This window comes from Sphaerodactylus townsendi, linkage group LG13, assembly GCF_021028975.2.
Source record: "Sphaerodactylus townsendi isolate TG3544 linkage group LG13, MPM_Stown_v2.3, whole genome shotgun sequence".
NCBI classification, from domain to species: Eukaryota; Metazoa; Chordata; class Lepidosauria; order Squamata; family Sphaerodactylidae; genus Sphaerodactylus; species Sphaerodactylus townsendi.
Window position 1 is genome coordinate 36,567,705 of NC_059437.1, and position 72,089 is coordinate 36,639,793.

A 72,089-nucleotide genomic window follows, 5' to 3' on the forward strand; every position below is an offset into this window, starting at 1 on the left:
TTCCCCTAAAATTATAACAGATCTCCAAACGAGAGAGATCAGTTGCCTTGGATTCATTTTTAAAAAGTTTTAAATGAATCCACATTTTAAACGATTCTCTGGGTGAGACATTTTGAAAACGTCTTCAGTTGCTGTGTGATCGTTGCCCACACTTCTCTGGTTCCCTGGACATCTTCTACAGCATCATCTTCTGAGCTCACTTACTTCCCCCTAACCTGTTTATAGCAGCATTTCTCTGTTCTTTTATTTTTGGGGAGCCAGTCTTTGAAGCATCAAGTCTATGAAGAGTATAGAAAGCACGCCGAGTCTGTGAAGCATTGAAGCATCGATTCAAGACAGAACTCAAAAAAAGGGGGGAAATCACATAATATTGGCCAGGAATCATTTCAAGGGGGTGAGTGGATAGCTGTAAAAAGGGAAACTGAAAACATTTCAGAAATGTTTTAGGGGATTTGTGCGGAAAGGGCCATAATCTGCTGAGCCGCTTCTCATCAATTCAAAATGAGTAGCTGGGTTGCTGTTTCACATTCATTCTCTATTCATAAGCTATTTCTCATGTTTTTTTTCTTGAAGGCAGCTGGAAGAATAGATTGGCTTTTAAACCAGCTATTGGGTATCTTGAGAGAGCCAGTTTAGGAGCAATTCACTGAAAAACGCCATGTACGCAGTTCAGAAAACAAACATCTTCCTTGTTCAGGACACATTGAGCAATGCAAATGTGCTATGAAGCTGAACCCAATATTCTCCAGGTAAGATGTTTGCGTCCAGAGTAATAACTCGGGGGCAGCCCTCCCCAACCAGCTTTCATGGTTCTTTGCAGCTATTCTCACCCTGTGTTTTTCACTGTTTTCTCCATCTGCTGGTACTTCTGTGATCATATTCTCCCCAATTTCACTCTTCCTAGAGTGGTCCCAGCCAATCACATATTAGGTGGGGTGACATCACAACACTATGTAGCCAGTCAGCTTGGGCATGGTGCTGGGCACGTTGACAATCTTAGCCAGCCGGGGATCTCTATAAAATTAAGATGACTTCTCAGCCCTTTTACGACAATCCTCGAGCAATCCCTGGAAAGAGGTGAGGGTCTTTTTCTCTTTCTGACAAGGTTTTCACAAAGCTGGCCTCCATTTAAGCTCAGCAATAATAAGCAGTTTTCACTTCAGCGATCCTCAAAATACGAATATTCGGCATATCTTTCTTCGGCACATATTCAGCTCTAGACAAGCAGCCACAGGGCAACAACCCAGCCCCTTTTGTGTTCACATAGCCTGCCCAGTGAAGGTTAGTAAAGATTTGCTCATCTACCATGACCTCTCTTTCACCTTCTTTTTTCTTGGAGGCTTATTTTAAAACTGCTCTAGTCTCACTCTACACTGACAAGGAGGACGATCTCTCCACGAGATGAGGAAAATCATTCACCAATGGAGGCTTCCGTTTCCAAAATCAGCCTCTCTCTTCCTGCTCCCTCCCATCTTCACCCAAAAAAAGTCATTCTCCTGGAAAGAATAACCGCTTATCTTGTAATTCCATTTGTAATAGCAACGGTTTCTGACGCCATACAATGCCGTATTGAAGATTTCGTTCCTCCTGCATTCCCCTCCTCCCTCTTTATTATATTGCATTGCCTGCTCATCTGCTTAATGCTTTATGAAATCAGCTGGATTCAGGAAGCTAATTGGCCCGGTGACACGGTGTTTGCAGCTCACATAGCAAAACTGTATGATTTTGGCATTTGCAAGAATAACACAAATCCCTCTACACATTTCATCCTAAAGGCCTGTGAAATCTGCTTGCAGAGGTTTTTATCTGGGTGGATTAGTGCCTTATCAGCCTGCCTTGCTATCATGTGAATGAAGATAAGGTACAGCTAATCCTTCCTTTTTGCTCCCTGACACACAACATCGGTGCCAACTAGGAAGCCTAGAAGCAGAGATAAATCACCAGTCCTCAGCTCCCCGCTCCCCCCCAAAAAAACAAAATAGGAATACATTAAAGACTCATTCTGATCCCCACTCCAAAGAGGAACAGTTGTTCCTGAATCACTAACGCAGGCATTACGTTCTAGGTATTAAGCTATTAGTTGTCAGAAAGGTGGTTGTTTAAGACCAACTCGTTGGCTCTGTACAAGAGCTGTTCCTGCAGAAGGATCTTCCATGCAACCCTCCCCTGCACCAGGTGTCATCACGATTTACAAGGAGGAAAAGCTATTTTGGAAGCATTGCAATGATGGCAAGGTGGCCTACCTAGCTAGGGTTGCCAACAACAGCTTAGGACTGTGGTGGTGAACCTATGGCACGCGACATGTTCATGGACCATGTTCATGGACCAGTTGGCCATGCTGGCAGGGGCTGATGGGAACTGTAGTCCATGAACATCTGGAGTGCCATAGGTTCGCCACCACGGGCTTAAGGCCATTCCCAGAGATTTGAGGGTAATGCCCGGGGAGGGCAGAGTTTGGGTAGGGCTGGAGCTCAGCGTGGACATGATGTGATGGATTCTGAAGCTTCCAGTTCCTCCAACTGGGGATTGCGTAGTCTGGAAGGCAGATCTGAGAGTACGCCAGGCTTGCAAAGCAAACCTGAAGAAGGGCATTTTTGCAATGCTAGTGATGGAAAATGGTTTCTCAAGCAGCAAATAACTTGTGGAGGCTTTGTAGGGTTTTCAGGGCAAGCACTGGCGTAATGCCCATTGGGCAAGGTGGGCAGCTGCCCAGGGCATCACCTTGTGGGGGGGCATCAAAATGCTGAGTTCGTTTTGGGGTATTTTTAGTGGTTTTCCATTTTTGGCCTGCAGGGGGCGCGGTTTTTAGGCTAGCGGCACCAAAATTTCAGTGTATCTTCAGGAGACTGCCCTTATGCCACCCCCCAAGTTTGGTGAGGTTTGGTTCAGGGAGTCCAAAATTATGGACTCCCAAAAGGGGTGCCCCTATCCCCCATTGTTCCCAATGGGAGCTAATAGGAAATGGAAGCTACAGTTTTGAGGGTCCATACCTTTGGCCCCCCTAAACCAAACTGCACCAAACTCTGGAGGTACCATAAGGACAGTTTCCAGGTGATACCCTGACATTTTGGTGCTGATACATCCAAAAATGCGCCCCCTGCAGGAACATCCCAGAAATTTGCCCAAGAATCTTTGTTCTGCATTGAGTTTTCTGCATTGCTGTCAATGGGGGTTGCAGGCTGGGGCGGGGGGGACATTTCTGAAGGCACAGTCTCAAAGCTTTCAGGGTCTCATCAGGAGACTGCCCTGATGATATCCCCCAGGTTTGGTGCAGTTTGGTTCAGGGGGGCCAAAGTTATGGACCCTCAAAACTGTAGCCCCCATCTCCTATTAGCTCCCATTGGAAACAATGGGGGATGGGGCACCCCCTTTGGGAGTCCATAACTTTGGACTCCTTGAACCAAACCTCACCAAACTTGGGGAGTAGCATAAGGACAGTCTCCTGATGATTTTGGTGCTGATATGTCTAAAAACGTCACCCCCTGTAGGCACCAATGTCCTGGTGCAAAAAAATGTGGTCGTGGTGGAGTGGCCGCCCATGGGGGGGGGCATCCAACTCAGGTTTTGCCCAGGGCTACAGTTTGCCCAGGGCTGCCTCGTTATGCCCCTGAGGGCAAGAGGCCAACAGAGTTGGTTTGTCATTGCCTGCCTCTGCATAGCACCCATAGACTTCCTTGGTAGTCTCCCATTCAGTACTAACCAGAGCTGACCCTGCTTAGTTCTCAAGATCAGATGAGATTAGGCCAGCCTGGGCCATTCAGGTCAGGACAGGAATCAGAAAACTAGTATTGTAAGTATATTGAGAGAGAAGAACTTTTTCCCCTTGTTGTGCTACTTATTACTTTAGAGGTAGGGTTAGGGTTAGGGTTGTTTGTTTTGAACAAGGGTCTGCAACCTGCTGCTCTCCAGATGTTCATGGACTACAATTCCCATCAGCCCCTGCCAGCATGGCCAATTGGTTTTGGTTTTGAAGGAATGTTCAGTGATGGAATCTAGCAGCTGGAATACCAAATGATGCAATCCATTCTGCAGTACAGTTTTCAAGGCAAAAGGCATTCAGAGGTGGTTTGCCATTGCCGGCCTCTGTGTAGTACTCCTGGACTTCCTTGGTGGTCTCCCATCCAAGTACTAACCAAGACTAACTTTGCTTAGCTTCCAAGATCTGATCAGATCAGAGTAGCCTGTGCCATCCAGGTCAGGGTGGCCCTGGTGCTTAGCACCTCCCAAATAACAACAATAGGCAATAGGACCCTGGAGCATGCTAGCAGGAGGAGGATTGGCACAGATCCTCATCCAGCAGATGGTGACATCACAGGGTGGCATCCAGGAAAGAAAGAAGCAAGTGCATTGAAAGCATCCCTGAGAAGCTGAGCCAGGAAATCTCATAAAGGAAAGCTAGCAGGGAGCTATTGTTTGGAAGGGTGGTTACGAGGGCTTATAACAATGGTGGCGAACCTATGGCACGTGTGCCAGAGGTGGCACTCAGAGCTCTCTCTGTGGGCACGTGCAAACATCTAGGCTAGCCTGGGCCTTGGGCTCGATTATTAGCATTAAACCTAAGACCTAGTTTTGGGGAAGCAGTGTAGGTAACCCTGTTAAGTGCTGTTAAACCCCACTGATTTTCATGCGCTGAACTAAAACACGATCCTTTACCTGGGAGTAAGCTTGGTTGCTGGCAATGGGGCTTGCTTCTGAATAAACCCTCCTAGGGTCATGATTCACCCGTTGGAAGAGTTGCACAGTTGCTTCAAAGCAAAGCCACCGACTACCACCAAGCTTACTTCTTAGTAACACATGCCTCGGAGCCAACCGTTTTTTCTAAACTAAAACCTCAGTATTCAGATTAAATTGCTGTGTTGGCACTTTGCGATAAATAAGTGGGTTTTGGGTTACAATTTGGGCACTCGGTCTCAAAAAGGTTCGCCATCACTGGCTTATAACTATCTCCATTTCCAGTGCTGACCTCAGTCTTCTGAACTTGGGGCCCCTGGAGGTAGTAGAGAGGTACTAGAGAGGGCTTTCTGGAGAATTGCAGCTGATTCTCATATTGCGACATCATAGTTTTGAAGATATCTCATTTTTTAAAAACACACAAAAAAGGGGGGGATGTGTGCGGGATTACCAGGAAAAACTAACTTTATTAAAGAACTTTATACACTGAATGGACGCGTGGTTGAGTAGCAAGCGGAGGCAACATTCTGAAAACGATGGTAGCACCGAGCCTCCTGAGACGTGCAGAAAATAATGGGCACAAACTGCTCAATGGAAACAGAAAGTAAGAGCTGAGGAGGAAGGCGAGAAAAAAACGTTTTATTTGTCTGCACTATGTGGATTTTTAAAAAGCCAAAACGGTCTTTTTAAAACGTCGGCTGCGCAGAAAAGGCCCCTGTTGCTCAAAAGAACCTGTTTGATGCTGAAAAGCAACATTTTGGGTCCTGCTGTTATTTTCCACGTGGTGAACATTGATTTTCCTCCCTTACTGCTAGCAGAGCTTGAAATTAATATTTTTCTGATCTCATTGTTTGCGCTGTAGCATCATCAATATCAGTAAGGAGTGGAGCACACCAAATAATTCACAGGAATAACAGCTACTAAGAGGCCATGCACTCTGCCTCACATGACAGAGACTATTTCCTTTCACTTACACCAGCAAACCACAATTACAAACAATGCAACCTGTTGTCTGGAAAGTTATTTGTTATACTTTTCCTAGACATTGATAGTCTATACAGGGAAACCTAGGAAGTCTCCCCTGCAGCCACTCACCGGAAACAGACTTCCTTACTTTCAGTCTGGTAGGTATGTTGCGTGCCTTGGGACCACACATTTCAGCTGCCCCAACATTTCTCATCTGTTGGGGGTGGGGGGTGGGGGAGGGATGACAAATTAAAAAAAAATTACTGGCCTCAACATTGCATGATGTCACTTTCTGGTAAAAACACAGAAGCGTTATCATAACACTCTCACCACCATCACTGATCACTGGAAGCTCTGTGGTTTTACCATAGGGTTTCTGGCAATTCCAAGAACAATTACATTGTAGCTGTAGCCAGTGTAGGTAGCTGGGCTTAGACTGAAGTTTCAAAACCTTAATGACACCACAGGAGTACAATTAATAAGGTTTAAATGTGCAAAAGGAAATGTGCAAAAGTGTGAAAATATAGAAGCAGTGCAAAACGGAAGAAAATAATAAAACTGAAAAACTATCCTGAAATTTAGCCCTCTGACCCAGATGTTACCTGGAGCCTTAGTCTCGGTCTCGAAGCTACTTTGCCTGACTCCATCTCATCCATTATCTCTCTTCAAATGACAAGTCATGACAATTTCTCAGAGAGGGGTGTTCAGTAACTTGACTAGGCCCAAAAGCTCAAACCAAAATTTAAAAGGCCAAAACATGGTTAGACAAGACCAGTTTCAGATACTGCAAAACTTTCTGAACAGAGGAAAAAGCAGGATGAATCTTCACACCACAGGAAATGAGGCCTGTCTCTCTCCTTCCCTTTCCCAGTCTCTGAAAACCCAGCTGCCTCTTGCCTTAGTTAAATCACACAGCTTTGGGTACCAATTTCCAAACCTCAAATTGGGCATTTAAAAAAAAAGCTACACGCAGAGAACTGAAAGGGAGGGGGACTTTGTAGATTGGTAATATCTACAGAAAATGAAAGAATTGGGAAGAAAGGAAATATCTAAGTCTAGATAATTGATGACTTTGCTGAGCACGCAAAATGAAATTCAAATAGATGAAAAGAAAATGATACCATTATGCATTGCTAGATACTATTTCACAGATGGTAACTTTTTTATAATTAAATGTTATGATGAAGTATTGAACAGCTGAGATGGCATGTTTAATTTATACCAACGTGTTCACTAAAAAATCTTAAGGAGAGTGTGGCCTCCACCCATTCCCAGCCAACATTCCCAGGATTCCTCAGAATTCCTTAAATATTTTGCTCAATCAGGAACAACCAAAAAAAAAAAACAACCAAATACTTTAGTCACAAGTGAAACTTCCTCAAGGAGAGCAGTTCAGTGGGAGAATACATAATCCGTCATGCTTGCAACAGGTCCCAGACTATAAGGACACTGGTCCCCAGAGATGTGCGGTGATGCTGTGTTTTGGTTTTGCATCCACATCACAGTATTCCCATACAGGCCCTGGACACAAGAAATGACATTGTTTAGACAACTGATAAAGTATCAGGCAGCAGAGGTATATTCATGCAGTACAGCACAAGGAACCCAACATTTTTGCATCATTTTTTGCATCAGCAGTGCCCTCTTATCTTTGGTATACAAATGCAGGTTGGCATGATCAACATTTTGGCATTTGGGGTGCCATAGATGTGGCGGTGGCACACAAAACTCCTAACGTCTGAGTAACACCCACCTCAGCCAATGCCACTGACAAGATAGGTTTGTTTGAACACTAGATCTTCCTGCGGGACTTATTTACATGCCCTTTGAAGAATAATGTGTCACAACCTATTAATGCAGGAAATCTTAGCAATCTTATTTTGGAGATTTTGACTATTTATTTAAGAGATTTCCTTGGCTGTCTTTCCAGAGTCCTGCTTGGATTCTTTTTTTTACAGGTTTTGAAAGCCTCGTGCTAATAGCATGTTATGGAGCACATCTTCATTTTCTATCTTTGCCCAAGACCGTCCATGTTTCAGTTCCTTTTGTGTTAACAGCAGAATTATAACATCCGTATCTGTCAAGGTGACCACAGCTTCTTCACAGCCTCTTTGAACTGCCTCACAAGCATGAAGGATGTCTCTTGTGTCATCCTCCTTGGGGGTTTCCTAAAGACTAATGCAGTATTAGTTGGTTCATTAGCCTTCTTTGGCTTTAGTGAGGGTACCAGCAGTCCCCAGCTCACATTGCTGTAGCAGGTATACCTTCTTGTCATGAGGAAAAGTGGGCTAAATGAGCTTTACTTTCATCTATGGCAATGAATTAAATCCACAATGGTGGTATCAGTATATCAGGCTATCAATAAGTCTTCAAACTAGTAAGCGATGGCCTTTGTAGAATACACTTCATTGTACCAATCAAAAGAGATAAGGATAAAAGAACAACCTTGCTAGATTAGACCGAGGATTCATCAAGCCCATCATTTTGTTCCACACATCAGCCCATCAGTTGCCCTGAAGGACTGACAAAGGGCATAGCAGCCAAGGCATTCTCCTAAAATTGCTGCCTAGTATAAGTACTCAAAGTTTTGCCTTTGGATGCAAATTCTCCATAAAGGTGCCATGGCTAGTAACCATCCATGAATCTGTCTTTTAAAGCCATGCTTGCTCATTGACTTTAGAGCTCTAACGGGCAGCGAATTCCATGATGTAATCGCTCACTGAGTCAAGAGCAACTCCATTTTGTCCAACCGGAATCTATTGCCCATCACCTTCTGCTCCAGTATTATGGGAAAGGGGGAAAATAAGTTCTCTGATGTTCTCTGGAGACCAAGCTGGCTGTACAAAGGCTGAGGGACTGAGGAGGGACATGATTGCTCTGTTTAAGTATTTGAAGGGCTGTCACTTAGAGGGCAGGGAGCTGTTCCTGTTGGCAGCAGAGAATAAGACTTGCAATAATGGGTTTAAATTACAGATAGAAAGGCACTGGCTGATATGAGGGAGGGGGGAATTACAGTAAGAATAGCTCAGGTGTGGAATCAACTGCTTAGGGAAGTGGTGAGCTCCCGCACACAGGAAGTGGTTGGATGATCACTTGTCAAGGATGCTGTAAGCTCATCCTGCATTGGGCGGGAGGTTGACCTAGATGGCCTGTATGGCCTTTTCCAACTCTGTGATTCTATGTCCACTCTAGTTATGTGCTCACCAAAGGCCATACTGCAGACTGAATGAATCCATCAGTTTACACACCAACGATTTTCCTGTGCCTTCAGTTAGCAGCTGGACGACACGGATACACATGCATATTTTCAGATCAGAATGTAGAATCCATGTGGAGTGTGTGAAAGAATGTGGATTAGATCTTTCTTTGGCATTGTGTTCCTCTGTCCTGCAGCCTTTGCAAACGACAATGGCACAGGGGATGTCTTCTGCGTTTGGACATCAGACATCTGTATCATTGACCAGGCCCCTGCAGCGTTAAGCTTTCTCCGTGTGAGCTCACCGCCACCTTTGATCAGTTCCTTTATGTTCTGCTGTGTGCTAACATTTGATTTGTACAATGAAGCAGAAGTTTTTGATATATGTTTTCTTTCAGTAGATCATGAAATTACAGGATGTAATTTGTATTCTTTGCTCATACAGTGCCATATCTTTTATTGTCAAGAAGACTGGGGGTTTATTTTAGTTATTAGATTTTGTGATTTCCCCCCTCTGTACCCTTAAGACATCTGTTCTTCCCAAGAGCAAACACAGAGATTATCTTCATGCATAATTATCACTGTTAATATACTATAGATTTGACAATGTGACTCCGGAAGGTTTAATACAAAAGCTACCTGCTATTTACACACTGTTCTTTTCATCTTTGAAGGGTTTGGCAATGTCTCCTATTTACAATCATAACTTTGTCACTATCAATCCAATCTGGACATTCCATATATCAAATTATAGAAAATGAGTTCGCCACCAAATATGTAACAGGCTTGAAATAGCTGGATGAATTGCTTAAAAGGGTACAGCCAGCTGAAGCAATATTTCAACCCTAATTTTCTGTGTATTTGTTGCTCGAGCAAACCTTACAGCAATTTATGCAACAAAAATAGAGTTCCACTTCTGTTGGCACGTGTAGTCGCACAGCCCCTTACCTTCATGTTGTTGTACAGTGTTGGCACTTTACCATCAGAGATGCAACAATTTCCCCCAAAAGGAGCTTAAGCCATGATGCACAGTGATGTATGACCTTGAAAAAGGACTTCAGGATTATTTTTAAGGATGGCATGAGCCTCATCTTTCTCACCCTGCATACAGTTAATCTGGCAAAGGTGGCTGCTTTTAATCTACCAATACCGGTACAAGTCAATAATAACATTTTGAATTATCTAGTAGGGCTCTGTCTCCTACAGCAATAACCTCTGAGCAGGCTGCAAGCAAGGCTGAGAGGGCAACAGCTGTCCTTTGCTGTTGGACTCCCAGAACCTGGCTTATTGCTGCTCTATCTGGATCTTCCATCTAGCTATCATGTCTAAGGCCCTTTCCGCACAGCGGAAAGGGTGCCTCTCCACCGGCAGAAATTATGCCGGTGGAGGGGAGGGGGCTGTTCGCACGGGAGCGTGCGAGCGGCCCCCGCAGAAGCCAGCACAGAAGAGGCAGCTCCGCATGGAGCCGCCACTTCTGCATCCCCCCCCCCCTCACCTCGTCCTCCAGCATCGGTCTGGAGGGCTGCAGGGACCCGCCCATGCTGCCCTCCGACCTCCAGGGATCAGAGGCCAGTGTGGGCGGGTCTCAGCAGCCCTCCAGACCAACGCTGGAGGACAAGGTGAGTGGGGGGGATGGGAAAGTGGCGCCTTTGGCGCAGTGCAGTTTGCACCGCACTGATGAGAAGGCGGCGCTTTCCAAAAACCTCCCTCGGGAAGGGAGGTGGAAAGCGGCACCTTCACGCTGCTCGGGGCCGGTGTTTTTCCATCCCTGGGCCGCTGTTTTTGACCCCGTGCGGAAAGGACCTAACAGCCGTTGGGATATGTATCTGTCAGTGTACACACTCCTTTTAAACAGCTGGTTAAGCTAGCAGCCTTCATGACTTCTTGGGGCAATTAATTTTCATAGTTCTGTGTTGAACAACAAAGGCCCCTTCCGCACATGCAGAATAATGCATTTTCAATCCACTTTCAATCCACTTTGCAGCTGTGCGGAATAGCCAAATCCACTTGCAAACAATTGTGAAAGTGGATTGAAAGTGCATATGTTCTGCATGGGCAGAAGGGGCCAAAGTGTTTATTTTTACCTGTTTTGAGTCCATGGCATAACTCAAAGATCTTTTTTAAATACAACGGTCTCCATACCAATCATGGATTTATAAACTGCCTTCCATTCTTAACTGGAAAATCCTAAATGAACATAAGAAAGAGCCTGCTGGATCAGACCAGAGTCCATCTAGTCCAGCACTCTGCTACTCGCTGTGGCCCACCAGGTGCCTTTGAGAGCTCACGTGCAGGATGTGAAAGCAATGGCCCTCTGCCGCTGCTGCTCCAGAGCAGGGGCGTACCTAGGCAAACTTGAGCCCTGGGCAAAACCTGAGTTTGATGCCCCCCCCACAGGTGGCCCCCACCATGACCAAACAATAATTTTTTCCACCAGGTCGTTTCAAAGTCACCATCACATTATAGAACATCCCCCAACTCACAAATCTGAACATAGCAATGGGCCATGCCACACAGCCGAAATAATATTTGGAAAACATTTTCAAAATGCTTTCAAAATGTTTTATTACTGCTATGAAAACATTTTATGGTGTTGTATCCAGTCCCCCCAATTGGGGGAAACAGCATCACTTTCAATGTTATTTAAACTGGGGACCCCAGATTCTCCCTTTAAGGTGGATTTAAAAGGAGAATCTGGGCTCCCTGGTTTAAACAAGTGATGCTGGAATCCACCCCCCAAACAGCATCATTTTAAATGGTGTTTAAACTGGGGACCTCAGATTCTCCCTTGAAATCCATGCCGAAGGGGGTAGATTTAACAACAACAACAACAACAACAACAACAACAACAACAACAACAACAACAACAACCTTTATTAGGCACTGAGAGAATAAAAGAAAGAAAGAAAACAAGCATTGGTGGGAAGGGAGTGAATTTAAAAAGAGAATCTGGGGAAATTTAGGGGGTGCCTGTTGTCAGGGGTGCAATTATTAAGATAGCAGCACCAAAATTTCAGAGTGTCTTCGTGAGACCCTACTGATGATACCACCCAGATTTGGTGAAGTTTGGTTCAGGGGGGTCCAAAGTTATGGACCCTCAAAGGTGTAGCCCCCATCTCCTATTAGCTCCCATTGGAAACAATGGGGGCACTCCCTTTGGGAGTCCATAACTTTGGACTCCCTAAACCAAACCTCACCAAACCTGGGTGACATCATCAGGAGAGTCTCCCAAAAAATCCCTGAAATTTTGGTGCTGCTAGCCTAAAATCTGCGCCCCCTGCAGGCCAAAAACGGAAAAACACTGAAAATACAAAATCCCTCACAAACCTGCAATTTTGTCGCCCACCACAAGGTGGCGCCCAGGGCAGCTGCCCACTTTGCCCAATGGGAGGTACGCCTCTGCTCCAGAGCACCTGGTCTGCTAAGGCATTTGCAATCTCAGATCAAAGAGGATCAAGATTGGTAGCCATACATCAACTTCTCCTCCATAAATCTGTCCAAGCCCTTTTTAAAGCTACCCAGATTAGTGGCCAACATCACCTCCTGTGGCAGCATATTCCAAACACCAATCACACATTGTGTGAAGAAGTGTTTCCTTTTATTAGTCCTTATTCTTCCCCCCAGCATTTTCCATGTATGCCCCCTGGTTCTAGTATTGTGAGAAAGAGAGAAAAATAAACCAATCATGGTTTTATAAACTGCCTCCCATTCTTAACTGGGAAATCCTAAATGCTTTGTTGGCGTTTCTAGGGGATTTTCCATTCACACATCCGCTGAATTTGATTGTGGTGTGGCTGCTCCTCCCGAGTGTTTAGAAACAATTATGTCTCTAACCAGAGGTAGCATCTTTCAGTATGAAATTAAGGGTCAGCTCCTCCTTATCACTCCACTGCTGACTATTCTAAGGCAATTCATCTTATCGCATGTAGAAATCTTGTTTCTTTGTCATGGTCTGAATGCACAATTCATGTACGGATAATTGATGCTATTAAAACTTTTCTGTCCTCTGACTGCCTCCTTGCTTTCTTTCTCCAAATTAAGATTGCCCTCGGAGCTTTGGCTCAATGTAAGGGTCTGGTACTCCAGTCAATAATAAGACTCAAGGAAGGTTTAAGAGTTTTATTTTGGAACTGTGTCAGCCCAACGGCCAGATAGTCGAAACTGGGGTTTGGCTCTCTGGCCCCTGGTATATACCTGAAGGTTACAATTTGACTGAGCCCAGTATCCCCCCACCCTCGCATTCCCATAATATCAGCATGTGAAAGGGCAGTGAGAAAGAGACATTGTTTTCGGAACAGGCAGTTTACTCCCTTAGGAAGGCAGATAAGGAGAAACAGTTAGGCACTATTGCTAGTTACTTTGCTAGCGAAAGAAAGAGGTGCCATGGCCTTGGGCGATGATAATAGCTGGGCCATCTGCATCGAGGCTGCCTACATGTGAACTGCCAGGCCAAGTATGGCGCAGGCCTGACACTCAGGGAACAATAGCATATCTCCAATGCCATGCCACACTAAGGCTGCTTCCTAAGATTTCTGTTTCACTTAACTCATTGATTTCTTGGAATAAAAGGCATCAGTTCCATTGATGTGATGTACACTGCCCTTCCAATAAATGGTATATCCAAAGATAATTCTCATTGACTCCACAATTCTCATTGACTGCCTATGCTTGCTTTTAATATATGCCATTCTAACACATAAATTGGGTTTGAGGCACAGCCTTAGCATTTAACAGTTACATATTATGTCCCTCTTTGCTGTGATGCCTGTGACTGTTTTGCATTCGGTTGTCATTACCAATTTCTGTCCTGCCTGCAAAGTCAAGTGACATAACAGTCATTAAGAGGAAAAGGAGAAATGAAGGAAGAGAAGGATGGTGTTTCTTGTCCCCCAGCAGGGAAGAAACATGTCCCCACTACTCAAGAAGACCACCTGTCTTCTATACAACAGCCTACATCTGAAAGGAGAACCACCATGGCTGATAGTGCTAGATTCAAGTCTAGTAACACTTTAGACACCAACAAATATCTTTAGGGTATAAGCTTTCAAGAATCAAAGCTCCTTTCATCAGAAAGCTTATACTCTGAAACTCTTGTTGGTCTCTAAGGCCCCTTCCACACACGCAAAATAATGCATTTTTAATAATGCGTCACAACTGTTTGCAAATGGATTTTGCCATTCCACACAGCTTCAAAGAGCACTGAAAGCAGTTTGAAAGTGCATTATTCTGCATGTGCGGAATGAGCCTAAGGTGCTACTGGACTCAAATCTAATTGTTCTACCACAGATCAACATGAAAAAATGAACTGGGTTTCCATTCATGGATCTCCCAGTATGTCATCAGTTTGACCTTCAGAAATTATTAGGAGACTCTGCTCAGTCTGGTTAACTAAACGTCCAAGGAATTTTGAGGGAAACTAAAGAGTTACATTACAATAAGATTATCCATATTTCTCAGCAAGTTAGATGTATTTGTCTAATTTTGTTCAGACCTCAATCTCTCGCTCAATGCATCCCTGGTTATCTCAGACTGGGGAAATGTATTTGATGCTGAAACCAGAATGAGGGCATTTCAACACAGGCTGGACTGTTCATGAGGCAACGGCCAAATCTCTCTCTTTCTCTCTCTCTCTCTCTCAGACTGTCAGCCAAACTGCAGAAGCATGAGCCTCTAGTGTCTTTCTTTCTTGTTACGGAGTCTGAAAAGGAATGTTGTGGAGGGGCCATCAGTGAGAATGGAAGAGGTCATTTTTGAGCAGTGAGGGAGGCAACCACTGATTTATGACTTTTTCTTCCAAGTGGAGCCAATTCTGTTAGGTACACAGAAAAGAAGGACGAGGCTGTAGAACAACAATATGTCATTGCACTGTCCAAACACCTTGAAATTACCTCACATTTCCAGAGTCTATCATGTGAAAACCTGGGATGGTATTATAAATTATGAAGTGTTTGCTATTTCGTTTTTGTTTGCCTGCAGACTGATTTCCTTCCAAAACACACAGAAGGTTAACAACCCCTGAAGAGTGTTAGTTTTATCTGATAGGGGCTTTTCCCCCATGACTAATGCCAATGTGTTTAGATTTGGGCAGCATGGGGAATTAACCCAGGCAGATAGCTAGGTAAACAAAAGCCAGTTTCCTTACTTTATGTGGTTCAGTGGAAGATTTGGTCAGGTGTGCTTTATTAAAGTTTCCAGTCAAATAAGCCTCATCACTTCCATTCCATGATAATTATCTCATCCAGGTGAGTACCAGTTCAAGGAAGATCATAAGAAAAGTCCTACTAGAGAAGACCAACGTTCCATTGTTCCACTTCCTGTTTCCAGCGGTGACCAGTCAGTTGTAGCTGGGAAGATCACTTCCTGCCACTAGCAATTGGTATTTTGTATATTGAAAGTCTAGTTAACTGCCGTCAGTGATAGACTAGTCCTGACCTCCACGAAAATGAATGACCCTTTCAGCACAAATCTCCTAAAACATTTGTAAAATGTTTATAAAATGTTTTCAGTTCCCCCTTTTTGTTTGCATTAACTTTCTTGAAATGATTCCGCCATATTTTGTTTTTCCCTGTTTTTCCTAATTTGGGAACAAATTAGTGCTTGATGCTTTGCAGCCTCATGCTGCAGTTCCCGGAGTCTCCTATAGTTGATGCTGTGAGGATTAAGCCCCCCAAAACACCCTGAAATGCTCCACAAACAGGGCGAGGGGCTTCCGTGGGCAGGAAGTGAACTCAGAAAATGTATCTTAAAGGGAAAACACACAAATGAATCCTTTTAAAAAATGTTTCAGCCAAAGTAATCACTAGGCAAGACGATGCATTTTAAAAGTTTTGAGGCTCCAAATAAAACGTTTTTGGGGAAAACCAATGCAGGGCTCCTTGGAGGAAATATTTTATTTCCTGCCCCAAAACATTTTAAACTGCCTTTGTGGAAAGGGCAACTGCCTTCATCCAACCCTGCATGATCTCTTGGTGAGATCTTCAGCAGCTGAGATTTTTAAAATGGATATATCAGTGTTTTCAACTGTGATTTGCTTGCATGGTATGAGCTTTACCATGGACCCCTCCCACACTGATAGGGAATTTTCTTTTTCAAAATCTAAATTCCAGTTGTTAGAATTTGATGCTATCAAATTTCTGCAATTTTGCATGACCCTTCAGCACTTCCATGATGGCACAAGGGTTTTACAGGAGAGTGCATCACCACATTTGGGTGATAATGTGTTGGGATTTTACAAGTGTGTGTCACAACTCAGTCATAAAAGAGTTAACTGTTTGTATGTAAACAAGTTGCTGAAGTCACTGTTTATGACCTGATCTATTGATTAGCAGCTATTGGTCAGTGAAATAGCCATTGCTTACATGTTAGTGAGCTTGTACATCAGAAGTTATAAAGTTAACTCTTTTGCTTTGTTTGAGCAGACACGACACCACCACCACCACGAGCACGTGGTACCTAGATAGGTACCAAGATGTAACCAAACTTACAGTAATGTAGTTGTGTAACAGGAAAGAAAGGATGTCTTTTTTTCTCTCTCCATGTAACGCTCCCTTTATAGTTAGTAAACTCATATATAAAAAGCAACTGAGGATCTGTCTCTTCTGTTCTGCTCTGCTTATATATATTCCAGAGCTGACACTAGCATGGTATGGAGTCACACCAACTGTCCTAATTGCCACAAACAGATGTTTTGGGTGTTACTGGGATTGGTGGGGTCACAAGGACAGAACAGCGCCAACTAGTGAAAACCAGAATGTTTAAAGCTAGTGGCACCGAATTTCAGGGTATCATCAGGAGACTGTCTTGATGACACCCCCCAAGTTTGGTGCAGTTTGGTTCAGGGGGGCCAAAGTTATGGACTCTCAAAGGGGGGGGCTATCCCCCATTGTTCCCAATGGGAGCTAAGGAGATGGCTACCCCTTTGATAGTCCATGACTTTGTCCCCACCCAACCAAACTGCAATTAGCTTGGGGTACATCAGGACAGTCTCCTGATGATACCCTGATATTTTGGTGCTGATATGTCTGTAATGTGCCTCTGTGAAAAGCAATTCCCTTAAAAATTTTGTCTTAATATTTTTTTCTGCAGTGACTTCTGCATTGCTGTCAATAGCGAATTTCCGGTGGAGGACTGTGAGGTGCACATTTATCAGGTACAGTCACAAAACGTTTCCAGGATATCTTCAGGAGAGTCTCTGGATTCATCCAGGTTTGAGGAACTTTGCCTATGGGGGCAAAAGCAGAGTGGACCCTACCCATAACATTGAACCCCTTGAAGCAACGGTCACCAAACCTGGATGGTGTCATGAAGAGACTCTCCTGAAGACAAAGTTTTGTGACTTTACCATGAGAAATGTGCACTCCACAGCCCTCCCATAGAAATTTCCCATTGGCTGCAATGGAGCCAGCCAGCCAGCCACTACAGAGCACAGAATCTGGGGAAATTTCTTTCACAAAATCTCAGTCAGGAGGTCCAAAGTTATGGACCTTCCCCATCTCCTGTTAGCTTCCATTAGAAACAATGGGGATGGGCACCCCTTTTGAGGGTCAATAACTTTGCCCCCCTGAACCAAAACGCACCAAACTTGGGGAGAATCATCAGGACAGTCTCCAGATGATATCCTGAAAGTTTAGTGCCGCTAGCTTTAAAATTGCATCCCCTGCAGGCCAAAACGTGTAAAAACACCAAAAATTCAAAAAAATAATAAAAATTTTAACGAATTTTTTTAGTATTGACCAACCCTAGCACCAACCTTGCCACCTGGTAATGGGATCACTACCACATTTGCTCAATTGGAGATCCAGAGCATGGATGAGTGGGATCTGGCATTGCCAGGGGCATTATTAAGTTGCTGTCTCGTGCTCCACGACAGCATGCAAGTGTTATTCTCACTACCTACTGCCTGCATTGGAGTATGTGAAGTGGTATTATAGAATGTGCCAGGGAGCCAGAATGGTGTAGTGATTAAGAGCCGTTGGGCTCTAAACTGGAGAACCACGTTTGATTCCCAGCTCCTCTACATAAGTGGTTGATTCTTATCTGGAAAATTTGATTTGTTTCCCCACTCGCTACATGAAACCTACTGGGTGACCTAAGGCTAGGCTAGTCACAGCTGTCTGAGAACTCTCTGAGCCCCACCTACCATACGAGGTGTCTGTTGTGGGGAGAGGAAAGGAAGGAGTTTGTAAGCCACTTTGAGACCCCTTACAGGAGAGAAAGGTGGGATATAATTCCAAACTCTTCCTCCTACTCCCCTGCCTTCATAACCTTGATAAAGACCTGGTTCCATCCTAAAATGTTCTCATGCCACTGAGTATCAGCAGCCTCTGAGCCTGACCAGGATGGAGCTGAGTTTGCTACCAACAGCAACCACCGGAAGCAGGGCTTTTTCTGTGATAGCCCCCGCTTTTGGAATTCCCCTCTGTTCAAACTCTACCAGCTCAGTTTCCTCAGTCCTTTTAAGAGTTCAGTAGAAATATTTTCCTTTTGTTATAAGCCATTGCTATCATGGGCTTTTATAGGTCTTTCTTTTGATACGTTTAATTTATTTTAATTTGGAGACTCCCAGGCTGAAAAGAGAGGTGCAAATTAAAACCAGCAAATAAACAGAGGTATTTGAGATGGGGGTGTGGGGGTTGTCATTGCCCTTCCCTGTATAAAGTCAGGCAGCCTAGGCTGGCTCAGAATAAATTCAGTACTACAATCCCAGAGGAGGCATAGACAGCAATTCCATTTCATTCAAAGCCCAGGGGATAGGAAGTGGTATTTCTTACTGCCTGCCAATACAATGCCTGTTTAAAAACAAATTTACCTTTCTGCTTAGCCTGATACAGAAACATTTCCATTTGCAAACAAAGATGAATAATAACCACTTTCTGAATAATTTTGTAAAGATTTAGAATCAATACGGAGGAGAGAGAGCCCCTGCCTGCCAGCAGCTCTCAGGAACAACGGGGAAGAGATGCTGCCAGGAGAAAGGACAGAGGAGAGACACAGAGAGCGTTCTGCAGGCAGCCGGACTATTTTGTGGGTTTACACCCAAGTTCACCCTGCTGGCATAAGGGGGGCTTTGCCTTGGAAAGGGGCAGTGGTTGAATGTAACCACTGAGCCCACAGCCCCTCTGAAGGCACAGTTGACTGAAATCTTTCTTGTACTTCTTATTGCAACTTTCTTCTTCCGCTGTGCAAAAGAGGAACTGAGACTAAGGGGCAAACTATCTGTGTCAATACAATAATGCTAGGAAAAGTGGAAGCCGGTAGAAAAAAAGAGATCTGGCATGAGATGGATTGACTCCATAAAGGAAGTCATGGTCCTCAGTTTGCAAGGCACGAGCAAAGCGGTTAATGATAGAACATTTTGGAGGACTCGTAGGGTCAGCATGAGTCAGAAGTGACTTGACAGCAGTTAACAGGCACGTAAAGATCTACGATCAAGAAGCTTACTGTAGCGACATAGAGCATCCAGAGAGGGAACTATGCAACTCTGGGCTATGGTGCTAGAAAAGGCAGGTTTGAACTCTTCTAGGCACGCTACTTCCCTGAATTGGAAACATGTTGGTGACATGTCTCCTCCCCCAATTACTGAAGCCCTAAAAGTTAAAAAGACACCACTTTCCCCCCACAACCCTGCATCTCCAGTTGTTTGTGTTGTTACTTCACACAGTTAAGCAATGGCTTGTGGAACTCACTGCCACAAGAAGCAGAGAAAGTCAATGGCTTAGATAAATTTAAAGAGGGGGTCTTTCATATCCATGGGACCTTCTCTCACCCACCAACATGTTTGCTTCAGGCCCCATTGAAAACTTGCTGCTTGTGGTGTTGATAGAGAAGAGGAAAGAAGGGAGGAACATGAGACTGCATGAGCCAACTGAACATGACTCATGGCTGAACATTTGATTTGTTTCCCCACTCGCTACATGAAACCTACTGGGTGACCTAAGGCTACGCTAGTCACAGCTGTCTGAGAACTCTCTGAGCCCCACCTACCATACGAGGTATGCATGAGCCAACTGAACATGACTCATTCTCCCCTTCCATTTCTGCAAGCAACAAGCTGAGAGGATGTGTCTAAACCAGCATGGTGTAGTGGTTAAGAGCAGCTGGATTCTAATCTGGAGAACAGAGTTTGATTCCCCACTCATCCACCTGTGTGGCCGAGGCTCATCTGGTGAACCAGATTAGTTTCTGCACTCCTACATTCCTGCTGGGTGACCTTGAGCTAGTCACGGTTCTCTCAGAACTCTCTCAGCCCCACCTACCTCACAAGGTGTCTGTTGTGGAGAGAGGAAAGTAAAGGAGCTTGAAGCCACCTGGAGTCTCCTTAAAGGACAGAAAGGTGGAGTATAAATCCAAACTCTTCTTCTTTTACAAGCAGAAAAAGGGGAGGGAATTGTAAGGCAAGGTGGCAAGTAAGTTCAGAGGAAGCAGCTCCTGTCAGTTCAGAAGGATGGAGCACCCCACTGGGAAATGCCACCCCAGACACCAAAGTTTTTCTTTACAGAGCATGCCAGCATCTATAGTATTTTAATCAATTTCATTACAAAGTAAGAATGACACAGAAAATCATGATCAAATATCTGCTTACAAAAATCCAGAAATGTCTGACTTTGCTGGTCCCCCACCTGACCCCTCGCTCCCTCCCCACCAGATTCCCCCCCTCTCTCCCTCCCTCCCTCCCTCCCTCCCTTCTCTTTGCTGCATAATTTCAGTGATCTTGGAGAGCTCCGGAACTCTGCACCCTCCGCACTTGCATCAATAATGTTTCAGATGAGTTCCATTTGGGAAAGTTTCATCATTCTTGTCAACAGATGGCCAGTGAGATATTGTAGATATTTAGCAATCCTTTCCAGATACATGGAAGGGATTTACTATCCCAAATAAGGCTTGCCCATCTCCTCCTGAACCTACACCACAGCCAGTGAAATTAAAGCCCCAAGCTTGCCTGTCTCCTCCCATGCTACTGATGACTTGGAGCCAACCAAGTCTGCCGGGTGCTTCAATGGCCTTCTGACTGTACCACCCCTGTCCGCTCCTCTGATGACTTAGCTGGAGAACTAGCCCCTCCCAATTTCATGGCAATACCACCTTATCTAGATAAATACATTTAGGTTATTGCATCTCCGATATATGAATTGTCGGTGATATATCTGGTTCAATTTAGATGGTGCTGACAGCGCAATATTTCATAACAGCCCTCTTTAAAGCTCACACCCGGGAATATCGAAGGACCATTTGCAAAAATGTGAAGTCAGATACAAGAAGGAATTCCTTCACTGATCATTTTTTCCCATTTAGTTTTGAAGTTTGACCATTTATTATTTTCCAGATATAATGAATACATATAGATTTTAGATAAGAAGCCTTTGGAAATGTTAAGATGGGGATGTGGTGGAAACACCCACACCCACGCACACACAAACACGAACACGCACACCAATGAGACAGCTCTTGGCCTCTGTTTTTGTGTTCCACACCAGGCACAGCCATGGCACTCCATGCTAACAAGTTGGATAAGTGTGGCTTCTGTGCCCTAGATTATATACACCTGGTTTCGCACCATGATTGGTTTCTAAATTGAATCAGTACGGGTGGATGGAAGGGGGGGGGGCGTTGTCAGTCATTCTGGCCTTTCAATAGACTTCTTACAGGCTCAGTTCAGACATAACATGAAACCATGGTTTATTTTTATCTAGATGCTTGTTTGCTCACACAATAAAATGACAAATCCCAGAGAATGACAATTAAAGCAACTATTGATGATTAAAGCACAATGATAACATATTAATAGCAAACAGCAATAAAATAAGATTTCCATACGAGAAGCTTAAAATCAGAAATTCACTGACAAACACTAGCAGAAACAAAACATGGTTGTAAACTGGATGTCATCCGTTGTTGCTCCATTTCTGAGTAAACGATGCAGAGATGGGCATTCATACCGCCCATTTCAATCAGTCTGTCAGTTGTCTCTGAAGCACTCTGGCTAGTTCAAACAGCACCGCGGTTGTTTTCCTGCCTTTTTTCTCCTCGTGTCCTTTTGTGGCTATTTTTTCTTTTGAAGGTTCCAGGACAAGTGCTACAGTGCTATAGCTGGAAACAGCTTCAGACATGACAATGGTGCCCTACAATGCTATAGCACTCACCGTAGAACATTTTAAAAAACATATATGCAGAAATGGAAAACTTCAGCTATACCTACAATAGAAGAATGGTTGGTGAAGTTGTTAGAGATGGTGGTGATAGCCAAACTCATTTCATTATTTTAAAAAAAGAATTTAGTTAAATGTTTGGATAACTGGAAATCCTTGATAAATTATTTGGATAAAACAGAAAAAAACAAATTGATGATTAGTGGTTTTGAAGGTCAGTAGATTGTTAAGATCTAATAGAGAAAAATATGGTGTTTTGTCAGAAGTAACTATAAAGATCCAATTTTACTTATGTTATCAAAGAGCAAGTGATAATTGTTTTTAGTGTTAACGCTCGGTTTAGATGAAACAGAGAGTCTTTATGGTAAATGTACTTTTCCCCTTTTAGTTTTTTTATTCTTTGTGTGCTTTCAAACTGTTTAAGTACAAACTTTAACTTTAAAAAAGAGAACATTATTTTTAAAAAAGGGTTGAAAAAGAACACGCTGCCAAAACGGCAAGAAAACAATACCAGTTCTTTTGGAAGAGCTCCAGAGAGTTCAAACAGAATACTGGAGCAATTCAGAAGTCCAAGGAAGAACTGAAAATGGGAGAAAGCAGTTTTCATAAAAAGTGGCAGAGCCCACAATGCCGATGGGCCACGAGCTGCTATTAGCAGCTGGAGCCAAACTGGTTGTGTCTGAATTAACAGAAAAAAAAATCTGTTAGCAGCTCACGGTTCAAGTGGATTATAAGAGCAGTTTGAAAGAGACCAGTGTGTGCGTGTGTGGAAGATGGAAGCGGGGGATCATCTTATCTTACCCACAAAGCTGAAAGCAAAAATAGTTCTCCACTTGGCCCTAGAAAGACCACAAATCTAGCACCAGACAAACATCTATGGAGAGGGCGCTCCAAAAATGGGCACCACCACTAAAAAGGCCCTGCTCTGAGTTTCACCTACTTCACCTCTGATGAAGGGCTTCCAATGATGATCTCGAAGAGCAAGTAGGAACATAAGGAACCGGTTAGTCTTTTACTTTTCCACAATTGAGGCAAAATTGCTTCCTTTCTAGTGTAAGCCTGTGGAGATAGAATCCATGTACATATGTAACAAACTTACAGTCAACAGAGATTGGGAGGGGAGAACTTCAGTGTTGTGCATAATAATACATGGGATCCCTGACCTTCTGACCAAACTTGTAACTGAGGATAATACCTCATGCATCTGAAGGAGATGATTCTAGGTCACAAAACCTATGGCACAATAAATGGGGACCAAGGTGTTTGGTTGGCTTATGACAGATGTAACATGCCATTGGTGGGGGCGAGACGGAACAGCCCTACAAGAGAGTAGTTGTTCCTGAGTGAGCTGTTCTCCATTCCTACTCCAGTCTTACCCCTTATGCCATCATAGTTAAGATGACAGCGTAACATTTACACTTATTCAGTTTCAGGATCCTATAATAGCATCGCTATGGCATCATGTCATGGAGCTCTGTTGGACGAAGGGTTTTGAAGCAATCCTTTTCTCATCAATATCGTTGCAGCAGGATTGTAGCATTATCAAATGATCCTACCTACTTAAGTCAGGGAACCTGTTTTTGTTTTTGTTGTTTTGTGCTTCCAATCAGTCAGCATGGTTTATTCTCACCCCACCTGGCTATTTTACTCTTTTCACTTTAAATCATCTTCTGCGATGGTGGGTACTACAGATCACATGATGCAGTGTGACCTTGTACAGATTTGTAGGTATAATAACTGAGTGTCTGAACTTCAGATTCCAAGAGCCTGAATGACTACGATGTGAAACATGTGTGTCTCAGTCTGCAGTTATTTAGTCCTAAAAAGATACTGCCCAAAAATTATTACAGAGGAAATTGAGGTCTGTGTACATTAATTTGAAGGAGCATTGGTCCGAGACTCTTATTCTGGGTACTTTGCCAATTTTGAAGGCGTCCCTATCTTATTGATTGATTGAAGCTTTTTCATTTCTTGTCTTTCAAAGAAGGTCAGACCTAATCCAGATTTATTGTATTTGGTGATAGTGCCAGCTTCAAACATGAAATGCTGAACCTTTGACACATTTACAAATGTTTCTGCTGACCTCAGGGTAGAAAGTTTATGAAAAGAGATATTACAGAATTGGAAAAGGGCAACTCACGTGATCAAAGTTGGAAGAACTTTCCTATAAGGCAAGGCTAAAGTGTTTGGATATTTTTGTTTTTAAAAGATGAGCAAAGGGAAACATGATCAATACATATACAACTACAAATGTTCAGAGGTGGTTCACCATCGCCTGCCTCTGAATCATGCTTCTAGTATTCCTTGGAGGTCTCCCTTCCAAATATTTGTCAGGGTGGAGGCTGAGACTGCATGACTGACCCAAGGTCACCCAGCAAACTTCCATGGCAGAATGTGGATTCAAACCTTAACCACTACACCACAGAGCCAGTGTGAGAACCAGTGTGGCATAGCAGTTAGGATCAACAGACTCTAATCTGATAAACCAGGTCTCTTCCTGCTCCTCCACATGAAGCCTACCTTGGGTCAGTCACAGTTCTCTCAGAAATCTCTCAGTCCCACTTACCTCACAAGGTGTCTGTTGTGGAGAGGGGAAGGGAAAGAAATTGTAAGTCACTTTGAGACGCCTTAAAAGTAGAGAACAGCAGAGTATAAAAGCCAACTTCTTCTTCTTCTTCTGCTACACCATGCTGGCTCTCAAAGACCCACACAATTTTCCAAGGCTCACTTCTTCAGATATGGCATGTGCAAGGGCACCTGATGGAAAGGGATGGAGATACTATGGCACTGAGAATGATGCCCATTGCTGCCTTGCAAGAGAGGCCCAATCAATCTTTCCTGATGTATTGTTGAAGGCTTTCACGGCCGGATTCAACTGGTTGTGGTGGGTTTTCAGGGCTGTGTGGCCATGGTCTGGTGGATCTTGTTCCTAAGGTTTTGTCTGCATCTGCGGCTGGCATCTTCAGAGGTGTATCACAGCGGGAAGTCTGTTACACCCTGTGTCCCTCTGGATTACACCTCTGAAGATGCCAGCCACAGATGCAGGCGAAAAGTTAGGAACAAGAACCACCAGACCACGGCCACACAGCCCAGAAAACCTACCACAACCAAAAACCAATCTTTCCTAAGGCTGAGAGTAACAGTTTGGGACTGGGCTGCACAAAATTGGTTGGAGAAGGCCTGGCAAAGCCAGAGGAGGCACGAGGAGTCCAGTGAATTTTAGGCATTAAAGAGCATGTTTATTTTCTTTTAACCACTTCAGAGCCTGAGAGGGAGAACCCACCCAGGTCCCTGGAAGAGTTACAGCATGTTCGAGTTTTCTTTTTAATTGCACACCAGAATCCATCTGCTAAGACAATGTAAATCTTTCCCCTCGAGCAGGTCTAATTGGCTACTTTGGCGGGTTCCACTGAGCATTGTTAAAGAGAAGGTCCGCGCTCGGCTCATTATCGGCATTTACCTGTGTCAGCTCTTTGCGCAAAACAACCCCCCTCCCCATCAATATAACATTTTCAAGCTGTGTAAATGGAAGTCAGCAAAAGTGCAGAAGCATTCCCTCGAGAAGGGCTAGAAATTCATGGGTAAGCAAAGCACCTAGCTTGTGCGCACAAGTGTGAAACTGAGTGAGTGTGAGGAGATAGCTCTGTTAAAATGAGAATCAAGCAGAGCCAGGTCTACATTTTTTGAAGGAGGGCAAACTGATGCTCCCACCCCATATATTATATACATAATTTTTCTTTTTGGGAATGTATATAGTCAATGTATATAGTCAACAACTCGTAAATGACAGAATAAATTATGCTGATCTCTATGAGCTGTTAATGAATAATTACACCTTTACATCAGGCATTCTAAACTGTTAATGACCACTAGGAGCAGCAGTGGCGTAGGAGGTTAAGAGCTCGTGTTTCTAATCTGGAGGAACCGAGTTTGATTCTCCGCTCTGCTGCCTGAGCTGTGGAGGCTTATCTGGGGAATTCAGATTAGCCTGTGCACTCCCACACATGCCAGCTGGGTGACCTTGGGCTAGTCACAGCTTTTTGGAGCTCTCTCAGCCCCACCCACCTCACAGGGTGTTTGTTGTGAGGGGGGGAAGGGCAAGGAGATTGTAAGCCCCTTTGAATCTCCTACAGGAGAGAAAGGGGGGATATAAATCCAAACTCCTCCTCCTCCTCCTCTTCTTCTTCTTCTAGTCCCCCAAAACTCTTTTCTCTGTGTGTTTAGAACACATCCTATGCCCCAAAGAAGTCTCAGGTGCCCAAAGCCTATCACTGTCACTGTCAGTGTGTGGTCCTTGAAAGGGGAGCAGGTGAGAAAACAAGGGAAGCTCCTGCAAGCGGAAGTCTTTAGGATGACTTGGCCAGGGGAAGGAAAGAGATTAGTGAGGTCAAGGGAGGTTACCTGAGGTTCAGTGTCTCCCACTGCATAGAATGTTGACATCTTGGAACAGCTCGACAGGAACCTTCCATTCCCTTTCCTCTTCGCTTGCCATAGTATCGCTTGAATAACATATGAAAATGAAAGGGGGCATCTTTGCACATTCTACACCTGCCAGAGAGGATGGACCATGGAGAGGTAAGAGCTGGCTGAGGGCAGGAGAGAAGTTCCCACACTGACAGTGGAGTGTGGGTTGGGAGTATAGTGTGAGAGGCAAGTAGGAAGATTTGATATGAGAACAAGATTCTTGCTTCCTGTGTAAAAAGGTCAGGGTCATGATGAAACAGTCATGGCTGCTTCATGGCTGCTACAGTCAACACGAGTCTGGCTTTTAATAAAATGGAGTGAAGAGCATTCCAAACTTGTTTCATATCATTTTAAACTCGCAGTAGATCTAGATGTACTTATTGCAATCCAACACCAGCTCAGACACATTATTCAGCAACATTTCCTATCAGGATTGAAAGTTAAGAGAAGATCAATAGGTAGCCAGTGCTCAAGAGGATGCAGGGATATTTTTATTTACTTACTGTATTTCTGCACTGTTTTTTCCTCATTGCTTAAAGCAGTTTGCCACAAAACAAGCATTTTTTTTCTCCTTTCTCCTCCACCCACCCCCCATTGCCAATATTAGTCCCTACTGCTAAGTGAATGTTTTAGCCCCTCTTCCATGATCTTTAAAGTCTGGACAGCCACAAAATGACGATCCTGGGGTTGCCCCACAATTAGTTGTAAGCAGGTCTGAGGTCTTTAATGTCCTAAGGAGCAGCAGTGGCGTAGGAGGTTAAGAGCTCGTGTATCTAATCTGGAGGAACCGGGTTTGATTCTCCACTCTGCCGCCTGAGCTGTGGAGGCTTATCTGGGGAATTCAGATTAGCCTGTGCACTCCCACACACGCCAGCTGGGTGACCTTGGGCTAGTCACAGCTTTTTGGAGCTCTCTCAGCCCCACCCACCTCACAGGGTGTTTGTTGTGAGGGGGGAAGGGCAAGGAGATTGTAAGCCCCTTTGAGTCTCCTACAAGGAAAGGAAGGGGGGAATATAAATCCAAACTCTTCTTCTTCGAGCCAAGCAGGCAGGAGTTGTCACAAAAAATTATCCCCCCAAATCTGCCACAAATGGGACTATGATTCAGTGATGACTGAAAAAGTCTGGGTTCTCCCAAGTAAATGGGGGAAAGAAAGGCAGATGTAATACTTAGCAAGAGAACCCAATCACTTCATCCCCTCAGCGAAAGGCAAAAGAGGCTTGGTATACTGCAGAAGTTCACATTTGCAGAAGGTTCAGAAAATACAACTATGTTACTGTGTATGAAGAGATTGTGAAGGCCTATGGCCAAGACAATAAACTTATTACTACTGCTACAACTATGAAAAAAAAAGAAACCAGGAAACTGAATAATTTTCCCCAAAAGCTGCAAAGAAGCTGTAGCAGCTGGAAACTTATTTAAAGGTAATTCAGAATTTACTAAGTTGTGCCACAACTCATCAATGACTTAATTTATCCTGAGGAAGTCCCACCTCAGAGGGTTGTTGTTGTTGTGAAGATAAGATGGAGGTGGAGAGAATTATGTTTTGCAATGCCTTGGGGAGAAAAAAAGGCAAATATTTCAGGACTGCAGAAGTAGTTTGGTGAATCCCAAATAGCTTGTTCACAAAAAAAGAGAGATAAGGAGATAAGAACATAAGAACAAGCCAGCTGGATCAGACCAGAGTCCATCTAGTTCAGCTCTCTGCTACTCGCAGTGGCCCACCAGGTGCCTTTGGGAGCTCACATGCAAGATGTGAAAGCAATGGCCTTCTGCGGCTGTTGCTCCCGATCACCTGGTCTGTTAAGGCATTTGCAATCTCAGATCAAAGAGGATCAAGATTGGTAGCCATAAATCGACTTCTCCTCCATAAATCTGTCCAAGCCCCTTTTAAAGCTACCCAGGTTAGTGGCCATCACCACCTCCTGTGGCAGCATATTCCAAACACCAATCACACGTTGCGTGAAGAAGTGTTATCTTTATTAGTCCTAATTCTTCCCCCCAGCATTTTCAATGAATGCCCCCTGGTTCTAGTATTGTGAGAAAGAGAGAAAAATTTCTCTCTGTCAACATTTTCTACCCCATGCATAATTTTATAGACTTCAATCATATCCCCCCTCAGACGTCTCCTCTCCAAACTAAAGAGTCCCAAACGCTGCAGCCTCTCCTCATAGGGAAGGTGCTCCAGTCCCTCAATCATCCTTGTTGCCCTTCTTTGCACTTTTTCTATCTCCTCAATATCCTTTTTGAGATGCGGCGACCAGAACTGAACACAGTACTCCAAGTGTGGTCGCACCACGGCTTTATATAAGGGCATGACAATCTTTGCAGTTTTATTATCAATTCCTTTCCTAATGATCCCCAGCATAGAGTTTGCCTTTTTCACAGCTGCCATGCATTGAGTTGACAATCCCATGGAACTATCAAATTAGATGGCACAAGTCAAAAGATATAAAGAGTTGCCGAACGAAGGTGGTGGTGGTGCCTCAGCAAGCCAAGTTGGAAGAGGCACAAGAGAGAATGGGCTGGCCTTCAGCAAAGCAGCAGAAGCCAAATTAGTGCTGAGCAAAGAGAGAAAGAACCCAGCATTTCAGTGCTTGAAGACATCACATCATACATCAGTTAAAGCCTCAGAGACATACAGGAGAGTGGTCCAGGAACCTCTGCCATGAAGGAGATGTAAGAACTGAATCACAGCATCTCAGTCCTCTTGAACCATGTAGAAGAGTGGGAGGCTGAGAAATCTCTCCAGCAGCCCATGGCAGACAAAAAAAAAAAACCCCACACAAAACCTGAAAGTATTGAAGAGACTTTTTGAAAGAAGAGCAAAATCCAGGGAGGCAGCCCGGCATACAGGTGAAGCTCAAAACTGGCCTTGAAAGCACTCAAGCAAACAATAAGTCTCCCTTTCAGAAATACAACAGCACCAAGCAGCGGGTTTCTCAGATACAGCAAGTAGCTAAAAATTGATGTCACTGCCTTGCAGAGGGTTTAATATGTAGTTATTAGAATATAGTTCAAGAAGAACAATGGCCCACTCTGGAAGATGCTACTGGACATTGTGGTGATCTTCTCCCTGAGGCACAATGGCCTGTGTCTTCCAAGGTGACTACCACTCTCTGGAAGTCAAGAGCTACTCCAGAATTACACATAGTCATTCAAAAAGCAATTGGGGGCACTAAAGATTTCATGGGGAGAGAGAAACCAGAACATTGACATGGTAGGAGAAATGCACAGCGTGTCTCAAACAGAAAGGAATTTCAATTATGACAGTGTTAATTAAAGGTCGCATGTATTTCAGTTGTGCTGCATTCCCCCTTGTTTGTCATGCTATACATATGATGGGGGAAAGAACAAAGTGGGGTGGGGAGGTATGGTAAACCCCTCTGGGAAGGACTCCTAGGGCTGGAGATGTCATGGCAGTTTTACAAGGGGGCAGGGATAGGGAGGAACATGTGGGGGGAAAGAGCAATAGGAACAGTGATTCAGAGGAAGAAACAGAGGGAAAAAACAACATAGTTTCAACTGGTACAAATTGAGATAAGCCAAAGGCAGCTTGGTCCCCAAGGGGAAGACTGCAGCTCACCATTGTAGCTAGACTGAAGGAGAGCAAGCAACAGCAGAGAAATTAATTGGAAAGCAGACCCATACTTTGGGTATTAACTGGTTGCTTTCTTTTCTGTTAGTTCAGTCAGCCTGTTGTTATTATTAGTATGCTGTGGAGATCTGTCTGATTTTTTGCTTGTACCCAATTCTTTAATAAGCCTGAGTTAATGTTAGAAACACCACGGATTCCAAGGTTTGTAAAATAAGCTATTCAGGATCCTTTGAGAATACTCATCGGTGCCTGTTCCCTGCAGAAAGAGATGAAACACTCGCTTGGATGTTCACTGGGCTTGTACGTAAGTGTACCTTCACCACCCTGTGAAAGCTATGAGCAATTCAAAAACAAAGGCAAAACTTCGATAAATATAGTAGAGGAAGCATGGGTGCTAGCCAATCAGTGCTTTTTGTAGCCTGTTTCTGGAAAAGTTGCAATACTCAGTCCTGGTGAGGAAAGAGATACTTGGATTCGATTAAACACATCATTAGAGTTTCCAAATTGCTCCCCTGCTGTAAAAAATAATGTTGTTATCTGTCTTGCGCAGATTCAAAACTGGGCACAGGATAAAACTGAACCATTTGCCAATATTTGGCAAAAGTACTCAGTTTACTGAGCCCAATTAGCAATCAAGCAAAGAGTGGAGAGAGTTTGTCGATCTTCTAAACTGTGGGCCACCCAGATGCACTGTGGACAGCATGCCAAGTTTTCCACTTGGCTAGCAGATAGACCCCCTTCTCCCAAATATTCAGCTGTTGTCATAATGTGTTTCTTAGGAAATAGGATATAATTATTTTTAATACTTGCGCCGTTTATTTCATGCTTGATTTCTTTTTCTATTGCCATCCATTATATGGCTGTGAATTTGCCAATTGGATCCAGACTGAGGTCTTGATCAGCACTTGCCAGTAACATCTGAGCCCTACTCAGTTGCTGTATTTCTTTCTCCTACTTTGCCTGCTAGAAGAAAGCACTATGCCTGATCCACAGAGTACATGCAAGCACCATGTAATGTAAACAGGGCAACGGGCATATTTTAGGCCTTGGCTCACATGACACGCTTCCTGTTTGTGATTGTCTCTGGGTTGGTCCCAGAGAGTTTCATTCATTTTTAAGATTATTATTTTATGAAGTAAACTTTTAAAGTTTGTCGTCAGCTCCGCTTATCATATGTGGGAAGGAATGTAAATGTGAGAAAGTCGATGTACTGCAACCTTAGGAGGCCCCACACAGATGTTCAGCAATTACAAGCATCTGTTGAAACTGCCTCCCTTGAATAGCAAACAGGAGATGAAAAATGACTGGAAGACTGAGGGGGGAAAGGGCCCATTTGTGCAGGACCTAGCGCAGGGAAAGGCCCAAATTGAACTGAAGGCACCGCAAGACCTATGGATCCAGGGAGGAAACCATTTGGCATGTTACCCAGCAGTGCTTGCTCTAGACCATGGGTCTGCAACCTGCGGCTCTCCAGATGTTCATGGACTACAAATCCCATCAGCCAATTGGCCATGCTGGCAGGGGCTGATGGGAATTGTAGTCCATGAACATCTGGAGAGCCGTAGGTTGCAGACCCCTGCTCTAGGCATAGTGCTATACTGGACGGTTCCCACCTCCTGATATGGTGTTTTCCTCCTCCTCTGCCTTGGTGGGACACAGCCCCTTTGAAAAGTCCCAAACACAGAGGATGTTGCACTTTCCCACCAAACTCACCATGACAGAGCCTGCAGTTTGTTGTGCAGCACAGTAAATAAGTAAAGCAAGAAAACGGGGTGTTCAGTATTCTTTCTGAATCTATCCCAAGATCACATTTCTGGCCATGTACAGTGTGCATTTTCTACCACTGCTGTCTTGCATATCGCTCCAGGTACCTCTTTATAGTTGGAATTGATTTTGTTACTCCACAATAATTATATTTAACAGAAAAAAATAGGGCATGAGATTGTGAAGGTGGATTGCAATTACCATTCATCATCATCATTATCAAACACACACAAAACAATTAAGCACCTTGAACATTTTGGCTTTTAATGCTGCTGTAGTAGCAACTAGGGCAGTTAAAAAGTCAGAGGAGAATAAGTTTCTCACTCCGTTACGCTTGCTTATGGGCAGAAGTTGGGCATTCTACTCTGCAGAACTGAATATAGAACTGGAGGCAGCAACTATTCCAGATTTACTAAATGCAAATGAAATCTGTCTCCCCCCTATACTTGAGGCTCCTTAGGGCAAAACAAGATATTATGCAGATGTGCAAACCACTCCCTGCCTTTTTTATTTTAATGAAATGCAGCTGCAACAGGCTGTCGGCTGGAGTGAAGGGACAGGTCCCCGTAGCTCTCCTACCATTTATCAGGAAAACAATTGCCCTTTCCAAACAGCCTTTCTCCCATCAGGTGGTACGATTAAGACATCCCACATTTTTTGTGCACAGTCGGGAAAGCAATTCTGGGGTGATTTTGAGTAGGAAATTGGCAGGGAAAGAAAGGATCAAGCGGCCTTTGCTCCTAGCTTCTCATCTGATCATGCTCACAGCCTCCAGTACTGCTTTTAAGACCCCACTGTTAATATTATTGTTATAACTATTCAGAATTGGAAAATTTACAACCATTAATGTTTCTGGGAACCATTCTGATTGAGCTGTTACTCTCATGCTTGGCCATCTGGTTTAAAGTGAAAGAACAGAGGGAGGAGGGAAACTACACAAATGTGTAGGTCACAGAAGCATTTATCATGCGGTAGAGACGCATACAGATCACGTCATCAAAGACGATTATGCTGATAGAACTCCCTTTTCAAAACATTGCTTACACCGCTTACGTTACTAGCTCACTGGCTTGGAGAGAACTTTGGGCTGGATCCCGTGCAAAATCTCATCCAATGAAAAGGGTTGACACCAGCAGAAGGGGGCTCCCCTGCCTCCCCTTCTTGAAGCAGCCTAAAGTTCCCCTGCAAGCGCTGCTTCTGTAGTTCTACAGGAACCACATCAGCAGGGAATCTGAGGTCTGCAGCAGGGAAGAAAAACTGGAGAAAATTGCCTCTTCTTCCAGTATGAGAAAATCTGGCTGGATCCGGCCCTTTGATTTGATTCCACACAAGCACAGAGGATCTGCCCTCCTGGCTCACTATCCTGTTCCATGGACTACTCTGCCTTCGGGGCATGGGGCAAACATTTTGTTTGCATAAATGGCATGCTGGCAGGCAGAGCAGCAGATGGGGATGGGGAGGAGAATGGAAGAAAATGCTACATTTCCTCAGTCTTGACATTTAATGTGCATGCACGGCAGTGTGTGAGTGTGTGTATGAGAGAGAGAGGAGGAGGGCAGGACAAACCAAATGAGAGATGAGAGGTAAGGCTGGATTTGAGGTATTACCGTGCCTTTAATTTCAATGAAAAGCCGCTGCATCATTTCTTTGCGGGGACTCCCCTCACGCACACACTCTCTCCCCCACACATGCATTGATTAGCTCAGGGGAGAAGAAATTTGTACAGGCAAGATTTAAAATGAAAACAAAATGAAAACGAGAACTCTTTGGTGCACATTTTACTATTTAAAGACAGAAGAAATATCAGAAGGATTTAGGATAACTGAACCACTGAAACCCACCCAATCAATAAGATACCTTATGACCATGGTGGTGAACCTATGGCACTCCAGATGTTCACGGACTACAATTTCCATCAGCCCCTACCAGCATGGCCAATTGGCTGATGGGAATTGTTGTCCATGAGCATCTGGAGTGTCATAGGTTCGCCATCTCTGCCTTATGAGAACCAAAAAGACAACAACCCCACAGCATCTGAGCTGCTGAGGATGCACATTTCAGGACATCATGAAAACTGCTTAGGGTGGCATTTGATCCCTTACATTGATATCAAACTTCACTGATGCTATGCCAGTGGAAATCCAGTGCCAGCACTACTGCCCCAAGATACAGGCTACAAATGGGCAGCACTAGGAACCTGTTGGGAAAGAGCAGCACTCAGCTGGCATCCTAAACCCCTTCAGCTCATCTCCCATCTCCAGTGACAACCGAATTTTACATCAGAAGAAGTAACCGTGTAAGTTCACTCACTCATTCATTTTTCATTCATTATGCCTTTACTGGCATATTAGAAGAATATCAAAAGAGTGTAAACATGTGAAAAACATTTTTTAAAGGTAAAAGGTCCAAATACAAATGTAAGAATTTAACTTTTCCCCCCTAAATATATGGCTAACGCTGAGGTAATTTGTGAATTACAATCACTTAGAAAAAGTGGGTAACCTGGAAATATGATTGTGTGGTCCTTGCTGTTAGCAAAGGTTGAGTCAGGGATATGCGTAGGTCATCATAAAGGTTGCATTCCAAGAGTAAGTGAGATAATCTTTGTTGTTTGGGACAGTGTAAGTTATAAACTCAAATAGGTTCAAAATCCCCATCCCCTGAATGGTATTGCTACCTGATATAGCATGCTTTACTGTCCTTTGTGGAAGGATTCCCATTCGGAAAAGAAAGAAGTTGTTGGAAGTTGTATGGATCCCAAAACAAAATCCTCCATTCTCCAAAATCACAACACAGTCTCCGTAATATGGATGTGTCGTTTGGTTGGTTCTAATGAAAGGTATGTCTGAAAAGAAGCCAAGGGACACAGTTTCAGCACTGTGGACAGCACCCAGCTGATTTTTCTCTGACACTTGCTTACGGATTGAAAGAAAAGCAAGGAATGAACATTACCAGCTCCTGTTGTGACGGCGCATGGCAAAAAAAGAGACCTCTCACCATGACAAGAACATTGACAAGTCATTGGCAGCTTCATGAGGTTTTGTTTTTGGCTGGGGTGGGGGTTGGTTGGAGTTTTTTTAAGGTTTGCTTTTTTGCTGCCGGCTATATTCTAGCTCCAAGCTCTCTCTCTCTCTCTCTCTCTCTCTCTCTCTCTCCCCCACCCACCCCATATACACACATTGGTTAAAACTTTGTCCCGTTTTTATATGCCAATAAAGGCTTGTGTTGTGTTGTGACTCACACATTGGTTTCAGCCCTCATCTAGCTAGGTTGGTTGGTGTAGTTATTAGCCCCCTTTCTAACAGAGACCACTGAAGAAATGCCTTGTAGCTATTACTGTCTGCTGAGGAAACAACCATAGCTATTAACTAAATAAAAGCCCAGAGAAAAGATCATCTTCCATCTCACTAGCTGTTCCAGTGTTTCATCTGTCTGCTATTGTCTTTTTTTCCTACATTGAAGTCTTGTACACTTTTTCATTTGTTTTTCTCATTCATTTGTTCATTCTGTCCTTGTAACAAAGGGTATAGATTTTGAAAAACCTCTCTTAATGGTACAAGACTTTTCATTTTAAGAATTGAGAATGATAAGAGATTAACCTATGACGGGACATCCATCTGTCCAAAGGTCAACACTTTTAAGTCAACAGGAGAGATTAGTCCATGCGCTTAATCACTGAAATCAATGGAATTTTTAAAAAATCTTTGATGGGATTATGATTTGCGCATTCACTGGAGAGCCAATGCTGAATTTTTGAGGTTAAGAGTGCTGCAGTGCAAAAAGAACCCACCGCTTTCAAAAATTTGTGGCCCTGCCAAGTTTTAACATATTGTCAAGAAAACAATGTGGAATATTATGACCACATTTAATGTGTATTAGCAAAACATTTTCTAGGGATCCATCTAACACTCGTTGTGAACCTTGGGGCCATATTTTCAAATTCAGAATCCTCCATCAGTCATATGAACTTCTGTACTTTTTCAAACAGCTGAAACAACATATATATATATTTCTATAAAGCCCCTGGATACTACAGATCTTTTAGCATATTTTTCCCATTACACTTATCAAAGATGCTGAGTTTTTTTCTCCCTCTAGAAGTTTAAATCATCCTTGTGCCATAAATGCAAAGCAACCAAGTCAATTGTTTTGCAGTGCAGCTTTCAATGCATTATGACACCAATAACTCAGAACACAGTGAAATTTCCTTCTCAGTAAATTCACTTTACTGGTTATCGCTTGCTCTGCCCCTGTGCAAAGTAAGCACATTTCTACCAGTGAATGCAAGCAGGGTTGTTTTTTTTAAAGCAACCACATTTTAGAAGACAAACTGTTCTTTTATGGTGAGTCAGAGTTGATCTATTTCAGGGTACATGGGTGTCCAATTGCTATTTGTGCAAGAACAGCCATCTGGATGAGTGGATCCAGTGCCTTCCATACAGAAAAGGAGGAAAAGATACATTCTGATCCACTCAAACTCTGGAGTGGAGGGTGGAATCTACTTCAGGCCTGCCCAAATAGGCATCACATAACTAAACATTCTCTGGGTCCTATAGCATAGCATGGCATCAATGATGTTGTCCTGTCTATGGTGCAGCCTGTAGGCAGGTGGGGCTTTTGCCTGACATGCTCTGGCATGACACTCTTCATTGTGAGGATGCTGCAAATGTTACCATGAATACCGCATTACCCCATATGTCCCTACTAGTGGTTTTGCTGGTGGTTCCTGGCCCCTCAATGATGCGGCTGGCTTCCACTCGAGCCAGGGTCTTTACGGCCCTGGCCCCTGCCTGGTGGAACACTCTTCCTCCAGCTGTCTGGGCCCTGCGGGATCTTGGCAAGTTCTGCAGGGCCTGTAAGACAGAGTTGTTCCGCCGGGCTTTTGGAGTGCCCAGCCGCTGATAAGTGCCCCAATTTTATTCTCCTGTGTTTGCGGTCCCTTACCATCTATGGGACCTCTTCCCCCCTCCTTGGGAGGGTTTTTAATAAGGGTTTTATTGCTGACGCCATTTTAATATATTGATCGCTGTGTTTATTTTAATGGGTTTTAATTGTATATGATATATATGCATGTTATTCACCGCCCAGAGCCCTTCGGGCGTAGGGCGGTATATAAAAGTCAATAATAAATAAATAAATAAAATACATTTGCCTGTCAAGCCTACTGAGTTAAAATATGGCGCTCAAATGTGAGCTAACACTCTGTCAGTTCCATCCAGACCAAGCAGCTGGTTTGCATTGGGCTTTCTCCAGACTTCTCAAAGATGCTGCCAGTCCAAACCCATCAGTATCCATTACTGTCACTAAGGGCCACATAGACAAACACTGAAGGTTCGGATTCTATTGTAAGTCACCATTTACTGATGACTTATTTATATAATTTTGTGAGTCATCTGCCTAACTAAACAATTGCCTGATGAGCAGAGCATTTACACAGCAAGGCAGGGAGAATAGTGGAAAGATTGTGTGAAAATGTGCACATACAAAAAGCCATTTGCTCTGTGCCACATAAGTAAGGAAAACACAAATAAATGTACTACATGCATTAAGAATAATAAAGAGTTCAGCAGAACCTGGAAACTTGCACACTTCTGTGTATTGTTTTATGTCTTATTTACAAAATATATAACTTTTTATTATTTACAGGACCCAAGAATGGGTTCTGTGGGAAATGTTCCTTATTTCTGACTTTCAGGTTCAGATGGTGCGTCATTTTATAGGTGACTCAAAAGATCCGGGCCATATCTACACATGTTGGATATTGCAAATCATTGTGAAAAAGCAATCATTCACAATTTGATTAGTTCATGCACACAGGACAATACAATTAAAAATTATTGTCAAGGCACAACCCCAGCACAATAGCCAACTACATGCAGATACATCCCAGATCTTATACTACTGGGAGCAGGAACTAAGCAAAGCCAGTTTTATTCAACAGGTAGCCACCTAATGTGGCAGAATTCAAAAGACACCATCAAGAAAACACATTTTTTTCTCTCCCAGCTCCTTCCCTTTGAACAATATGTTCCAAAGCAAAAATCTTAATGTATTTTTATGGGACAGGGAAGAAGGCCTACACAATCACAAAAACTCTAGAGGAAATAGTTTTCCATCAATAAATAGCCTTGATTGGCAGGGCAGTAAAATGAATGTTCTTCTTGGGCTGCAAAATAGCTTGAGCTGACATTACATCTTGGTTACCAGAATAAGGGGTGGAGGAGAGACATTGCTCAGGAAAGGTATCTGATTCTGTTCCTCACATGTAGATTCCCAATTGATGAGCACAAAGTAAAAGCAAGGTTTCATGAAATTCCAGCCTCTTTTCATTCTAGAAAGGCCAGTAATGTCCACAAATGACTAATTTGCAAGGCCTACAGGCAACAGTCCCTGACGTGAAGGAGGAAGCCTTAACACCCATTTCTTTAGCCAGATCATGGCCCAAGAAGGTGTCCAAAGCCTCTCAATTGCACAGTATTTGGGGCTTCCCAAGGGCAGACTCCCCTTCTTTCCCCTTCCCAATACCTTCTCCCACATATCTTTCATGGCACAAATGACAGCCTGTTATTGCTGAACAGGCAGAAAGCATACAGCCCATATCCTAGGAATTACACATACCTGATGAAGGAAATCCATTTACCACCTGCCAATCTCAGAAACAGAAGTCACACAACCCTAGAGCATTCTGGGTACACTTCCTGAAAGTTCTCTAGATCATGGACTGGCTGTAATCCCCACAAGTCTCAAAAGAAAATACTGTGAACTGCAGCAGAAGGTGTTGAAACCCCAGTTAAATGTTAAAACTACCAGCCCCTATCAAAGAAATAGGGAAGAACTGTGGTAGGGGATGAGAATGTGGTATGATGTTTTCATTTTTCTTTGCATGAACCAAAATGCAAAAATGAGGAAAAAGAATAGTGACAAACTGGACCTAAAGGAAAGCAGTTGGAGCAGAGTCCCCCCAAAGACAGCTTGTGCGCTGAGTCTGAAATGCTAAACTGCTAGCTGATATCTGATCTCAACAGAATTCAGCCTTTATTCATCCATCACTTACAAAGCATTTGATATCTTCAAGCTTTCATTGTTCTTTAATTTTTAAATGAAAGCACCAATCTGCTGATCATAGCCTGGGGCTTTAGTTAAGCAACCGTACCATGAAAGAGCAGTCACCACCAAAGTAGGGGACACCATTGGGGGAGGGGGGTTGGTATCCCTTATGCTCCTTAAAAATGCCTGGGTTGGGCACATCATAGAGGTATCAAACATGAACAAAATTTGCAACCCAATCAATATGTTCTCTCTGCTGGCTCATTCATTAACACTACAAAGACCTGCCGATCGGTAATGTTCATGGATCAATTCAGGGCCCTGCTAATTGTTTTGGAAGAGGGAAGGTCATTAAAGGGCAGGCAAGCACTGCTAGATGTAAGAGGAAAGAGTCACACAGTGCCCCAAGGCACGTGTTTCTAAGTTGCCATTTTGTTTCAGAATTGTTTCTCACATAGGACTCCCATAACACTCCCATAAGCAAACGCTATTATTTTTATTTATTTAAAATGTGTATAAGCTTATCTTTCTCCCAGAAAACTAGGACTCAAGGTGGAAACTGGGTGAGGTGGCATGGTATAGCCCAGGGGTCGGGAACCTTTTCCCCTCAAAGAGCCATTTGGCTCCCCCTCCCCTGCTCCCCCCCACCCCCCACTCGCTCGCTCGCCCCCCCCTCCACTCCCCCGCCCACTTGCTCGCTCGCGCCCCCCCCGCCCCGCTCACACACACCACACCTGCAGGGCAGGCATAGATGGGCCCGGCGGCTCGGCCCTGCTCCGCGCAGGGCGGGTTGAAGAGGGGCCCGGCGGCTCGGCCTTGCCGGCCGCCGGGCGATTGATGCGCCCGCCCGCTCCGCGCAGGGCGGGTGAAGAGGGGCCCGGCGGCTCGGCCTTGCCGGCCGCCGGGCGATTGATGCGCCCGCCCTGCTCCGCGCAGGGCGGGTGAAGAGGGGGCCCGCGGCTCGGCTCCTGGAGCCACAGAACAGCGGCGGAAGAGCCGCATGCGGCTCGCGAGCCGCGGGTTCCCGACCCCTGGTATAGCCTGATCTCATCAGTTCTTGGAAGATGAGCAGAATCGTTACTTGGATGAGAGACCACCGAGAAAGCCTTTGCAGAGGAAGGCAATGGCGAACGGCCTCTGCTTCTCACTTACCTTGAAAGCCCTTGTTGGGGTTGCCATAAGTCAGTTGCAACTTGACAGCAGTTAAAGGACATAAGATGGATAACATCAATAAAAAATAATTCTAAAACAACAACAACAATTCTAAAACCAACCAAAAAAAAATCTCTAAAGACAACAAAATGAAAATAAGTGTGGCGTGGGAGAGCCTTACAACCCAAGACACCCACAAAGCAATCATCCGGATTTCCCCTATTTTGTTTTACAAGCCCCCTGAAAGTGCCAGAAAGATTTCCTAATTTCCTCTGGAAGGCTGATCCACAACATTGAAGCAGTCGTAGAAAAACCTTGCAAAGGACTAGTGTGGGAATGTACTTTTGTAAGGGTCAGAATGACTAAAGGCAGAGGTGGGATCCAGCAGGTTCTCACAGGTTCCCGAGAGTAGGTTATTAATTATTTGTGTGTGCCGAGAGGGGGTTACTAATTGGTGATTTTTCCATGTGATTTTTGCCTTAGTTACACCCCTCCTCTGCTCCTCAGCAGTAGCACACAGAACTTGAAGCAGTCTAGCAGGAGGTGCACCAGCGTGCGTGGCAGCCTGCGCCTGCATGCATTCATTTCCTGCCCAAGGACCAGCGCAGCGGCTGCGTCCTTGCCACAGCCCCACCCAGGAATGCCCCACCCCCAGAATGCCCCACCCCAAGAGGAGGTCCTTCTCAGTGTCCCGACTCCTTGATGTGGCTTCTGGCTAAGACACAGAAGACAAACCCACCTCACTTTCAAGGGCCTATCACTACAGTATTTGCTTACCTAGCAGATATCCCAGCATCTCTAGCTAAAAGGGATCAAGAAGCCAGGGATGTGAAAGACTTCTGCCTGCTGCCACTCAGAATAGTAGATGGCACTGACTTTGATAAACTCATAGTACAAATTTGTGCAAGCAGAGGCGTAGCAAGGGGGGAAAGCTCCCGGTGCACCGGTGTGTCCTCCACCCTGTCCCATCCTGGAATGCCCCAATCCCACCCCAGAATGCCCCCATCATGCTCCCTGGAATGCCCCGCCACACCCCCGGAACGCCCTCACCACACCCTCACAGGGGTGCGTGCCCAGTGCGTCACCCCCCTTGAAGTTACGCCTCTGAATGCAAGTCATCTCTGTGGGTTCATGAATACCTTCCAAAGGGAGAAATCTTCTCCTTCCCTTGATCCTCAATTGCCACTCACTTCCTTGTGAGGAATCTGCCCACCACCACCAAACATTTGAGAGAGCAGGTGTCAGGGAGAGAGGGGAGAAGTAGGCAGCATGAACTTGGAGGGGAAGGGATTTGTTCATGCAACAAGGGAGCAGAAAGAATCGATGGGTCTTGGCACAGAGGGCTGGCAGAGGCACCTTGCAGAGAGGGCTGATGAGGCAGCCAGAGCAGGAGAGTGTGGAAAAATAAGCAGTTTAAGGAGATGAAGACCTCTGGAGAGGACCTCCGTGGCTTTCTGATGGCAAAGCATCAAGCCCTGACAGATCGCAACAGCGTTGATACAGTTAAATTGGTGAATTGCTTTGTCACCTCTTCTAATTTAGGATGTAACACTGAACAAGAGCCAAGAGGGCAAAAACTCTTAGATACACTGATTAACTGGTAATAGGTTGACTTTTGAGAGCTATTACCAGTTAATCAGTGTATTAAGCATTTCATAACTAAACCTAGCTGAATATCTCCTTTCCTTGGTCCATTAAAAATACACCAGGTTTCTTTTAAAGTTATTTCTATGGTTTAAAATCCTATTTTAGGCAAATGTTGCTGCTGAGGATATTGCTCAACCTGATGATATCTAAGCCAGAGATCCTACCCAAGGGGGGGTTTGTGCACTGAGAGTCATCAGCCAAGTCCTTCCACTTTCCCAGTTGGACGTTTCCTGCTGCTCTGGGGCTTCTTCCCTTCCTAGGAAAGCAGAAGTTATTCAGTAAACAGCTTATTAATAATAAGGACAGCCGCAGACAGACTCTGCCCTGGATAGTGGGTCACACACTCTGCTGCTATTCTTAGCCATAACTCTCTGGCTGATTCTCTTCTGAATGTCTCCAAAGTGCCCCACAATCAGGCTACAGAATGTACCTCTTTTATATAACTAGGAAGATGGACTCTGGAGCCCAGTGGAGCACGCTGCCCCCACCTCTTCCTAAGTTCCGTGTCTGCTCCTGCAGAAAGTATACAGGCATTTCCTTTTAGTGCCCCCTTTCGTGCTGCTGTTTCAGAGCAGCTAGCCTCAGAGGGCGAGGATGTTGTGGTGAATTCTGAGGCAATCTGAGTCCCACAAGCCCATGCAAGAGAATGTTAAAGTTCTGGGCACATTCAGTCTATCACAGGGAGAGAATTCTGACCCTCTTCCCAATGCTTGGGGAGACATAGGCTAGTGAGTCTGGTATCTAAAAATTACCAAGACAAGACCTGCCTTTCACCTTCCATGTAGATCCTTCATACCCTCCCCTAAGAGAAGAAAATAGGAAAATATATGTTTGGGTGATTTAATTTGCATCCTCCCCATTAGGCTTAAACAAATCAGACCACTTCTAGCCTCTCTCAGAGCTACTTTAAACATTTCAACTGTGCATGGACTTCCAATTTCAATAGTAGAAGAAATGGAAGGGGTTATTGAAAGCAGTGGAAGTAGGGGACAGCCCTGGTATACTGCTATGCCTAAAAGTGATGTGCAGACCCCATGCTACCAGGTGCATCCCCTGCTTGGCTAGCACCCTCTTCATGGGGGCCAGTGTGGTGTAATCATTAAGAGCAGGTGTACTCTAATCTGGAGAACCAGATTTGATTCCCTGCTCTGCCACTTGAGCTGTGGAGGCTTATCAGGTGAACCAGATTAGCTTGTGCACTCTAACACATGCCAGCTGGGTGACCTTGGGCTAGTATAAAATAATCAAAAATTGAGTGCTACATATAATCAGGAAATCAGAAATACAGGCAATTCAGACTGCATCATGTTTATTTCTGATTTCCTGACCTTGGGCCAGTCACAATTCTTCAAAGCTCTCTCAGCCCCATCCACCTCACAGGGTATTTGTTGTGAGGTGGGGGGAAGGGAAAGGAATTTGTAAGCCCCTTTGAGTCTCCTTACAGGAGAGAAAGGGGGATATAAATCCAACTCCTCTTTGTTTTCAGCCTTTTTCTCCCTACTGCTATTACTCAGCCCCATCATACAGAATAAACAAATGGTGGTGACTTTCAAGGCACTTACAAATTGCACTGTCTTCTACTCCGTCTGTTAGATTTAATCCTGAGAGACCCCAGAAATATCCTACTATTATTCAAGGCTGTTCAGTGGACATTTGTGCAGACATAATTTGGATGCTATATAATGCATTCCAAACAGAAACAGCAACCGGCCAGTCTGGGAAGAACTCTTCCGAGATTCTGCTGGAGGTGGTGGCCGGCTTAAACCACAAAGAGATGCAAGCCATCAGAGATAGGGAAACTCATCGCTGACCAATGGGAATTTCTTCCAGTGCTGCCCCCTACCCAAGAAATCTGCTAGATGTTCCACCCATCCTGGGAACAAGGGCCATGGCTCAGTGGTACAGCCTCTGCAAAAAACAAAACAAAACCCTCTGCTTTGCATGCAAAAGATCCCAGTTCAATCCCTAAAGTTTCCAGTTAAAAGGACCAGGCAGTAGGTACTGTGAAAGACCTAAGCAGGAGACCTTGGAGAGCAGCTGCCAGTCAGAGCAGACAATACTGATTTCAACAGACCAATGGTCTGACTCAATATAAGGCAGCTTGTGTATCTAATCTGGAGGAACCGGGTTTGATTCCCAGCTCTGCCGCCTGAGCTGTGGAGGCTTATCTGGGGAATTCAGATTAGCCTGTACACTCCCACACACACCAGCTGGGTGACCTTGGGCTAGTCACAGCTTCTCGGAGCTCTCTCAGCCCCACCCACTTCACAGGGTGTTTGTTGTGAGGGGGGAAGGGCAAGGAGACTGTAAGCCCCTTTGAGTCTCCTGCAGGAGAGAAAGGGGGATATAAATCCAAACTACTCCTCCTCCTACTCCTCCTACTCCTCCTCCCCCTCCTCCTCCTCCTCCTCTTCTTCTTCTTCTTCTTCTTCTTCTTCTTCTTCTTCTTCTTCTTCTTCTTCTTCTTCTTCCTCCTCCACGTGTGCATAGCACAGAATTCCTCCAGAAATATTTAGGCCTGAGTGGGAAACTGGCAGTTCCTTTATTGCTCACACATACAGAATTTCACATAAGTATTTTATGTCTCCCATTCCCATGCAGCCCATTTGCTGATAATTCAGCATGCTACCCCTTATATGGTTTCCTAAGAGGAGAATGGGACACATCCTCTCCACCATACCTGGTCCCTTAAGGAAGCTTTCGATTGGCTTCCATTGACAGCAGAGTCTGGAAGCTCTTTCCCAAACCAGCCTGCAGCTTTGTAAGCACTGTCTTCCCAAATGTGTGCTGAAAGCAATGACATTAACAGGAATTCATGTTGTGTCACATGCTCTCAGGAGGAAGCAGTATTATTCTGTCCCTGTCCAGCTCCCCAGGGAGGCCATTTCAGTTCTCAGTTGGAGTAAGATTCACAGTAAGGCTGAAAGGAGACATCATTGAGACCAAAATGCAAAAAAAGGAAAGGCATTTAAAGAGCTCACTTTTTGTACTCCATAAGAAACAGAAATATACTTAAGGACTCTGGAAGAATAGTTGTGTATGATCTTAAATTCAGGGAGGAAGAATTGCCCCTTCCCCTGACACAAAATTCCCATTCTATCAATATTTACGTCCAGTAGCACTCTAATGACCAACAGATTCTTGACAGGTTGTACCTGGAAATCTTATTGAGTCCTTCTGGACTCAAATCTAGCTCTTCTAAAGACTAATATGACCACCCTCTGAAACCATTGTATCAATATCTGCATTTCATTGTACAAATTACATCAGTCATTGTGGAGGCTCTGGTGTACGAGGAGTAGCTTTTTGCCTTCTGGGTGAAACTTTTGCTAATGGGATTTCCAGGACCATGATTACTGCAAGCGAGGAGCTGAACCTGGCACCCCAATACACACACACACACACACACACACACACACACACACACACACACACACACACACACACACACACATATACACACACACACACACACACACACACACACTCACTCACTCACTCTTACTTAAACCCATTTTTGCTACTATTTGTGAGATATTCCATATTTATTCACACCCATCTAGTGAGGGAAAGTGGTGGTTCTGTCAACTGAAAATAGAATACATAGATGGGGGAGTTAATCCCCACCCCTTCTTAAATCATTAAACTTGGTGACTTGAAGTATTTTTCTTCCAGCCTGGATAACTACCAGTATCAGTGCTGGATTGGGAGAAAAGTAATTCAAGGAAAGCACCACAGTGAGGTAAAATGGGGAAAGCCAGATTATGGCATGCTGAGGTCCCAGGCTGTGTCAAGTTTAAGAGGCCCTGGGGCATAATCAAAAATGTTTGTTATTCTAACATAGACATTTAGTACTTTTTATATTTAGTACTTGACATTTGGTACCTTTTATATTTATATATAAAGCTGCAGGCTTGCCTTGACTGTACAGACTGGAATATTTTTAAAGACACCTCTGCAGATTTGGATGAACTCACAGATACTGTAACATCATATGTCAGCTTCTGTGAAGATCTTTGTATACCAACCAGGAACTTCTATGCGATATATAAGTAACAACAAAACCTTTGGTTCCTGTCACAGCTAAATTTAGAAAGCAGTTACGCTGTTCCAAAGAGAGAGGCCTACAGAAAGGGGTGATAGAATGCTGTATAATCAGGCCAGAAATGTATTGAACAGAAGGAGATCAGAGCAGCAAAAAAGAAACTACTCTGAAAAGCTAAAAAATCAGTTTCTTCACCAAACGTAAACAGCCAACATCCTTGGAAAACTCTCAAAAAATATCTACCGGGTTACAGCAAACCACCTTCCCAAGCTTCGAAGGAAATCAGCAATTGGCAGATCGACCTGAATGTGTCTCTACTGTAGGTTTGAAAACAATCTACAGTCACCTTTCTCCACACAACCTCTATCCTCTCAGACGCTTTTCACTCAACAATAGCCAAACTTCCCTACAACTGAACTCCATTTCATTTGGGTTTACAACCCCTGGTGATCTCAGAAAAAGGAAGTGCAAGATCTATTTCACAGACAGAAGCCTGGAAAAGCAATTCTCAGGCCCAGACAAGATAACACCTTTCTTGCTTAAAAAGTCTGTGCTGTCCAATTGGCCCCCCATCTTCACCCAAATCTTCAAACAAATCACTAGAGATGTGCTATGTTTCCTTCCACCTGCTTCAAAACACTCCACTATCGGGATCCCAGTGTCACAGAAGCCTTCCATCCAAGGAACTGAACGCACTACAGACCAGTTGCTCTTAACATCTCAGTAGTTATGAAAACTTTTGAAAGGCTAGTGGGATGTACCATTTGCACGAAACCATCACGGATCCAGCAACTGTTGGACCCCTTTACCCAATTTGCATACCCGAAAGCAAACCGAAGATCGACCAAACTTGATGCTGTTAATATGGCTTTGCACTATATCCCATACAGCATCTTGAATCGCCAAAGACCTATGCAAGGGTCCCTCTTTGTTGACTTTAGTTCAGCATTCAATACTATCAGACCGGACATCTCTTCTAACCAAACTAAAATCAGCTAGCAGTACCTGGAGCATATTTGTAAGTAAGGATCACAAGCTTCCCTCAACAGATAGGAAACAAGCAAGGTGAAGCTAGGAAAATTACATCAGACGTACCTGTAAAATGAGCACAGGGCCCCCCCAAGGCTGTGTACTTTCACCACTTCTCTTCTCTCTGTATACCAATGACTGCATCTCAAACGATCCATCTGTTAAAATACTGAAATTTGCAGATGATACAACAGTGATTGGTCTCATATTCGAGACAACGATGAAACCGCATACAGACGGGAGGTTGAAACAACTAGCCTCGTGGTGCCACTGAACAATCTAGAACTGAACACAACTTTAAAACCGTAGAAATGGTGGTAGATTTCAGGAGAAACCTCCCATCCTACTCTCCTCTCACAATAATACTTCAGACAACACAGTATCAATAGTAGAGACCCTCTAAATTTCTAGGCTCCATCATATCTCATGACCTAAAATGGTCACCTAATATCAAAAAATGTCATCAAAAAAGCACAACAAAGAATAATGTTCTTTCTAAGCGCCAACTCAGGAAGCTCAAACTGCCCAAGGAGCTGCTGATACAGTTCTACAGAGGAATCATTGGAGTCTGTCATCTGCACCTCTATAATTGTGTGGTTTGGTTCTGCAACTCCAACAAGATCGACACAGACTCTTCAGAGAATAATCAGAACTGCAGAAAAACAATTTGCCTGCTAACCTGCCTTCCATTGAGGACCTGTATACTGCACGGGTCAAAAAAAGGGCTGTGAAAAGTATTTACTGACCCCTCGCGATCCTGGACATAAACTGTTTCAAACTCTTACTCCTCTAAACGCCGCTACAGAGGGCACTGCACACCAAGACAATCTTTAGACATAAAGAAATACAGTTTTTTTCCCGAATGCCATCACTCTGTTAAACAAATAATTCCCTCGATAATGTTAAACTATTTATTATATAACTCTATTATATAATTACTGCACTACTTTTTTTCATCATTCCTATTACCCATCTCCTCCTCCCACTTATATGACTGTATGACTATAGCCTGTGCTGACATTTTATTTTATTTTATTTTATTTTATGATTTTACATTTTATGTTTTCATTACTACTGATTGTTTCCTGATTGCTTACTAGACCTATATGACAATCATTAAGTGCTGTACCTTATGATTCTTGACAAATGTATTTTTCTTTTATGTACACTGAGAGCATATGCACCGGAGACAAATTCCTTGTGTGTCCAATCACACTTGGCCAATAAAGATTCTATTCTATTCTATTCTATTCTATTCTATTCTATTCTATTCTATTCTATTCTATTCTATTCTATTCTATATATTTTTTATAATCTGATGCCCTAAACTGCAACTTGCTCAGCTTGTGCAAACATCTAGCTCTAGGGGAAAGGAAAGTTTGACATCCCTCCTCTCCATGCTTCATGTTTTGAAAAAAAAACTAGACTCTTCCTCATACTTAGCCTGTTTTCCATGTGAATGGCAGATCCAGTCATAAATCTGAAGTCCCCCCACACACACACATCTGGCAAAAAACTCTTTGAATACTTAAAGTGTGCTAAGACAGGCGAGACCTCAGCTCAAATCCCCTCTGAGGGCTTGAACACAGGAGACAAGGATCACTCATCCCCATCTGTTTATAATATGCAGATTAAAAGGCAATGCCTCACTTTCACTTTCGAAGCTGGCTCCCACTAACCCCACCCAGCCTAAGTATTTTAAAGGAGAAAATGTGTCTTTTAAAAACATGTATTTTCTCCCTTAAATTGCTAATACCAGAGTGGAGGATTCGAACTGAGAAAGCCCGTGGGTGCTGAACTGATAAACTCCCTCTCCCTACGCTGCCTGGCCGGAGGAACCAGCTACCACACTCTATGGCTCATTCCACACATGCAGAATAATGCACTTTCAAACTGCTTCCAGTGTTCTTTGAAGCTGTGCGGAATAGCAAAATCCACTTGCAAACAGTTGTGAAAGTGGTTTGAAAATGCATTATTTTGCGTGTGCGGAAGGGGCCTTTGTTTCATTTGCCTGAACCATGAAGCTTGAGGCAGGATGTTGGGCCAGTCACTAATTTTTTTTTTAGCTTAACCTACCTCACAGGGTTGCCATGAGACTGACAGAACCAGATATGCTCCAATACAGAAGCCTAGATTGGAGGATAGGTAGAGTTCTTCTTTGGTCTTCACACCCTTCACAGACTTCATATCTGAATCCTAGCTAGCAGTGCAGAGTAAACAATTTGAACGTCAGTGCCTTCATGACCTGGTAATAGGTGGGGCCTGGAGTTCTCCTGGAATTACAACTGCCCTCCAGAGTACAGAAAGCAGCTCCCTTGGAGGAAAGGTAGAGTGGACTTTATGGCATTGTAGTACCCCAGTGTACCCTCACCAAATTAGGAGCTGTCCAGCTCCATTCTCCAGGAATCTACCTGCTGGTGAGCTTCTAGAGGTATTTGATGGGAAGCTGCATGGAACAGGGTACTAGACCCTGATGTCATCCAATACCAGGCAACTGAGGCTGCACTTTGTAGCACCCTCTAGAACAGGGGTCTGCAACCTGCGGCTCTCCGGATGTTCATGGACTACAATTCCCATCAGCCCCTGCCAGCATGGCCAATCCCTGCTCTAGAATAATGCCCTCTTTGTTTTCATTTAGGAAGATTTGTAAAAGCCTTCCTCCCTTGTTTACTTGGTTTTGGGGAGCCTCTCCCAACCCACCCTTTTTTTAAAAAAAATGGCTTCTAGCATTTTAAGTTGTTTTATAATGTTATGTGTTGTTTTCACTGATTCTTTAAAAATATTGTTTTTTCTCTCTCTTTTTTTTTGCTGAACACATACTGCAAAGGCAGCATGATATACCTCCTTGGCTGGATCGGTGGCTTGGCCCCTGCTCTGTCCAGACCCCCTCCTCATCCTCTTCCATTTCACTTCACGCTACCTCTCTTCGAGCAGGAGCGCTAAGTGTGCCACATGATCTGCCATTGCTATGGAGACAAATGGGATGCCACTAAAAGGATTACGGTTATGATCCAGGCAAGAGACAGCAAGAACAGATGGACTCTTAATAGCCATGCAAATGTTCTCGGTCATAAAAAAAAAAAAAGTGCTGGGAGTAGGTGGAGTGGGAAAGGTCCAAAATATATGACCATGAAGCAAGCCATCATTTCCAAAGCATTTCTGCCGTCAATTATCTCCGTGCGCCAAAGTCATCATCATCACCTTCCAAGGGGCCAGTGCTTGCCCATAAATGGTGCACGCACTCCCCTTCTGTGTGCCAGTTAAGAGCCACTTATGCTTTTAACTGGTTCCCTGCACAGGAATTAAATTCCACCACAATCATTCTGCTTTATTTGACCCATATGTTCAAATAGTATCCTTGTGCTTTTTTTTTCAGGAGGAGACAGTGACTGGCTAATGGTAATATTTTGACAGGGCCTACACTCACCACAGGATGCACGTGCCAAAGAGGGGAGCGATCCACTTGGACATGTGCCTGAACAACCCTTTCCCTTCTCAATCCATGTGATAGTGCTCAGGACCAGAAGGGGGAGGGCTGGATTGGACCAGCAAGCTCTGGGTTGAAGTTTCCACTTGGGTCTTTGGGTGACTTTGGGGCATCTGCCATCATAAGAACATAAGAACTAGCCTGCTGGATCAGACCAGAGTCCATCTAGTCCAGCTCTCTGCTACTCGCAGTGGCCCACCAGATGCCTTTGGGAGCTCACGTGCAGGATGTGAAAGCAATGGCCTTCTGCTGCTACTGCTCCCGAGCACCTGGTCTGCTAAGGCATTTGCAATCTGAGATCAAGGAGGATCAAGATTGGGAGCAATAGATCGACTTCTCCTCCATAAATCTGTCCAAGCCCTTTTTAAAGCTATCCAGGTTAGTGGCCATTACCACCTCCTGTGGCAGCATATTCCAAACACCAATCACTTGCATGATGAAGTGTTTCCTTTTATTAGTCCTAATTCTTCCCCCCAGCATTTTCAATGAATGCCCCCTGGTTCTAGTATTGTGAGAAAGAGGGAAAAATTTCTCTCTGTCAACATTTTCTACCCCATGCATAATTTTATAGACTTCAATCATATCCCCCCATCTCTCATCCTATTATAGGGTGACTGTGAAGATAATATGGTCTGAATCCCAAGTATGTTACCATGAGTTCCTTGGGGGAAAGGAGGGACTCCAGTGAAATAGCACAACATTTCCAGTGACTGCAAGTATGTGACCATGATAGTCCAGATTCCAGCATGCCCACTTCCCCTTGCCAGTCGTTTCACTGATATGGTCAGGAAAGAAACTGGGGGAGGGGAAGGATTGTGAATTGAGGTATTTATGACCAGAGGTGAAACAAAAATCTATAGCTACTACATACTGATATGAAATGTTGAATAAAAAATTCCAACTATTAGCCCTAAAGATCTGAAAGGTATCAAAGATGAGGAGGGTTGACTGGACATTCTCATAGCATCATGGGAAATACAGCTCTCACTTGTGGAGAAGCACCCAGGCCTTGGGACAAAGGTGTGAGATAAAGGGCAGAAATCAGGGCCTTCCTGACACTGTTCTGCAAAGTCCCTTCAGATGTTCTTGGAAGTGACTCAGTTCCCTCTCTTTACACTACATCCAGTTCCAAGACGTGGAGTGTTGTTGATCATATGTAGCCCTCTTGACCTCATGAGAAGTTACTATGCTTTGGAGCTGCCTGCATCATGTGAATCACCATGACAGTACAATGGAAGGCAGGAAGGGGATTTCTGCAATGCAGACCAGACCTTACTCCAAGGCCAGAGGTGCATCCCAGTGTATGGGAACAATGATGCCAAGAGGACCAGCCATGCCTGGAGATTGATAGACATGTTGTTCATGTCATCAGCAAGCCAAGAGCTATTTGCAGCTGATATGGACTTCAGTCTAATTAAACTGCAAATGTAAAAAGCAATCATGTTTTTAAAAAATCTGTTTTTCCAAGGTAAAAGCCCCATCCACTAGTAGTAAGGAAAAGACTAGCAGTAAAGAAAAGACTAGACTCAATGCAGGGTTAAGGGCCATGATAACATTAGCAACTAACAGACCAATCCTCTCTCCCTGACATCACCCCTATTTACACATCTGAAAATGTCCCTCGAAGGCAAGTTTACCGACACAGCAAATATCAGACTCTCTCACTATTTGATGCACTATTCAATAAATAATGTCATGTTATCCAGAGTTCCTTGGAAAAGCTCGGCCATTGTCCATTAGCATACATCTGTATTGCTTTGCAGAAGGCATTTTGTATGCAGAGTTTGCACCCACTTGGCATATAATTTTATTACCTGATGCTGGGTATCAATATTTGTGAATACAAATTAGTAATCTGATGCACACGCTTGAGGGTAACCTATAGAGTTTTGCTGCTTAAATAAAGACCTGGCATTGTCCACTTATTTTATATGACATGCTGTGCCATTAACCTTTTCTGTGATTTAAAATCCAGAAAACAACTTCTTTCCCCCCGCCCTTCTACGCTCCCACAAAGATGTAAACAGAAAACACAGAGACTTGAAGAAGTCCTCCTTGTCTGACAAAGTTACAGAGGTCAAGCTGTGGAAAACTTGGGAGATGCATTAATGACATTTTTTAGAGATTTTACAGGATAAAATGAGGGATTTTTAAAAAACCAAAATAGATTGGCAGGAGGACTTTCAAAGAAAGTTACCTACATTTTGCAGCGAACAGCTGGGGGCAGGGAAAAACTACCTCATCAAGTGTGCTAAAAATGGGCATTAAAATTTTTAACACAAGGCTTGATTATGATACCTTGTTAAAGCTAATTATGCTTAAGAATAGAGCTACAAACTTTTATGATGAACAAGATGATGAATTCTGGATGTGTGATGTAAGGGAAAGGACTTCAGAAGCATCTTTTCCTCGGGGAGGCCCTACAGGAACACTGAGCCTTCCACATTATAAGAGACCACAAGAGCTATCCAGCCCTACCCCCTGCCGTGCGGGAACTCACCATCAAAGCACTCCCAACAGATGGCCATCGAGCCTCTGTTAAAAACCCTTCAAAGAAAGAGACTCCATTATCCTCTGAGGTTCTGTATTCTACTGTCGAGCAGCCCTTACCATCAGGAAATTCTTCTTAATGTTTAGGTAGAATCTCTTTTCCCATGGTTTGAATTCATTACTCCATGTCCTAGTCTCTGGAGCAGCAGAAAACAAGCTTACTCCATCTTCAACATGACATCCCTTCAAATATTTAAACAGGGCTATCATGACACCCCTTAACCTTCTCTTCTCCAGACTAAACATACCTAGCTCCCTAAGTCTGTCCTCATAGGGCATGGATTTCAGACCTTTTGCCATTTTGGTTGCCCTCCTCTGGACATGAGCCAGCTTGCCAATATCCTCCTTGATTTGTGTTGCCCAGAACTGGACAAAGTAGTCTAGGTGAGGTCTGACCAATGCAGAGTAGAGTGTTATTACTTCCCTTCATCTACACACTATGCTCCTATTGATGCAGTCTAGAATCACATTGATTTTCTTAGTTACCAATCACACAGTTAACTCATGTTCAGATCCCTTTTACATGTGTTGTTGTCAAGTCAGGTATCACTTATCTCATATCTGTGCATTTCATTTTTTTTTCTGCCTAGTACCTTAAATAAAGACTGCAGCCAAAGGACCCAGCAATGTTCTGAATATGTCCCCAAGATGGCTCTCCTTGGGCATTCCACAACATGGGTTTTATTTGTTTGTTGCTTTTTAAGGCATACAGGAGGGTCCTCCCTCTTCACAAACTACCTCCATCCACATGCTTTTGCTACTCACAGAGAACAGTAAATAAGGGAAGGACGGGAAGCAAGGGTATGCCAAGATGCTCAACAATGTCTCAGCTGAGGGCAACCAAGCAATGATGACAGTCAGTTAGACTGGAACCAGTAGCTGGGAGCATACTGAGAACATTCTAGGTGCTCATAACCAGAACCCATAAGAAGGACTATCTTCTTATGTCTCCAGGCATCAATCAGGTCTTCTCGTTGCCATCTGCTAGTTGTACCCCTGTTTAAGGTGGCCCCCTTGGCATCTACCAGAGCCCATTCCTTCTGTACAGTAGCTCCCTTCTGAAACAGGCTCCTTGAAAGGGAGGAGGGTCACCATCTTCAGAAGTTTTTAGGAACTGCTCAAAGCCTGGTTTCTTTGCAAGGGCTTTTAATGGGTTTAAACTGCAAGCATTTTCTTGGGAAGGTTAATGGGGGGGTTGTGTTTTTGTATGTTGTTAGCTTTGGATTGCTAAACTGCCTTGAGCCACAAGGGAAAATCAGAGTATGAAGATGTAAATAAATAAATGTAAAAATGACATAATGCAAGACAGCAGGGGGCCCTGGCATGGTGTGACGGGGCTGCCAAGACTACCAAGTCTGTGAGTCAGCATCCCAAAACCTCCATCCAGGTCAAGTATGGAAATCACTGAGGGAAGACGGGGGCACAAAGTGGGGTCAAGGAAAAGGAAAAGTCTTTCCCTGAGTGTCCTAAGAGCAGCCAGCTCTTTCCCATCATACTTTCAAAAAATGCACCTGCATCTCATTTGCCAAAATGTATAATTCATTTTTATGTGCCGTTTTAAAGCCTTCCACACAGCTCTGCTGCTTTTGCAGTCTGAGGGGGGATTTTTTTTTTTTACACAGTCCCGGAGGTCTTTGAATGTCAACTTTGGTCAGGTCTGACAATAACTCACTTTATGGTCTCCCTCTGGAATGTTCCCACTTGCCTCTTAAATCTTCTCTCTGTCATTCCATTTGGCCTCATTTAAATATCTCCTCCCAATTAGAAGAGTTAATGATGGAGAAGACGGAAGATACGAGCTCAAGACGAAGAGCTCAGAAGAGCCCAGCAAAGTGTTCCTGCAGGGGGCCTCGTATTGGTACTACTCTAGAGCAGAAGTGAGAAAAAGGTCCCAAGCAACAGGACTGGGCCTTTGGCAGCAGCAGAATCTTGGCACAGAACACGCTTTTGTCTTCCAGGGGAGGTCCTGATGTGACCGGGCATCTTTTATAGTCCTTACAGGTCAATGAGAGGACAGCAGGGTTGGAGAATTCCTAGAGATTTGGGGGTGGACCCTAAGGAGGGCAGAGACATCCTCCAAAGCAGTCATTTTCTCCAAGAAAATAGATTCCTGTCGCTGGAGTTCAGTTGTCATTCCAGTAGATCTCCAGGCCCCATCTGGAGGTTAAGACAAACACAAAAAATGGAATAGCACAGCCTGTGGACTGCTAATTAGAATGTTTGCAAACTCTGCTAATTATAATGAAGCGTTTATCCAAGCATTTTCAAGATAAGAATGGGAGCTCTGGAATACCTTCTGTGAGGAATCTTGGCAACTTACATCTCAAATCCACTGATTCCCAGAGGAGATCTGTGGGGCAGAATATTAATCTGTTTATTAATTTGTTTACTAACTTTTTTCATGTACTTTGTCAGAATTAATGTTAACTATTTGTTATTGCCATTATTAACTTATATCCAGAATAGGAGCATCTTTTGCCTTTTTGAAATAATTGTCAGATAATCCGAGGCCTTGAAAACATGTTGGTTTAATTAAACTTGACTTGAGTAGTGTTATTAATATTTTTGTATTTGCTGTTACTATATAGAGTTTAAACACCCTGAATACAAGATATTGGGGTAAAATATTGAGCATATCCATCAGGTAATATATGTTGTGAAGAGTATAAATTTCAGTACTTTTTATGTACCGTATATACTAGTGTATAACTCGAGGCACCTAATTTTACCACAAAAAACTGGGAAAAATTGACTCGTGTATAAATCTAGGGTGGGAAATGCAGCAGCCACTGGTAAATTTCAAAAATAAAAATAGATACCAATAAAAATGTTTTTAAATATTTATTTCAAAGAAAAACAGTATGGTATCAACAATAACTTCAAAAGTTCTGAAGTGGAATATATAACTCTCACAGACAGTATCTCTTCAGAGTTTCATAGGGAAGATGCTCAACAAGATCCCCCTTTTTAAAAAATCCCTACAAGTTCTCCTTGTACACGGATAGCTTATCATTACACAGTGAAGATCCTTGTATGGGGATGGCAGCCGCTGCCCCAAAGCAAGTCTTTTTTGCAGATCTGCAAGCTCAGCTAGACAGAAGTCCCACCTACTTTCCAAAAACACTGGGTGGGGGCCAAGAAAGATGCTAGCAGTGGCTGTACCCCAGGGCACCCTGTGTGTGGGGGAGATTCCTGTCACCATGGGCTCCAATGGTGCAGATTTCCCAATGAGTATGGCTCCCTAGCATTCATGGAGCTTCCTGGCCTGAACAAAAATTCTGTAACATATAAATTTAATATTTAATATTCACACCTATTCACTGAATATTCACTGTGAATGAAGCTACTGGCTACCTGTAGTGCAGCGAAGCAACAGCCCAAGGCTTACCTGGGAGCTGCCTTTGTGTCCACATAGCAGGGATCAAGTGCAGAAAAACACCCTCAGCTCACAGCCTTTTTTCACTCGCCACCCGTTCACTCGCGTATAAGTCGAGGGGGGCTTTTTTCAGCACAAAAAATGTACTGAAAAAGTAAACTTATATGCGAGTATATAAGGTAAGCCTTTGGGAGCTTGGGCACAATTTTCTAATATTGTAGTCTTTAACTTGAGATGGTATCTTGAATAAGCCTGTGTGTGAAACACTAAAGTAACCAGCTTGCATCAGGACCCTACACCAATGCCACACCAACATGACTCAAAAAATCGAAAGCAGAGCTTATTATAAGATATATTTGTATGCCTATAGAATATTGTTTAGAGATTATGTATGTACACTAAGAATTAGTCACATGATAGTGTAAATTATCAAAAAATAAAACACATACACATAAAAAGTTAGTGAAAATCATCAAGAAATACAGTACATGTGCATAAAGGTGATTTATGAGACAATTCTATTCAGGTGCTCTTTTGTGCACAACATCACGTTTGGTAAGGACTGTAGTGCCTGTGGGAGAGGAGGAATTCTGCAGTTACCTGTAGCCTCTGGAATGGAGAAGGCTGCAAACATAAAGGCATAAAGATGCAAGCCATTTTGAAAAATAATATCATCTCTTGCAAAAGGAGCCCAGGTCACATGATGCATGGTGAGGAGAAGTGCACTTTTTGCATGGGGGTGTGGGGAAGAGAGAAGAGGTAGAAGCATGCACTGTTCGCTAGCAAGTGGCAATGGGCATGGAGTTCTTCTAGGACAGTGGTTCTCAACCTGGGTGTCGTGACCCCTTTGGGAGTCAAATGACCCTTTCACAGGGGTCACCTAAGACCATCGGAAAATGGTCTTTTTATATTTTATATATACCAATTTTATGGTTGGGGGTCACCACAACATGAGGAACTGTATTAAAGGGTTGCGGCATTAGGAAGGTTGAGAAGAACTGTTCTAGGAGCAACCTCCCAAGGATCAGAGCTGAAAAGCTTCTGAGAGCCCTTCGTGTTCCATGGGAAAGTATAGATGAGAGAAGTAAGAGGGAGGTTTCCTGGGGGACTCACATTTTAATTATGAAAACTCATCCAGCTCAAGCTACTTTTCATCTAGTTAAATGATACTGTTGATTGTATGCCTGACTGCTGGTTTTTTTGGCCTGAGAGAGGAAAAATGAGCATATTTTACAATTGAAATTCAATTATAGCAGAAAGCAATCTGCAATTATTGCTGAGGAAGAGCGCCTCTGCCCCTCCGCCCTGGGGGGTACACATTGCGGCTGCAAAGAGGAATGGCTGCCCAGTGTTAACCATTGTACTGCTGGCCAGTTTTTCTCTGGAAGGTTTAGGATCCAAGGGAGTCAGACTGATCTAGGAGGCCAATAGAAACAGCACAGGAAGCTATGCTAAGATGCATTCACAGGAGTGAGAAAGGGGTGTTGCTGCTTTGTCACAGCTCCATAAAAATCATTCTCTAACAATCCATCAAAATTTAGTTAGCTCTATTGAAATGAATGAAATTTTATTGGGTTCCAGCCAACAGCCAATCCTTAGCAAGTTTCCCATTGAGCCTAATGAGGTTCCCAGCAAGTTTGCATGCATAGAAGTTTGTGCCCCAGGACACTGTTTTCATACATCCCACTCATACATGAACAAATAACCTCACCAGAATGCAAAAGAACTGCCTGAACCTCGCCAGAATGCAAAAGAACTGCAAAAGAACCTTTGCATGCCTGTGATTCCAGAAGTCTCTCTCATGCTGGGAGCAATGTTGCAGATGTGGGTCTGGAGAAGCTGGCAACGGAAGGAGACATTAGCAGTGCGATACTAGAGTCCAAAAAGTACCAGATAGAAGGCAATTGCTCTTTTAACCAGGGACCTCCAAGGAATACCAGGAGTGCTATGCAGAGGGTGGCAATGGCAAACCACCACTGTTAGGCTCATTCCGCACATGCAGAATAATGCACTTTCAAACTGCTTCCAGTGCTCTTTGAAGCTGTGCGGAATAGCAAAATCCACTTGCAAACCATTGTGAAAGTGGTTTGAAAACGCATTATTTTGGGGCCTTAGTCTCTTGCCTTAGTCTCTTGCCCTTGAAAAACCCATAATGGGTTGCCATAAGTCAGCTGTGACTTGAGCTACCTGGATGTATATATATCCAAGCAGTATGGCCATCTTCACACACACACTCACAGAGAGAGAGAGAGAGAGAGAGAGAGAGAGAGAGAGAGAGAACACTAGATGGCCAGGATCCTACACTTTTACCTTTTCTGGTCAATCTAAGGGTTTCATATTGCCATATCAAAAGAAGAGTTACATTGTAAAGCCTCTTCTGTGCCTGAAGATGGCCATACTGCTTGGATATATATACATCCAGGTAGCTCATGAGGCCAGGCACACCTCAAGCCATGATACACCTACCTTGCACTTTTAAAAAAGAGTTTATCTTCCCAATCTCGCATGAGGCATGTGCTGGTGGTCTGCTGGCCTTGTCTCATGTTGTGAAATCTCCAGATGCTGTGTTTTTAAAAATACAGAGCTGACCATCTTCCAACCCCAATCAATTCTGCCCCTTTAGGCAGATGTGTTTGCAAACAAAAAAAGTCAAGCATCTGGCACAGATTATCCCACTTCTATCCATCTTTTTTCATTTAGTCATCGAGGTTCTTTCCTCCCTGCCCATTTAATAATCCTAAGCACTTCTAACTCTTTTAATAACCCTTTGAGATGTAATCTGCACACGCACTGCTCCATCCTTTCATGCCCCTGGAAATCTTATTTGTGACTTAGGTAAAAGTAAAATCTGGTCTGTGACCAGCTGGCCAGTCCCAGTTCAGAAAACCATGCTCATGCACAGAGAGGGAAACCTCCAAGAACTCTTCCATTATTGCTGAACCACTGGCCTCATGCTAACAACTTCCTGTTTCCTACTAGAGCAAGTCGTCAGCAAATGGACAGCCCTCCTGCCTCCCCCAAGACACTTGAGGAGCTCTGCCAGTCACTGTGAGACTTTTTACCACCATCAGCAACCTTAGTACAGTATAAGGATCAGAGGCGTAGCAAGGGGGAAAGCACGCTGTGCACTGGTGCGTCCTCCGCCCTGTCCCACCCCAGAACCCCCTCGCCACACCCCCACAGGGGCGCATGCCTGGTATGTTGCTCACCCCCACTCCGCCCTTTTGGAGCTACGTCTCTGATAGGGATGCTCAAGAACCAGCTGGTTTGGTTCCCATCCCACATCATGAGAAAGGAGCCAACTGCTTGTTCGGCAGTTTGAGTCTGTTTGGTCAGTTGCTCTCTGTACCTTCAGACAGTCATACACAGTACACATTAATCCCTACTCACAGCAGCCCCCTCACCGCACTCTACCACTGAATGATTTCAATGAAAAATGAATTAAGACAGTCGTACAGAAATAAGCACTGTAATTTTTAAGTTCATCTGTGGATAAATGTTGGAGTTCATCTATGTTTGTCGGGTCAAAGTTAATGGCTGACAATCTCATCTTTAAGACCAACACATTTTTATTTTGTTCTTTTGTGTGCATGCCCACATACATTTGGGGCAGGTTTTCTGTTGCGCACAGGTTTTCTCCCCACCCAAATTCACCGCGGCGCAGATTTGACAATCCTGGTGGTTTCCAAAAGCAGGAAAAGTGTGATTTTCCTCTCTGCCTGTGCAGGGAAAGCAAAGCAGAGCTGTGTTCATTTGCTTTGCTTTGGATGTTTTGGTCCTCTCCACCTTCCCAAGTCCCAGCAAGAATAGTTCTGCCCATCACCAGACATCAGCAGACATTTACAGGGGAACAATGGGCCTCTAATATTACCACTCCAAAGTTCTATTGCAGGAGCGACAGAACATTAAAACAGCCCCCCCCCCCAGTTTAAAAGGCGGAGAAAAAAGCCAGCATTCAACCAGCTGACCTTGGAGCAACCTGGAAGCAGGCAAAAAGGCAGCTCAGGGCAACAGTGGGGTCTCCACTAATATAAACAGAGAAATGCAGGCAGACCCCGCTGCAGACCAAACTGCCTCAGGTTAAGCACAGCATGCATGAAGGGCCTCTGCTAGTCTTAAAGGTGTGCACTGGACTCAAACTTTTTTCTGACTGACAATCTGTTTGGAGCTCCAGTAGTTCCCATGTGCACGAAGCTGCCTTGTACAGAATCAGACCATCAGACCATCAAGGTCAATATTGACCAATCAGACTGGCCACACTTTCCAGAGTGTTAAGGAGAAAGTTTTCACCTCACTTGCTATTTGTTCTCATTAATTTGGGGTGCTAGGGATTGAGCGTCACACCTCCACTGAGCCACCTCCCCCACCCCCAACATGCTTTTCACAAGTTGTAGTTTTCAACCACCACCCTCAGGATAATTCAATTACATGTCCCAACCATCTATAACCCAGGGGGAAACTGATTTCACTGACTATATAAGGGCAAAAGTCACTGCAAGGCAGAAGTAAATGAAATTTCCCCACTACAGCTGCTGCAAAGCTGCCAAGCTACTTGAGCAGAGTGCTTGAGGCACTAAACAGCAAAGGTGAGACAATCCAATCTGAGGCTGGGCTCACAAGTGATCATAGCCAATGGGAAAATATATGTTTGCCTACTGAACACGTTTGCTGTGAAAGCCTCTCTAGTGTAGCGTTGGCCAACTGGAAGCTCATGGGCAGTGTCTAGATCACAGGTGTCAAACTCACGGCCCTCCAGATGTTATGGACTACAGTTCCCATCATCCTCTGCCAGCATGATGCTGGCAGGGGGTGATGGGAACTGTAGTCTATAACATCTAGATCCTGCCACAATTTTCTTCAGTTCCAGCCACCTCTTCCTGCGCTTGATTGGGGATTGAAAGCATGAAGCTGTTTCTTATGTCCCTCAATTTCCTCCAAAGGGCACCTGCAGCATGGTAGAAAGGGGTCTACCAATTCTCTCAGATACAGGGAACAGAGTCCGAAAGACTAGACTGTTCCATACACCCTTTGGTTTTCAGTCTGATTTGGGACATCCGTCAGTCTCTGCCTGATCTGCCTGCTGGGTGTGGTCTGCCTTGCTCCAAGCAGTCAGAAAAAGGAGGCATAATAAGGTGGAACTAGCCACAATTGCTGGAAATGTGGTGCGACTTAGCAAGGCCATGCACGCAGGATGGATGCTACGCCTGTGTTCCTCTGTGCAGGAGCCAGGGAAGAAATGCGCCAACAAAGAAAAGGGGGAAAAGACTTAACCCAAACAAAGAATTAAGTCCCTAAAGGTCAAGAAGGAATTAGGGCCTCTAAATTAAAAACTGCTATCTAGCAAAAATACAAATGCATTTATTCAAACTAAAATCATAACTTTATCGTGGAAGGCCCATAATAGCCCACCTTAGGCATATAAAATTGCAATAAATTGACACACAAAGTCCGATGTCACCCTCATTGCTTTCCCAGCCTGGCCCTTGTGGCTTCCTCCGCATCCCTTGCCAGACTTTGCCAGTGCCCAGGCAAAACTAATAAAGCCAGAACCCCCTACGGAACAAAAGGAGTCATCATGACTTCTGTGTTTCCAGCCCTAGAAGGGGATAATTTAGAAGCCATTAAAAACTAATTCTCTATAATATGACATTGAAGCACGGTGATAAAATGGAGTTTAAGCAGTCTGCGCTGGAGGAGCCAAGGTGATTAAGGTTTCAATCCATCTTGGCGGGTCTGCTTCCTAGACTGGCGTGTGAGCCAGGGTAGCGGGCAAAGAAAGAGGACAAGAACTCCATCAAAAGAGGAGGAGGACTTGAAGGAGGAGAAGGACATGCTCCCTGTGCGTCAGTACAGGAAGGGGCTCTGAGTCCAATCTGAGAATGTACGCAGCAGGCCCAGAACAGAGCTTCAAGACAAACGGGATGTTGGAAAAGAAAAGACTCCAGCAAAATAGATGGGGCTAAACTTATTTCTTAGTTGTAAACAAATGTCTCGTCACCCATGAGCTGGGAATATAGCTCTTGTAACTCATTCATTATACCTTATCCTGGCCTCCATTCAAGAGTTTGGATTTGACAAGCATGGAGGGTCAGCCATGACAATTCAATGGAGCTTCCACATACTGATGCAGCATACCTCTCAATATAAGACTGCTGGGACAAACTCCCTCTTTCTGAGCTTCCCAAAGGCAAGGGTGGGGAACTAAAGTTGGAAGACTGGCTTAGATATTTGGCCAGAGCCAGCCAGGCTGTTTCTACATGGCTAGAGCTCCCTCTATAGATTATTATAATTTAGCAGCTTCTGTAGCATGTTTACCATAAGAACACCCCACAGAAGTCAACAGGTTTTTGCTATCTACACGGCATGCATTGAATCTCAGACTTAGTTCCCCAAGTCTGACAAACCTTCTCATCCCCTCAATCCCATTTTTTAAAGTCTGTTTTGCATCATGATGTCTTCCTTACCTATTAAAAAGTGGGATGCTGGAGCAGGAAGAGATGCACCGACTGATAAACTTTTATAAGCACCTTGATATGCCCTTTTGCATGAATAAATCTGCTCTGTTAATCTCCCTGCTTTAATGGAGGTGAAAGACACTGGAGATAAATACCCAGGAAGAGAAGAAATACATGGTGGGGGAGCCAAGGTTATGTTTATCATAAATTCCTCCACATTCCTCTCAAAGGAAGGAGGTTCAAGTGACAGGAAGATGAGGGCGGGGGGGAGAGAAGATCCTCTGTTTTTGGGCTCCAGGGATGATTTACTAGCAGCACAGGCAAGGCGCCTTTATCATTATATACAGATATCCTAGCAGAAGCTAAAAGCAATGGAAGAGCCCTTAACAGGACTGTCAACCAACCAGGGGGATAAACCCAAACAACTGACATCCACCACATGTGTAAAGCTGCATTTGTTTTAAATCAGCATTTCCACTGAACAGTTCATGTCGGAAGGGCTCGTCCCAGGCAGGCACAAGAAGGCGACACACTGTCCAGCACCAGCCTCTTGTTTTGCGTGCTGCTGCATAGGAGACCAGAGAAGGGGTTCAGTGGCTCAGCATCTCCCCCACAAGCAGACGGTTCCAGTTTCAAGCACAGACATCTCCAGCAGTGGTGGAAAGTGCTGTCACACAGCAACTGACTTATGGTGACCCTGAAGGGTTTTCGAGGTAAGAGATGGACCACGGTGGTTAGCCACATTCTTAGTGGTCTCCCATTCAAGGAGTACCAGCGTCGGCTCTGCTTAGCTTTCAAGAGCTTGCCTGGGCCATCCAGGTCAGGATGCATCACCAGCAGTTGATGAAAAAGGTTCTAGATAGACCTGGTACTCTAGACAGCTGCTGCTAGTCAGAGCAGAAAGCCACTGATCTTGATTGACCAAGGCTCTGACTCAGAATAAGGCAGCTTTTTCTGTTCATGTGACTTCAGCTTAAACATGTAGGATTTCCAGGTCTCGGGATTTTGGCCTCAGACTCTGGTCTTCAAGTCAGGATGCTGCAATTTTAGGGCCATCAGTCAGCTGATACAATGGATGACTTCTTTTAAGCTTCTGTGCAACCCCTTTCAGAGCGCCAAGTGCACCGGTAAACTGAAAAAGATGGAGGGGCAGCAATCTGGCTGTCACAATGCATTAGAAAAAACAACTGGAGCAAACGGCAAGCAGGGCTCCCAAATGTCAGCATTTTTAAAAAATCGAGATCACAGAGCTGGTAGCCACCAGTCCTCAAAGAGTAGGAGGCCTTGAAAGAAGAGCCTTTTGTGCATCCCAAAAGAATTCTTTCCGCATTCAACCGCTGAGGTTTTACAAATAAGTCAAAGACTTTCAAGTGAAATTCTGCAGCCTGATTAAACAGCGGAGTGAGATGACATGAACGTCAGCAACAAAAAAATAGCCATAGATCAAACTGCATGGCTCACAGGCTCAGATACCATCATCTGTTGTGCCTGTCCTTTCCCAGCCTGGTCGAGGGGGTGCGGTAGGAATGGTTGCTAGTTCTGGGTTGGGAAGTTCCTGGGGATTTAGGGGATGGAGCCTGGGGAGGAACCTCAGGGGAGGGTGGGAGGGGGGAGGGGCCCCAGGGGAGGGGAGGGGCCCAGCATCTGGACATGGCCTACCTTGCGGAGGGAGAGGGAGGAGAGGGAGGGGGTGGGGTGGCATGCAAGGGAAGGGGAGGGAGGGAGAAGAGGGAGGGGTGGCATGCAAGGGAGTGGGAGGGGGTATAATAGCCATAGATTATAGTATAATGCTATAAAATCCACTCTCCAAAGTAGCCATTTTTTCCCATGGCAACTGATTATAGTCTGAAGATCAATCGTAATTCTGGGGGTTCTCCAGGACCCACCTGGAGATTGGTAACCCTAGACTCGGCACACTTCCATAGCAGAATGGGCATTTAAAGTCAACTGTCCCTGGTCCTAGACTGACAACAAAGTATATCATAGCACAGGTGTACCACGTGCTGTGTCAAGGGCCCCCAACGCTCAAAAAAAGAAATTCCACATGGGAAGTGCTGCAGAGCAAGAAACTGCCCGATTTATTTCTGCCAAGGTTTGTTCACTGCATGAAGGCCTTGAACAGTTGGGACAAATAAGTGCACTAGTTGGTGTGCAGCATTTCTCAGTGGTTGGGTCTCTTCAGACTGTTTAATAGGACCTTCAATTACCCTTTGATTACCTTGTAAAAACAGCTTCTGTCGTTCTAGCTGGATCTTGGTCGCATCTTGCCAACACAAATGAGGCAGTCTACCCAGGGAGCCTTGTAGAAACTTCATTTCAGTTTTGACGAGCAGCCATCGAAGCAGTATTTTTGTATGCCTCTTTCAACACAAAGAACAAAGCGCAGTCCTGCGCTCCTGGACACAAGTCACAGCAGTGTGATTCTGTGATTAGCATGATTATAGCATTGTTAACAGTAAGGGGAAAAAATTGATTGAAAGAGCCCAGATTAAAGAACAGAAGGGCAGGAGGGAGCACATGAGAAGGCAGGAAAGCGCAATTGTAAATAGAGCAGGGTACCAGAGCCTAGGAAGGAAGGAAGTAAAGCTCAGTAACAGTAGGAAGCTGAGGAAAAGCCAGCTGACCCCCTCCCCACTTTAGAGTCCTTTTCAATGACCCTCCCCAAAGAAATTGGTGGTATGCGGGGACAGAGGCGTAGCTGGGCCACAGTGCGCGTGGTGCGCACTGTATATTTTCCGCCCCCCTCCCAGTGCCCTGCCCTCCCTTACCTTAGTGCAGGCTGTTGAAGCGACCTGTTCCCTTCAGGCTGAAAACAGCCTTGTGGGAACTACACTTCCCATGAGACTCTGGGGCTCGCAAGGTCTCCTGGGAAGTGTAGTTCCCACCAAGCCATTTTCAGTCTGCTTCCCCAGTCTGCACTGTTTGACGAAGGTAAGTGTGTGGGGGGGGGGTAAAAGGGGGCGCCACAGGGGAAGCGCCACAGGGGGAGCAGAGGGCACCATGGGGGACAGGGGTGATTTTCTGCTGCCAGGTGTGCGCCCGGAGCAACACACCCACACCCCGGCCCCCTGCTAGCTCCGCCTCTGTGTGAGGAACATTACCCATCTACTGTTTCCCTCATCTGCTTGCTACTTCTTCTGGAAGCAGAAGACAAGAAACAAGGAGGCTTCAGTAGTTCCACTTTGGTTGCCAGCCAGGTCTAGATTGGGAAATGCTTGGAGAGTTTTGGGGTAGAGCCTGAGGATGGGAGGGTTTGGGGAGGGGAGGGACTACTTCAGTGGAGTATAATGCCATAGAATCCACCTTCCATAGCAGCCATTTTCTCCAGGGGGAACTGATCTCTGTCACCTGGAGGTCAGTTGTAATAGAAGAAGAAGAGAAGAGTTTGGATTTATATTCCCCCTTTCTCTCCTGTAGGAGACTCAAAGGGGCTGACAATCTCCTTGCCCTTCCCCCCTCACAACAAACACCCTGTGAGGTAGGTGGGGCTGAGAGAGCTCCGAGAAGCTGTGACTAGCCCAAGGTCCCCCAGCTGGCGTGTGTGGGAGTGCCCAGGCTAATCTGAATTCCCCAGACAAGCCTCCACAGTTCAGGCGGCAGAGCTGGGAATCAAACCCGGTTCCTCCAGATTAGATACCGAGCTCTTAACCTCCCACGCCACTGCTGGGGAAACTTCCACCCAAGTGGGAAACTTCCGCCCAAGGCGATATCATGTGCATCAATGCAAGTGCAAAAAAATCATTTTTTAGCTTTTTCCAGAAAGAAAAGGACACTGAAGAGACTGCCAGTTTCCACTTCACATATCAATTTTAAGAGAGAATGGAATTTCAAAAAAAAAAGTGAAGTGTGAATGAACTAAAAATGCAGTAAAGGTGCTATGGTATTTAATGCAAGGAGGGATAATGCATCTGCATCGAAAGCTTAATAAATCATCATAAATCATCACTTTAAAAACAGGAGGACGGCACAGAAAATGTGGAGATGAGATGCTTTGGGAGGAACTGATGTCTGAATTCTATGAATGTACAAATAGAATCAGTAACAGAGGGAAAGATTCGTGTAGATTGCCCCCTACGCCTAGCAGGAGAGTTACCCCTGCCTAAATTCTCCGGTGCTGAAAGCAGTCTGCTCACTTTTCAATCATAGATAGCACTGAGCAGAAATCTGTGCCCCAAATTACCTAATTTGTGACGGTTTCACCTCAGAACAGGTTTCCAGATCTTTCTTCTCACTCTGGAACATGAAACAAATATTCGTAATGCCTCTCTGAACATGGGCAGGGTGAAAGTCCCCAAGAGTGATTAAGGTGCTGACCTGGGGGTGGGGGGTGGGAGCAACTTTCAATGCCTGGAGGGGTGGGGAATGATTAAAGATAAGCCTGGAGGAGGAAAATCATTCTTGGCTACAGCTGTGGAGTCAGCACTAGGAAGGAGGCAGGATTTTAAATGACAGATTTTATTTTTAGATAGTTGTTGTGACTTTCAAGAAGTCTTCATCTCCCGGTTTAAAAATTAAGCACTACTACACTCCTTTCTGCTGGAAAAATATTGTGGCAATCTTTTGTAGTCCCCACAATGCAAACAAGAGCAGCAGTAGAAACATGAACAAACAAGGCAACGCTGGGAGGCGGGAGCTAATCCCCAGAGCCCCTGGCAACTCCCCGCTAATCACAATATTGTGCTTCAATTATGCCGCCACATTAATCAGACACAGAAGGTGCGGATCAAGGTAAGGGAATTAAGAAAGACATACATGCTGCTCACCCATCCCCCCGCCACTAGCATGTTATTAAATAAGGCTCATCCTCCCTTGCCCCAATGTTTCTTGGTGCATCAATAGAGCTAGATGCTGCCATATGGTAGAAAAGTTGGACTTATCCCAATTCAACTTTCACAAGAGAACTATAAGAACAAGTGCTGATTTTTTTTCATTTCAGAATTTTATATATATACATTAACATCCACCCCACTCTACATTTTGCACAAAGGGATATACATGAGACAATACTTTTTTTATAATCATTCTAGCGGGGCCCGGCCACGCGTTGCTGTGGCTTATTGTGGTGAAATGGGAAAGGAACAGTAGAAGCAAATCAATTGCATAGGGTGCCTGGCCCCTCCCTCCCGTCCCTTGCATGTTGCCCCTCACTCTCTTCCCTTCCTCACTTCTCTTCCCTTGCATGCCACCCCTCCCCCTCCTTTCCTTCCCTTTTCCTCCGCTAGGGTGGGTGGGTTATATCAAGATGCTGGGCCCCCTGCCTCCCCTCCCTTGCTTGCCACCCCTCACTGTCTCCCCTCTCTCACTTCTCTTCCCTTGCATGCCTCCCCCTCCGTCCCTTTCCTCTCCCTCCCTCTCTTCCCTTGCATGCCACCCTTCCCTCTCCCTCCCTTCCCTCTCCCTCATGTGTATGTGTGTGTGTGTGTGTTTCACTTCCACTCGAGTTACGGCCTACGTGCTGTTTCCACTGCTCATATCTGGCCGTCTGAGTGAACATTCTAAGCAGCACGGACTTTCTAAGGGTGACAGTTACACACAGGCAGTTACACACATGTCCTTCACCATGGAGCGCCAGGAAAAAGGCGTTTTACCTGGGCCATGTGTGAAATTTCAGGTATGTGAACATCTAAGAACACTCTCGCCTGGCTGACTATAGTGGCTGGGAATTTTCAGAGGAATTGGCCCAGCAGTTACTGAGGTATACTGTCATCAACAAAAACACTGTTAGCTTTTTATATATATAGATGTAATTTTTTTTATTTTCTCACTTAAAAAGACAACACACAAAACACAAAAATGTACAAAAAGAAAAAAACTAAAACAACTACAATCTATTACACATCATAAGGTGACTTCCAGCTATCTCATCTTTGACTACAAGTTAACTCTAACTTCAATGCATAGAATTAACAAATAAAGTCCTTGCTGCAGTTGTCACCTACATAAACAGAATTCTATATTGCTTCGGAAAGGAAAAAAATGTTGCAGTTCTCTGAGTACCATATCCCGAAAAGTCATAGCTTTACATGTCCTCCACATATGAAAAAGACGACTGTTGACATCATTGCCATTGTTTTGGCGTTAAGTACAATCTATACACCATTTTGTAACAATTTTCCTTCAAATTGTAACATGCTGTACATTTTAAACTTTTCTTCCATAGTCTCTCCCCCTGTTCCTTCAAAGTATCATGGCCAACATGTCTAGACCACTTAATCATTACAGATTTAACCAACTCATCTTCTGTATCCCACTGTAATAACATCTTATACATTTTGGCAATCAATTAGTCATCATTTATGCATGTTACATTCAAAATCTGTCATTTAAGGATTAAAACCAACTTCCTTATTATCACCTTTAAATGTTTCTCTCAGTTGATAATAACGAAACCAATTTTAATGATATCTTTTAAATCATTCATAGGTTGAAGTTCACATTCAAGACACAATATTCTCAAGCTGACACAGTACAAGGGCTGCTTGCGACAATGGCATTGTGCTTTCTGCTTGCACTCCATGCCCAAGCATCAAAACAAATGCTCCATGAGACCCATCCCCATATTGATGGCTTCAGGAACCAACAGTTTAAAAGCAAGAAGGACAGCAGAAACTGCCTTAGGCCAATCCATACCATGGGGCCAGCTAACTCTACACTAACTAACTAGTGGCCACTGGCAGACCTTCAACAGGAGCTGTTTCGTTGAGAATACCAGGGATCAACTGAGCCATTCATTCTGCAAGCAAAGCATTAGTTCAAATGCTGAAGTAGGTCCCTTCCCATTATGGACTACTTCCAAATCTCAGGCTGTATGCTGTACTGGGCTAAACAGAAAGAAGAAATGCTATACACATCTCTGAATTTACCTGGTTTTTCTGCTTCCCCTTCTGGAAGCACAGAAGCACATTGTTTTCTTTTCCCTCACGTAATCAATGAAATAATGTTCTCGGGCAGTGCTTTGGGAAGCCCAGGTACCACATTTTCCTGCGCATGGACCAGAGAACCAGGTAGAACTTAAAGTTTGGCTTTGTGCCCATTTGAGGCGACCTGTAAAGTGGCACCACACACCATTTTTGCAATTTATATACAAGCAAGAGAGCTTTGAAGTGAAGCAATGCCAGTGTTCAGTACCTGTCTTAGGCTGGAATTGTGTGCACACGCTTGCACAGTAAGTTCCACTGAACAGGGTGAGACTGACTTCTAAGATGGACTTGCAAGAGAAAAACACATAAGATCTGAGGAGCCCATCTGCAGCCAACACTTTCTTAACCCACCCGCCCTCAATCTAGTTCTGCTCTGTAGACCCTCCTTGAAAACACAAACATGGATTCTAACTGGGTATAAACGCTCACGCCAGTCTCTGGGGAATGCAAGAAGGAATAGATGGGAACGATTTTGCTTCTTCTGCCTTTGGCTATAATCTCAGCATTAATTCCATAATGTCTGCAAAATGCTTTGATATCCTGACATGAAAGGCATCAGATCAATGCAAATGTTTTGATTATGATTTCCCCCCCTCCAACTACGATGCAGCCCTGGGGGCTGCTGAATGCTGAGCTGGTATCCCCCAGTGTAATAAATGTATCAATTTTCACACTTCAGTGGAGTTTGGCATGCACAGATCCACATGCAAACAACATCATTTCATGCAAGTGGACTAATCGAAGGGCCACTCTCGTGCCCATCACCACCAGTACTCTGGAGTACTCCTTCCTCACAGAAGGAGAGAGGAATCCAGAAGCATCTCATAGAGGCAGAGGACAGTCCCTTGCAAATGAAGGAGGAAATCCTTGCAGCAGGGATATCTCTGAAGCAGAGCTAAGGACAAAAGGTTCTCAAAAAGTTCAGCGGAACATGGCTTCCCCCTTAAGTTCTATTCCTAATCCTGAAAATTTGCTCCTTTTCTGAACACCTTGAGAAGAAAGCTATCATTTGGAAGACAAATATCATCCCTCCATGCCAAGTATTGGGGAGGGTTTGAAGTTGTTGTTCAGTGGTGAAAATCTGCTTTGCATGCAGAAGATCCCATTCCCAAAGGATTGGATAGCAGATGATATGAAAGATCTCTGTTTGAAATCCTGGAGAGCCACTGCCAGTCACAGCAGACAGTACTGACCTTAGTCGACCAACGGTCTCTAGAGCAGCTTCATATGTTGTTGGTTTCATTCTAATCTACTTTACTTTGCTTAGCTTAGAATCATAGAGTTGGAAGAGGCCATTTAATCACTTGGTCCAATCCTCCCTGTTGCATGCAGAAAATGCAAAGCCAGAAAACCCTTGGCAGTTTCTATCTTGCCTTGGTTTGAAAAGTCTCAGTGAAGGATAGCGGCTCTCCTTCCAGGTACTTAGTTCGCTATACGTATTTGCAGGTATAGCAGTGGTTCTGTTGAACAGATGCTGAGATCTTGCACAGACCCCTGTTTTTGCAGAACGGATTTTGCAAAGTTTATTACATTTACAGTATGGCTGAGGTCTTTAAATGGAGGTTGCTTTGATTCAGCAAAGTGCTGAAGTAGACTATGGCTTTCAAACTCTGGCAGATTTGCATTTCCCTACAAATAGACCAACAGACCGTCATATAAATGACTTATTTTTGAGGGGAAAAAACATATAACAACACATTGGACACATTTCACTCCAGCACAGGTTGGGTTAGGAAAGGAAAGAATCCAGGTAGCTTAGCCCCTGAACGACTCACCAGCAGCACTGGATATGAGCCAAACTCCAAAGTTCTATCACCTGGGAACACTGATTATGCATTTTCTGCACGCAGCTGGCTAAAATTATGCACGTATTACATGATTAAGCAAATATTATTTGATTGTTTGATATAGACCATCCATCAAATCTGATTCCTTCCACTCAGCCATCCTTCTGCATCAGCAGAAAAGGAGGCCATTTCTTTGAGACAGCCCTGTCTCGGCAAGCAAAGATATGAGCCTGCTCCTCAGTTATTGCACAGAAGTCTGCAATAAAAGGCTACTGAGAATTTGGAATCAAGAATAAAGGCAGGCAGGAAGGGGAAGTAAGGATGTGAGGGACACAGGAACGTCAGAGAGAGGGGGCAGGTGCTGTGACAAGAGGCTGCCTGAAAGCCAGCATAATGTAGTGGTTGAATGCCAGAGTAGAATCTGAAAGCCCTACGTTCAACTCCCCACTCTGTCATGGAAGCTTACTGGGTGATTCCATGCCAGTCTCTTTGCCCACCCCTGATTTCAATCTGACCTACCACACCAGATTGTTGTTGTGAAGCTAAAATGGAGGAGGGGAGAATGGTATTGTAAGCCACTTTATGTTCCCATTAGGGACAGAATAAGGGTCTGACTGATACCATAAATAAATATGGTATCAGAGCTTGTAGGGGGACATAGAGGAGAAGGAAGTGTAGTGGTTAAGAGCAGGTGGGTGCTAATCTGGAGAACTGGGTTTGATTCCCCATTCCTCCACCTGAGTGGCAGAGGCTTATCTGGTAAACCAGATGTGTTTCTGCACTCCTACAT

General features: G+C 44.3%; 1 long non-coding RNA gene across 1 annotated transcript; it reads right to left on the minus strand.

Moving 5' to 3' along the window:
• Nucleotides 1–21,143: 21,143 nt before the first annotated feature.
• On the minus strand, nucleotides 21,144–58,693 carry LOC125442967. The gene is made up of 3 exons (XR_007246053.1): nucleotides 58,604–58,693; nucleotides 22,919–23,037; nucleotides 21,144–22,024 (listed from the first exon to the last, which is right to left on the minus strand). It is a non-coding gene; the product is annotated as an uncharacterized LOC125442967 (long non-coding RNA).
• Nucleotides 58,694–72,089: the final 13,396 nt, after the last annotated feature.